At 35.5% G+C, this 65,256-nt stretch overlaps 5 protein-coding genes across 10 annotated transcripts in view; 2 read left to right on the plus strand and 3 right to left on the minus strand.

Annotated features, from left to right (window-relative positions):
• LOC120330712 (ADP-ribosylation factor GTPase-activating protein 3-like) overlaps positions 1–8,567 on the plus strand; it is an 11,072-nt gene extending 2,505 nt beyond the window's left edge. Inside the window, exons 4-8 of the mRNA XM_039397606.2 lie at positions 1,993–2,112; positions 2,823–3,032; positions 6,651–6,744; positions 6,866–7,063; positions 7,796–8,567. Coding sequence (XP_039253540.2) covers positions 1,993–2,112; positions 2,823–3,032; positions 6,651–6,744; positions 6,866–7,063; positions 7,796–7,813 — 640 coding nt within the window. The 3' untranslated portion in view covers positions 7,814–8,567. The remainder of the gene's footprint in view (positions 1–1,992; positions 2,113–2,822; positions 3,033–6,650; positions 6,745–6,865; positions 7,064–7,795) is intronic.
• Positions 8,568–17,717: 9,150 nt separating this feature from the next.
• LOC120331057 (uncharacterized) lies at positions 17,718–22,671 on the plus strand. 4 transcript variants are annotated; one of them, XM_039398082.2, is made up of 2 exons: positions 17,718–17,738; positions 21,479–22,671. In XM_039398082.2, the coding sequence occupies exon 2, from the start codon at positions 21,503–21,505 to the stop codon at positions 22,397–22,399; it is 897 nt and encodes a 298-aa protein (XP_039254016.2). In that variant the 5' UTR covers positions 17,718–17,738; positions 21,479–21,502; the 3' UTR covers positions 22,400–22,671. The 4 variants fall into 4 exon arrangements, with proteins under 4 accessions (XP_039254016.2, XP_077969577.1, XP_077969579.1 ...); XM_078113451.1 differs by lacking the exon at positions 17,718–17,738 and adding an exon at positions 18,142–18,292; XM_078113453.1 differs by lacking the exon at positions 17,718–17,738 and adding an exon at positions 20,896–20,998.
• Positions 22,672–22,913: 242 nt separating this feature from the next.
• On the minus strand, positions 22,914–23,961 carry LOC120331058 (putative methyltransferase DDB_G0268948). The gene has a single exon (XM_039398083.2). It carries the CDS (start codon positions 23,817–23,819, stop codon positions 22,980–22,982), a length of 840 nt encoding a protein of 279 aa, XP_039254017.2. The 5' UTR covers positions 23,820–23,961; the 3' UTR covers positions 22,914–22,979.
• Positions 23,962–25,524: 1,563 nt separating this feature from the next.
• On the minus strand, positions 25,525–33,076 carry LOC120331436 (tryptophan--tRNA ligase, cytoplasmic-like). The gene is made up of 10 exons (XM_039398518.2): positions 32,893–33,076; positions 32,332–32,449; positions 31,803–31,922; positions 28,614–28,796; positions 28,176–28,276; positions 27,987–28,099; positions 27,540–27,713; positions 27,278–27,418; positions 26,409–26,507; positions 25,525–26,120 (listed from the first exon to the last, which is right to left on the minus strand). The coding sequence occupies exons 1-10, from the start codon at positions 33,020–33,022 to the stop codon at positions 25,929–25,931; spliced, it is 1,371 nt and encodes a 456-aa protein (XP_039254452.2). The 5' UTR covers positions 33,023–33,076; the 3' UTR covers positions 25,525–25,928.
• A 2,148-nt stretch (positions 33,077–35,224) lies between these two features.
• Positions 35,225–60,689, minus strand: LOC120330686 (uncharacterized). 3 transcript variants are annotated; one of them, XR_013476865.1, is made up of 13 exons: positions 60,398–60,688; positions 59,921–60,048; positions 57,081–57,526; positions 55,556–55,792; positions 51,011–51,154; positions 48,697–48,854; positions 47,880–48,226; positions 41,587–41,716; positions 40,365–40,535; positions 39,444–39,704; positions 38,815–39,075; positions 36,935–38,068; positions 35,225–36,904 (listed from the first exon to the last, which is right to left on the minus strand). XR_013476865.1 is itself a non-coding variant. In XM_039397573.2 (12 exons), exons 1-12 carry the CDS (start codon positions 60,587–60,589, stop codon positions 37,919–37,921), a joined length of 2,622 nt encoding a protein of 873 aa, XP_039253507.2. In that variant the 5' UTR covers positions 60,590–60,689; the 3' UTR covers positions 35,225–37,918. The 3 variants fall into 3 exon arrangements, 2 of the variants coding, with proteins under 2 accessions (XP_039253507.2, XP_039253506.2); XM_039397573.2 differs by having other exon boundaries at positions 35,225–38,068; positions 41,587–41,713; positions 60,398–60,689; XM_039397572.2 differs by having other exon boundaries at positions 35,225–38,068.
• Positions 60,690–65,256: the final 4,567 nt, after the last annotated feature.

The raw sequence follows: 65,256 nt of genomic DNA on the forward strand, positions 1-65,256 counted from the left end.
TGGTATCGATGATGGATTTGAATATTTGCCTAACACAAAATCATCCTAGTAAAATGCCCATACTTTTAAATACCAACCATTATCCAAATTATTTGTGGAAAAGCGGGATAAAGTATGAGGCATTTTTCCGACTTGTGACAATTTTTTCGTGAGTACAAAAATACTAATCAAAAATTAATTATATTTGGGAACTTTACCACACATTTCAAGTCCGCAGATCGCCGTTGTATGTTTGAGTAATAATACTTTTATTATTTCATAAATAGGAAAATAGGAATCAAAAACTATTTATAATCTGGTAGTTTATCACCCATTGTAAGTCCACAGATCGCCGTTGTATTTTGTAAATACGAAAATAGGAATCAAAAATTAATATTATTCGCGAGTTTGCCACACAATATATGTCCACATATGGCCGTGATATTGTGCCGAATATAATTAGTTTTGATTCTTATTTTCGTACTCACGAAAAATTGTCACGAGTCGGAAAAAGAGTTAATATTTTATCCTGCTCTTGGGAACTAATTTGGAGAATGGTTGCCATTGGTTTGTATTTAAAAGTATGGACTTTTTACTAGGATGATTTTGTGCTGCACAAAATATTTGAATCCATGACCGATACCACTACTTAAAATGCCTTACCGTGTTAATTTAATTCTATTATCATAACTCAAATGTTGGTAAATCGGGCAGTTTACCACACATTTGAAGGCCACGGATCGCCGTTGCATTTTAGAATTATTAGTTTTATTATTTTGTAAACACGAATACGAAATTAATTATAATTGGGCAGTTTACCACGTATTTCATGTCCACAAATACCCGTTGTATTTGGCATTAATTCGCTAATAATTCTATATGTTTAGAACCAGATCATGTTAGTTTGGTAGAATCATACTCACAGAATTAACTATTTTTAACAATTGAGCGGTAAATTTAAGTTGTAAAGCGGCAATCATTTTGGACAACCTATTAACCCGAATGTTGAAATAATTTTGGAATGTGATAGGTACTACACTGTACTCCACGGGTTATTTCACAGCTGTTTTCCTGTCCCTGTCGTGTTTTGCTGAATCGGCAAAACGAAAGGGTCACAAATCACTTTATCTTGGTGGACGTGTTTCTCTTTAAAGTAATGATAACCAGCCTGCGATTAAATATCATGATTGGCAGACCCTAAGACCCAAATATAAGGTTACACAAATCATGCTTGAGAAGACTCATGCGAATAATAAGCAGGCCACATAGAAATTAAATATGCAAACGTGCAAATGTGTCGCAACACTATGCGACGTACGGTCGCGCAGAATATAAACAATCAAAGTGCCGATTCTATTTCATCGTCATTACGTGAGACAGCGTAAAAAGTCGTTTAAATATTCCCGTAAAACGAAACACCACGTTTACGGCGAAAAGTGGCTACTATTTGGAATTATTCGAAAATCAGCCGAAAAGGTATTCGAATACTTTGATATTCGAATACATTCGAATATTCGATTCGTTTTGGACAACCCTGGTGGTGGGTATAAAAACATTGAGGAACATTGAATGATTCTGATCATAGAAAATTCTTGATAGACAAATGGAACTAGTCTATGTTAGATTGCTCTCTAATTCTGCTTATCATTCCTATATATTAAAAGGTCGGAGATGATGAATCATGCTGGATTTTAAAAATAAGATTTCTTACCTATAGTAATTCAACATATTGGTTCATTATTAAACTCTGTATGTCTGAACAAGTCTGACCGTGGTCAAACGAAACATTACAGAAATATATTTGTGTTAGTGTGCAGCAAGGCTATTGAATCACCTAGTTTACTGTAGTTTAATGATCATTATTTCGGATAAAAATATCGGATTCGTTTAGGTATAATAAGAGTAACAATGCAATGATCCGATTAGTTGGGAGTGCTACGACCCCCAACCTAGAGACCAAGTTTAGCTCCATAATACTGATAAAAATATGAAAGGAAGCTTTGTTTGTTTTAGGGGTGTTTCCCATTCTATGAAAATTATGACAATTGATCAAACCTCTCCACAAGATGAACGACCGAGGAGGAATCGATATAGAGATGACGACATGTTTTTTGATGCAAAATCATCAAGAGAGTAAGTAATGACCTACCTACCCAATCACAGGATGTATGTCTAAATCAGATGTATATGCTTTTTAATGAAAGAAATGTTAGAAATGCTGAGATGATTTTTTTATTGACATATATGGCAGATGAGCAATTTTTTGTGTCAAATTTGCAGATTGATAATTTGTTATGTCTTTAGTGGCATGAATCATCAATTGCTACTAAACAACTAGCAATGTTGACTTTTGAATATCATGTGACTATTTTGTGCAATTGAACTTGGCATTTCCTTGTTCTTCAATTGTGATAAGTAGGTATGATTATTGGAATTGATACAATAACGAGTTTCCTATAAGGACATTTGGATCGAGAAGTTGAATCAACACATGTAATTGTGCCATTTGTGCCATTAATTTTCCTTTTTGATAATTATTTTCAACTAATGTTTTTTGAAATTCCTAATGTTGTCCACAAATTGCTTCGTCATATACCATAATCTTCCCAGAATACTAAAATGAAGACCAAGTAATGAACGTGAAAAATTTATTGAAAGAAAAGTTTTCTTGAATGGTGTTTTCTTAGTTTTATTCAGAAAAGTCCTCAATTTTTAAGATCAGTTTTATTTGCAAGCATTTTCAGTGGCAACTTGCTCTGCTGCTGACAAATAGATATTGTATAGTTCAAATGAATTTCATTGACAGTAAAGTATTTTTTTTTATCTCCCACTGGTATTTTCAGCCATTGGATGGATGATAATGACAGTGATGATGATAATAATACATGGAAAACACGAGATTTCAGTTACAAACAAACATTTTCTAAAAATGATACAAAAACAAAACCATCAAGAAATGATCCTCCTTCGTATTCAATCGAACCAATTAACGATCCTCATAAAAACATTTCTTCTGTTATTATATCAAACAATGCAAGAGATGAAAATGAAAGGTACTGTATAAATTATTATTGTATTGTATTATTGTAATCGTTTAATTATAACTCAATAGCTTTACATGGCTAGTTTGATGGCTATCACCCCAATTCTTGTGTTACATATGCCTCAGTTCTAAATATCTCGCTTTCGTGAGATATCGTGTGCATCTAACAGACAGACAAACAGACAGACAAATACCTATCAACAAACTTATCGATAAGTAATTACGTGCAAAATCACGAGAGAATTTGTGGCGTCTACCGTCAGAGCTGAAAGGCTTTAATCATCGCCACCACTAAATTATCGCAAAACTCAGACAAATACACTTTGGTCGGCGCTTGCCACTATCCGGAACTGCCTAACCTAATCGTCAAATTATTTGGCCTCAAAAGTCAAGATTATGCCCATCAGCCAACACATACATTAGGCCCCAGGGATGTCCAACCTTTTAATTCAATGGGCCGCATTGCAAACTTAAATATTTAACTGGGCCGCAAAACCACCTCTTAATACAATTTAATGGAAAAATTACAATATAAAACAAAACCACGTGAATACAGTTTATTTACATTATTACAACGTTGTAAATATTGTAATGTTTATATGTAGCTATACATAAAAAACACATTAAATTTAATTAATCAATATTAAATCAATGAGACTTTTGACTTTGTCTTCCAGCCATAATGTTTTCAATATTTGCATCGAAGGATGCATTCTTAATTCTAAGATGTCTATCAGTCAACCTGTTTCTTTCTGCAGTTTTAATGTTTTTCATGCTTGAAAAAAACTGCTCGCAAGAGTATGTACTTCCCCACATACATAATAATTTTCTGGATAAATTTAGAATTTGATTGAATTCATTTTTGAGAGAATGCAATTTCTTATAAAATGAAGGAAGTGTGTTCTCCCTGTGAAAAGTTTTTAAACCTTCCCGACTTTGCAGCTCAATCAGTTCAAGTTGGTACTCCACTGGTGCTTTATCATATTCAAATGAAAATGGATCACTAAACAATTTTAACTCAATTTCAATCTTTCTAAAGTCAGAAAATCTAATCGTAAACTCTCCAAGCAAATCCTCACATAATTTAGTATATTTTTCATAGTTTACAGAAAACTTTTTTTCTCTTTCAGATAGACTACGGAAGTGTACAATTTTACCAGCTTTTAGCTGTGCTATAAAAAGTTCCAATTTCTTTGTGAAACTAGTTATTCGCTCAAACATTGAGGAACATAATTGGTCCTTTCCTTGTAAATGCAAATTAAGTTCAGCTAATACTTCGGTGATGTCTACAAAGAAAGATAAATCATTCAACCATTCTTCATTTTCTAAAAAATCCACATTTTGCTTCTTTTTTTCCAAGAACACTTTTATTTCAGGCAACAATAACTGAAATCTTTTTAAGGTTGCTGCTTTACTGAGCCATCTAACTTTTGAGAAATATACTACGTCTTCATATTCACTGCCAACTTCGTCCAAGAATGCTTTAAATTCGCGATGATTTAAACCCCGTGATCTGATGAAATTAACAGCCTTGACAAGATCAGTCATCAAATGTTTCATATTTAGCTTTTGAGCACATAATTGTTGTTGATGTATCAAGCAATGGTAACTGAGAATCTCATGATCAACAGATTCTTTAAATAAACTAATAAAACCATTGTGTTGACCAGTCAGGGCAGGAGCACCATCAGTTGTAATTGAATAAATGTTTTTCCTATCAATATTGAATTTATCTAATGACAAATTAACAATCTCATATATGTCCTTGCCTCTTGTTGTGCCCTTTATGTGACACAAGTCCAACATTTCTTCAATAATATTGAAATTTTCATCAATTCCTCTAATGAAAATAACTAATTGTGCAGTATCACTTTGGTCAATACTTTCATCCAACGCTAAACTGTAAAGAACGCATGCAGATAATTTGTCCTTCAGTATGCCTTCAATATTATCACCCAAGTCATCAATTCTTCTGCCAATTGTCTGATGTGATAGACATGCTTCCTTTACTAAATTCACCTTGTCTGGACAGTACTCATTAAAAGAAATAACAATGCATTCTTTTATTAATTCTCCATCAATAAGAGGTTTTCCTTTCTTAGCTAATTTCTCAGCTATAAGGTAACTAACTTTTGTACATGTTCCACTTTTAACAATATGTTTTTGAAGATTAGCTTGTTGTGAGCTAATTGCCTTTGTCAATTCTTCAATTTTCGTTTTTCTTCTTTCTTCATTAAATGTCTGATATTCTGACTCATGTTTCGAAACATAATGACGTCTGACATTGTATTCCTTGCATACGCTAATCTTATCATTACATATAAGACATGTTATATTGCCAAATAACTCGGTCACAAAATATTTTTCCGTCCATTGGATATTAAATTTCCTCTTTTCTTCTGCTATTTTCCTTTTTTTAGTAATAGATTCCATGGCCATATAAATATAAAATTTTCATTACTTAAGATTATAGTTCTCTGAAAAAGAAATTAACCATTAATAGGTGTACTGAGCCGTAGTTTACTGAAAATGCATTTATTTCAACAATAAAGAAAATTTAAATGATTAAGCACTTACTTTTGAGAGATATAGTCTGCACACCGCCACAGCCAAAACAACACTGTCGAGAACAAAGACTTGCGAACGGCATGGCGAGTAGCTGGTGGCGGCGCACCAGAGCGCGAGAAAAAATACATACGGGAGTTTCAATTTGGTCGCTACAATTATTTTATTTATTAAATATAAAGTATTTTTTGACTAAATTACAATAAATATATTTTGACTAAATTACATGAAGACTCTCGTGCTCATTACTTCATAAATTTGCTAAAAAAAAATTTTTTAATGATTCGTTAGTGGGCCGCATCCAAACATTAAGTGGGCCGCAATGCGGCCCACGGGCCGCAGGTTGGACATCCCTGCATTAGGCAGTAATAGTAACATCCTCATGATGTATCTAGGCTCTATCAGGGTATCTCGACACGCGTCGACCAAAAAATGGGGTTGGGCAGCGGCGGGTATCTAAGTTTATATTAACACTTTTAAAACATTGGTTCTCGACCTGTAGTTAAGTAACATTCACAGTAAGAGTAATATTTCAGTAATGTAAGGTAAAAAAAAAGCGTTTCTGCCATATTTTAGCCACCTCAAAAGTCCGTTGTTGCAATAATTTAAAGCTTCTCGCTTACCACTTGAAAAGCCATGCCACTAGTGGTACACGTACCACAGGTTGAAAACCACTGCTTTATTCAATCTATAGATAAATGTTAATGTAGTATTGTATTGAGCGAATATCATAGAGTTTCTCTGACTGATGGTGTGAAAAACATCTAAAATGATCGTTTTCATCATATATCTGTCCTTTTGCAATCTCGTTTTTTATATATATCAAGTAGAAAATATGTTTGAGAGGCTCAATATTTTAAGATACCTACTTGAGCAACATTCAACACATAACATCAGATTCTATACTTGATTGTATTTTATGGTGTGTTAAAGTTGTATTAGACAGAATTTTTTGACATCCTTACTTATTGTTTGTAATTTGTAATGTTTTTCTATAACGTCGTTAAGCACCCTCATTGTTTTGATAGTTTGGTCTATGTAACCTTCTATCTTATTCCAACAGTTCACGTCAAAGAAAAACCCAATTAGTTGATAAATATTCTAACTCATCGGCAATTTCATCAGACATGTTATTTGGAGATCAAGACAGATCTCAGGTGAATCTTTATTTCTATTTTATTTATAAGAAAATACTAATTATACCTATGAGTTTGACTAAAGTCTCATTTGCTATGCTTGCCGTCGGACACTTTTTCATTAATTTTCCATGTCACACAGCATGAACAAGAACAAAGAATGAAGAGCTTGGAGGGACGATCTGCAATTTCTAGCGATGATTTCTTCGGAGGAGGTCAAAGTTCATCTTCCTCATCATACAACAGTCAAATGCCAGATTTAGGAAATTTAAAAGAAGGGGTCAGGTCTGTCGCTGGAAGAATGTCATCAATGGTGTCGGGCATTGCGTCTACCATTCAGGTTTGTATATATATATATAATTTAGTGGTTTTTAAGCCGCACCCCCTTTTCATAATTTGTCAAGTCTTGCGCCCTACCTAAAAATAACTAACTAACAGTAGGATTAAGAATCACTGATATAATTGCATTTTGTGTACTTGGTGATGATGCATTGGTTTATCAACAAAATTTTTTGTCTGTTTCTGGTTAAATATATTTCTTCATAAAAATAGGATGGATTCTCATTTTTCGATAACTCAAATTTAGCTAGCGACATGCTTTAGACCAGCCATATTTAAATCTGACTTGTGTCGATGTCAACATTTGTTTGGATACTTCATGAAGGGTCTCATAAAGCACTTGTGCCGTCTATGAGTGTGATATTGCATACAGCGCAAATCTCAAAATCCTCTTTACGGTTTTCAATGTCAAAATTTCATGTGAATGAAATTCGAAAAGAAATAGGTTTTTAGAATTTGAATATTCATAATCATGATTATTTTTGTTTACAAGCAAAAATTAGCTTCATGAACAACAAACTGGAACCATTCAATTTGCTTGGAAATAAAAATTCATTGCAAATTTGTAAGGCATTATTTCATTATTGTGAAACAATACACATATGACCACCATCTTGATTTTAAATACAATTCAGAACCACTGAGAGAAATCCTACAATTTCATATTGTTTTATTATTAAAAAAAAAATAAGACCATCTCTTTTAAGAATCTGTAAACATTAATTCTTTTTAGGATCGATACGGAACCTGAGTCGTGGTTGTGTTCAAGAACTATTCATTGTCGACACATTGCGGAAGTTGACTTTCAGCAATTTCAAAATTATAGTATATTATAAGTTCATGGACAAAACTTCATCAATATTAAAAAGCCAAAGGCAAGTTCTCTGAAGCCAAAATGGCAGCATTGGAGATTACATTAACATTGACTTTCAAGTCTGTAGAATTTATTACTAGAGAATTCATGTGTTCATACTACCTTCCAGAATGTTGTTAAAATTAATATGCATGCTGTGAAATTGCAGTCAGTGTAAGGCGTTTTGTTATAATAACTTGCAGTAAGTTTTCATGGAAAATAGAATATGGAAAAATAAATCATAATTAAGATTTAGTTGCTGGTTTGCCAACTAGCGAGATTTGCTTTTCATTGTTAATCTTTTGCAAGGTATAAATCCATGTACTATTACTGTTTACATTGTATGTTGGGGTTTGAGTGACCTGTTAACAAATCTGTCTTTCGTGGCCCTTGCTTGCAAGTGCAATGTCATTTAATGTGTTTATTCAAGTTACTACAGGTAACTTGTCATATTGTGTTCCTCCTTTTATGCTTTGCCCATTTTTGGTGTTGCATCTGTAGCACATTCCTTTTCTGACGTTACACACATATACCTGACTGAACGGCTGCATGGGAAACTTCTGCATTTGCTTAGTAAAATATATGCTGCAAATAATTTCTGTTATGTGCAAGTTATCATTTATTTTGAATTATAATAAAGGTGTTAAAAGAATGTTGGCTATCGATTCATTTTCAGAGGTGCCATTTCTATATGTATTGGAAGTGGATGTGGTTTCAAGCCTGGGCTCAATGATGAATGTCAGAGGTGTGAACATGGAAACATGAACAGGGACAAAGTTAAGAGCAAGTGATGCCCACTTGGGGTAGTATTCACTTCTATTATTGTTAAAGTTGTCTTATCTAAAATGTGACTGGTATGAATTCGTTTTTGCAATAGAACAGGGTGGTCTAAGGCAGTGATTCCCAAAGTGGGCGATATCGCCCCCCGGTGGGCGAAAACGATACAGAGGGGGGCGATTTCGCGAAACCCGTTTTTGTTCGGCGCATCGTGCACTTGGTTACTGTACTCTGCGTGCTTTCATAGGTTTGAATTACGTGGGCGATTATCACAAGCGAAAGGATTGCTGGACTCGTCTTCGCAGTAAGGTACGGCAGTTTGCGTATCCCAGTGGTCGGCACAATACGGCCGGAGTAAAATAACCTGACCCGGGATGCTTCACTGAATGGACCTTTCCCCGACCTTTGACCCCGGAAAATGCTTCTTATACTTTACCATTTTAAAATTTTCAGTGCTTATTCTAAGAGTGGTTTCGCGACTTGTTGCCTGTAAAATAGGGTATTTGTTTCAAACTATCATTCTAATTCATACCATTCAACATTTTTTTTTTTTAAAAGTACCGGTAAAGAATTTTATCACAGCTATTTCTATACTAATTTTTGAATACTGTAATTAAACTGAAACTTCTAGGAAGACAAAGTGATCATTGACTTATTCGATTTATATTTGAATTTCCGAAAAAACAACTAAAACTAACGAATATAATTCAAAAACGCGAAAATGAGGTGATGTTCACGACCGCGCCTGAAAATCTGTCTGAGTGAGAAATGTGTCTGAGCGGATGCGAAAGGGGGCATTGTTACGTTTATTTTTGCATCTTGCTGATTGGCCAATGTCACGAAGTAAACAAGGAAGTCTATGCCCGGGGAAACACCCAAGCGGCGGTTTTGACGAAGAATTAATTTTATTTATAATCTACGCTCGAGCAGTAAATTACAATTTTTACGTAACATAATTTATCGTGAGACACGTTTAGACTGAATTTCATTATATCCTGAAAATTCTACTGAACAGCTACTCATTTAACGAGCCTACAATTTAATTATAATTAGACAAATGGAAACACGCAGAAAAGTTGATGTTGAGTGCAGGGGTTCAATAGCACAGTAAATATTCGAATATATTGCAATGCAATGAGGAAATTAAATTTCCATCAGTAAACGGGGTAATTTTAGATATAATAATAAACTCGCTGACGAACATCAAGCTCATCCATCTCATTAAAAAACACTATAAACTACGAGTTGTCTTCTTATTTGGCTTTCCTGGCTTTACATTTTTTTGTAGTGCTGGGGGGCGATGAAGTTGTATAAACTACTTTAGGGGGGCGATGGTACAAAAAGTTTGGGAACCACTGGTCTAAGGCATAGATTCTCAAAGTGCTCCGTACGGAGCCCCAGGGCTCCGCGAGAGTAACCCAAGGGCTCCGCGAGCTATTCGATTACTTTTCAAAATACTGACTTGGCTAATTTAAAACTGTTCCTAGAAGCAATAACAGCTTTGATAAAATTTGACAACAATATAGCCTCGAAATATGGCAAAGGGGCGGAATTAAAAAATGACATTATTTTTATAAGCAGGAGCGCAGCCAGGATTTTTAAGAGGGAGGAAGTTCAAAATTGGAATCGGAAATTTACGCGCAACATTCTTGGCAATTAAAAAAAAACGGATAACGAGATTTCTGTTGCGTAAAATATTCAATTCATGACCGATGCGAGCATCTAAATTCTAAAGTGTCTTGTCGTAATAATTTAATTGTGCTCATCGTTACTCACGTTCGATTCGAAATTACTATTAGGATTACTAAAATGATAAAATACTATTCTAAAATAATATAAACTGCGTGATAAACTGCTAACTATAAATAAATTGGAGTCGTATTTTTGTGATCTTGGGATTTGTTAAACTTGATTTGTTCTTTCGCACTCGAGATTATTTTTAAGCAAGATGTCGCCGTTTGAAAAATCACAAGGTCTTGGCAAAATACGAACGATTGAAATTTATTTTAGTGCATGCGGCTCTGTCGGTAGTTTCAGAAAGGAAAAATGGTACACCGCGCGCATAATTAATTGACTGTGTTTCAATTCCGCAGTTACTACGATGAATAACCGAAAACCTAACATAACACCAAATTTATGATTTACGATGTCTATAACAGCGTTTTTATTCTGACGTGAGTCTGCTGAAACAAAACTTATGGTGTTATCTTCCATTTTAAGTTTTAGTTCTAATATTTTAGAATGCCGCTTTTTAAACAAGAAATTTGAATTGCGGATTTACCTCTTTATTAACTATTATTTTTAGCGTTTCGTCGCCGATGATTATAATATGGTAACATGTTTTTCACATTGAACTCATAATTCCCCACGAGATTTATTTATGACTTCTATTGACCCTAATAAAAGTTTTTAGTATTTAAATTGAGTAAAAGTACGTTTAACTTACTCAGGAATATTAATCGGAAAGTAACAATTTTAACATTTATTATGGGGCTCCGTGAATATTAGTCAACCTTTTCAAGGGCTCCGCAACGCCAAAAGTTTGAGAACTCCTGGTCTAAGGTTACCGGTTTTGGGGGGGGGGGGGTGAAAAATTATATTTACATTGTTCGAGGGCCACAATAGTGCCAGCAAACTCTTCATAATGGTAAGTGATTTCGAACATCGATAAGATTCTCAAAGCAAAATCTTCTAACTTTGGAAAATGCCCATTACTGGCAAGATTTCAAAAAATTGTTTCTGTGCCTGAATATTCTCATTTTTTAACTGACCGAAATTATACGATAATGTACTTAAAAATCGAAATATTATTTTGAAAATGTTCTGAGAAGTCGCTCGGTAAATACGGAAAATAGAATACATCTAGAAAAATTAGTACGATGATTATAATTCAGGGAATACTAGGGTATTGTGTACTGAACTGCAGGTCCTTTCTCTTTGGTTACATCCTACTTCGAATCCTTATGTTGCCACAAGGATGCTTGAACGAAATAGTATTATAAAAAATAAATTGGAATAGTATATTTTCTTCCCATGAAAATGGAAATGATGCTTTTCTTAATTATGATCAGTTTTGTGTTTTAGTAGAATTCAAACGTGGCGTAGCAGCGATACTATACACTGTGTACTCTATATACGATGACAGTTTGTAGCTGTCATGAATATGGGTATATATTCAGCTATTAGTTGACAACATTATCTTATGAAGCTGTGAACAACGTCGTTACTTCATTCTTTGAAGAAACTCCTTACGCAACAGGTGCTCTGCCTATCATAGCTTATGACTGGGGGATATTTGTGCCGATATGCTTGATTGTATTCGCAGGCAAAATTGGTGTTCGGATGCAATTGATCTTCGGATACGTTTGTGCATTCCTTGGAATTATTTGCAACCTTTTGCAGCAGGTTTGTGAACGCCATAAACGCTACATTACCGTGATTGGCTGAATCTAAGCAGTAAAAAATACCTGCAATTTGCAATCTATTTTTCCTTTGCAATTTGTCTCCAGCTTGTCGTGGGCGCTCATATACTTATACACAGTGGCGGCGCGTCAATAGGGCCAACCGGGGCAATGCCCCGGTTGTTTTTTCGGTATATTAAAAAATATTCGAAAATATCGGTTGCACAGACTGTCTACACTAGCCATATTCTCCCGACATGGTTCATTTTTCGCTCGCAAAGCCTTCGCCGAACGTCGACGGGGCGACGCCGATTTTGCCCCGGTTGCTCATTGTATATCGTATTCTCTCTTTTATCTTCCACTCGCCGCGTTTGTCTGGTTTGTTTTCTGTTTCTTTTACTAAATCATCGGGGCTAGCCCCGAAATTATGACGACACAATGGCGACGTTTCTTACAACAACGTGTTGACATATTCACGCATTCCTTCTCGTTCGTTGGTTGCTTGAAGAGTTTCCTCGCCTTCGTTTTTGTCGCTTGTTTCGCTATTTGAATCAGTTGCTTTCGATTTTCCACATTCCTTTTGAGCTCCTCACTTCTTTCCGGCTTCGCATTTCTTAGCCTTAGACCTCATAATGAATAAGGTTGATGCACTACTTCGCACTCCGTTTTCGCAGCTGCCGCTGGAACAAAAATTAGAGGTACAACGTCTTGGGCCTTATCAACCAAAAAATTGTTCACTGGAACAATCCCATGACGGAGGAAAGCGTCGGCGTACATTTTGCGCAGAAACTTAAAAAACACGAATGGTTGTGTTACACCGAGGACAAAAATGCACTTTTTTGTTTTTATTGCCTACTTTTTGCTACCGCCCGTGACTCACGTTGGTGTAAATTTGGTTTTAGAGATCTTAAACATCTTTCCGAGCGTGCCAGGGATCATCAATCTTCTATGGAGCATCTGGACAATGCAGTAAAATACCGAACATTCGGAAATGTTAATATTGCAGCACAGTTGGATGAAGGACACGCGGTTTCTATTCGTCGGCACAACCAAAACGTCGAGAAAAACCGCCATGTTCTCGGTCGATTGATAGATGTTTTGAAGTTCATTGGTTGTCACGAGCTGTCCCTCCGTGGGCACGATGAACGGGCTGGCTCTTCTAATAGAAGGATATTTTTGGATATGGTGGAATACACCGCATCCCTAGATACAGTAGTGAGAGATCATCTTGATGCCGCAACTGTTTCGAAAGGGACATCTAAGGATATCCAAAATGCTTTGCTCGACTCAATGAATAAAATTTATTTACAACATTTGGCTCTGGAAATTGAGAATTGCCAGTCCCTTTCGATTCAGTCTGACGAGACAACTGACATCACGTGCGTTTCCCAACTGGCTGTGATTTTTCGGTTTGTGAAACCTACCGAGAGATTTCACAGCTTTGTACCAATCGTTGATCGCACGGCTTGCGGGATATCGGCTGTACTAAAAGAAGTGTTACAGCCTTACAACGCGAAGTCAAAATTGATAGCTCAAACTTATGACGGCGCGGCAGTCATGAGTGGGTCGAAACATGGTGTTCAAGTTTATATAAAAGAAGATTTTCCTCATGCGCATTTTTTACATTGTTGTGCACACCAATTTAACCTCGTTATTAAAAATATGTGTCTTGATACCCCTCTCGTCCGTATATTTTTTGCAAATGTTCCGAGGTTTCCTCCTTTTATTTCCCGTTTCGCCGAAGCGCTCTGACCTCCTTCGCCAGATATGTAGCCGCCGTCTCCCAGCTTGTGCACCAACACGTTGGAACTTCCAATCATGCGTGGTGCAGGGCGTGTCCGAAATTAGGTCTGAGCTCATTGAGTGTTTCAATGGCATTCAGAGCTCACCGGTTTGGGACGAACGCTCTGTGAGGGAGGCGGCAGGTCTAAAGCGTCTGCTAGAAGATGGTGAGTTTTCATTTTTTCTCGATTTTTTCTCCACAATATTCTATCACGTGGATGTATTGTACGGCGCATTGCAGTCAAGGCTAATGGATGGAGCGTCTGTGCAGTCGTGTATTTCAGACTTCTGCGATGCTGTATCTCGTATCCGGGTAACAATAAAATACGACGACACATGGAGTGCTTCTTTACGCCGCGGGCAAACAACGCAGCGTTTGATTTTGTCTGCAAAGGAATGCTGTGACATTCTGGTGAATCAAATAGGCGATCGTCTGCGCACTGAACACCTTGCCGCGTTCTCTTTGATGAACCCCAAAAATTTTTCAAAATTTGCACGTCAATTTCCCATCCATTTGTTGGCTACTGTCTCCAAATTTTACCCCATGATAAACGTGGGTAAATTGGAAAATGAATTGCGATGTATATATATACACCAATCAAACTTTTTTGAACACCACATCAACTTGCGCGCTCTATAGGTTCCTCATAGATAACACTCTACTAACTACCTTTGCAGCGTCTGCAAAATTTCTGGACATCATTTTGACGACGCCTATTTCTTTCGCCGACGCAGAGCGAACATTCAGCACGCTGAAGCGTATTAAAACGTATCTCAGAAACACAATGAAGCAAGATAGATTAAATTTCTAGCTGTTTTATCCATTCACAAAGACGTTATATCTGGGATGCATGACTTTAATCAGCGCGTTATTGAGCATTTTGCTTCCAAGAAACCGCGGCGTGTTGCATATATGTTCAAGCAGTAGAAGTCTAGCAGCATATATATCTATGAGTGAGCGACTCATGTCCTATCTTTGCATAACTTTCCTTTCTTCGTAGTAACGTTTTACACCTTATTTTAGGTTTTGTCTGCTTTCCCGAAGTTTCTGTTAATATGTCATTGTATTTATCTGGGTAAATATTGCCTTTCCTTTTGAAAGAGGTTTCAAAATAAACTATGTCTATATTTATTAATCCCTTGACTTGGACCGGTTTTGAAGACACTTTCTTATCGTTAAAAATTGTCGCTTTTGCCGATTGGTTGTTACCGATGGAATGGTTTTTATACTCATAAAATGATGGGAGAACTTACAGCGCTTATCCTGTCCCCGTAGATGGGGGTGACTTGGTCCCGCAGTAGCTTGCCCCGGTTGTCAAAATGACGACGCGCTGCCACTGCTTATATATACTTATGATGAACCTATTAGACGAGTTATCGCAGACGAAGTCGACCTATATACGTATCGCTTTGTTAAAGTGTTGTTGTTAGTATTGTTCTTCTTGTTTTTGCTGACTTTGATCGTAAGAATCGAGAAGCGGCACACTTGCATAACAATGCCGAATTCACAATGATCGCGGAAAATTTGAGTAAACACGTACCACTTCCTCTTGGCAAAACCTTCCATCTTATATTTTGTACGTTATAAACCTTATCTAAGGTTTTGTTTGCTCCCATGATTTCATAATCAGCTTTTATTTATTTGTTTTTATCTGTCAAATGTATTGTTATGCTGATTATGGAGTCGAAATAAATTATACTGATACTAATTTAAATATATTAAAAAGGGTCGCAAGCGTTGAGAAGCCTTGCTTTATATTTTGAATATAGATCGGTTAAGTACACCGAAGGTGTGATTGCGAAATCTTCCAATTCCTAGGTAAAATTCAAAATAAATAGTAATAACGCTCAACCTACTGCCCGATCTCCCTGAACCCTGCTATCCTCGAGTCACTTCCCTATCTCTCTCAATCTTCCTGTCCAAGACCTACTGCCCTATCCTCGACCCACTTCCCTGAATCTTACTGTTCTCGACCCACTATCCTATCTCCCCCAACCTTCCTGTTCTCGACCCAATGCCCTATATTTCTAAACATTCCCGTTCTAAACCTACTGCCCTATCTCCCCCAACCTTTCTATTCTCGACCCAATGCCTTATATCCCCAAACCTTTCTATCTCCGACCCACTACCCTATCTCCCCCAACCTTCCTATCCTCGATCCACTACCCTATCTCCCCCAACCTCTCCTCCTATTTATGTACAACTCGCCAATGGTGATTTTTATATTCATATTTTGTGATAATGAAATTACGATAATGCATTATATTTTGCTGTTACATCAACTCATACTATTATAATTATTTACATTTTTAGTTATCATTCACTTGTCTTCTTATATATTACTTTGACATCCCTCTGCAAGCAAAAAATATTATGCTGAAATAATGCTTGTTAGGCCCTATTCTTGTCAAATTTGATGACATTGCCCGAATAACTATTTTTCCTCTCCTAACTACACAAATCAAAGCAGATCATGTTTGTTACATCTTCAATGCGTACCTATGCCATGAAATGAAGCATTTCTGCTAATTCATCACATATGCGTATAAATATTTAAATTCATTCAGTAACCTTTGGAATCTCTTCATATTTTGAAATCCCGCTCCACATTCATAAATAAAAATGATTTACTCTAGCATTCCCCTCCCCAATTTTATTCTTCCATTTTGAGAATATAATTTAAAATTCTAGAATGTTCCTCCCCAATATTTAGTCATCTGAAACTGTGAATCTTAAACATAATAGCTTGAAGGGGGGGAGTTGATTTTAATGAACGTCTGTTCGTATCACTCTCTCCTGTCTATACCAAATTAATTTATTATTTGTTGTTATTTTTGGACACGTAGTGGACATAACGATCGTTCAATATTATGTTGTTCTTGTTCTTGTTGTTATTTGACACAGAATAACACACCCAGTGGAAATATTAAAAAACCGCTTTTCTCTTCGAATACTGGACCAATTGCTTTGAAATTTCCAGTGGTTAAAGATTAATTTCTTTGCTAGAAGGCTATTACTTTTATTTATTTCAAAATTTTGCGTGAATTCTATGAAATTTGATATTTCGTCTAAAATTTTACTGTATCATTTTTTATCCATGGGAACACGGATTTTAGTCAGTGTCATGACTGGCTGTACGTTTTGATTCTGCAAAATTCTTGCTACTGGAAATTCAGAACTTTTTTTTCGCTATGACGTCATCAAAATTATTGCCACTGGGTGGCGCTACGTGTCCTTATATTGAAGCATAGCTCTCTTGTTACGATGACTGTTATTTTGGTTGACGAAAAAATAAATCTCTCTCTCTCATTCTATTCGTCGATCGTCTTTCTCCGTGTATCTTCTCTAAACATTAAAATGAGGCGCAGTTGACTTTAACGTCGCACCCAGCTGTACCACAAGTCACTTCCTTGTTTATATCTGCAAACTTCATGTAGCCGCTCGGCTTTCTTTTCACTCAGAGATAGTTTTTGAGCCGGCTGGTAAACCATACTTGTACAAATATGGGTCCACATTCGCTGATTTTCGCAGTTTCGAGATCTGTTTGTCATATTCCATTATTGTGTTTACAAAATTTTGGTATGAATCAGATAATTCAACAGTGAATTTGCTTTTAAAAATGTCTCAATCCTGCCGTAAATATATACTAATAGGTCCAGCCCAGTGGTTCCCAACCACCGTGACGCGGCACATTTGTGTGCCGCGGAATGATTATTGGTGTGTCGCAAAGAGATTTCATTTTCTATTTTATTTCACATGATTCTAATTTTCAATAGTTAGGTGAAAGTAAGCATATCGACTTACAGACACGCATTTTAATTTAAAACTTGGAAAGAAGACGAGAGTAAACTAAGCTGCTCAGGTATTTAGTCATACTATAAGCCGAGTACTGAAAACGCTTTTTCACGTCGGGTGACGTCGTGAACCTTCTATACAACTGTTTATTTACATACCGTACTCTGTATTGAATTAACCATGTCGCTGATACTTAGTTCCCAGGCTTGATCAATAAAAGTAGCATTCGGTATCATATTTTAGCATGAGGCGTAGCTTGGAACGGATAGACGAATCTCATCTGATCTTCTTTGTTTTTCATTATTTTATAGCAAAATTGCTTTATGTATAGAAAATGTTCATGTTTTGTGATGTACCGCCATTATTTAAAGAGTCCAATAGTGTGCCGCGATATAAAAAAAATGGTTGGGAATCGCTGGTCTGGTCGTCAATCGAAAACAGTACCAACAACGGAACAGATAATTTTTATGGGGTCAAGGGTCGGGATAATAGCAATTGTGATGATTTCTCTGGTTGACAAACAAATGTACAATCTGCCCTGGATCAGAGTTTATAGTCACTTTGCCCTGGATGGCATGGATTTTCAATAGAGCATCGCACCGATTAAGAAGGATTTTCTATGTATGAAGAATTCATTTATTGGTGTTGTTCTAATACGATTCAGGACCTTAGCATGATACTGAATAAGAGTATTTAGTTGTTCTGGTACTGTACCGGTACTGGATTCATTTATTGGTGTTGTTCTAATACGATTCAGGGGATCTAGTATAGTTTAGTACCACAAGTACTTCCAGTGGGCGTAGCATAACGATTTTTGCATATGTTATTCCTAACCCTCACCTGACTATGCCATCCAAAAATTACGTCACTACGACGTCACCAATCACCATCACGTCATAGGGATTGCCAAAGTATAATTACGATCGCCCGAAATGGCATCTGCGCCGCCGATAAGAACTTGCTAAAGCCGGCGATCTCTCTCCTATCGTGATCGTTGCGACGAGAAAACGAGAGAAATAGCTTGCTCGATTTCGGGATCGTCTGCGCGTTTTGGACAACCATCCGCATACTTCGGTGGTCCTTATTACGCCACTGTGACGTCGGAATGATGTAATTTTTTGGTGACGTAGTGAGGTGTGGGTTAGGATTGACATATGCAAAAATTGTCGAGCCAGGCCAACTAGAGAGTGGAAGTGGTGACTCCTCATCGGCCCATGGGCCGGGGCAACGGCCCATCAAATTGGGCCGCGGCCCATAGCCTGATGGGCCGAGGCCCATCAAGTTGTGTAAAGAAACTATTCACTTGGCTAACACAGACAGTCCCCAAACTCATAATAGAACTATAATGTGAAAAATCTGAACAAAATTTTGCCCTAACCCTAACCTGGTACACATACTACAGGAGTTTATTTTTTGGTTCGAATATTGACAATTTTGTAAAAATTGAAAATTTTGGTAACATAATTGAATTTTTCCTGACGGGGCCGCGGCCCATAGCTTGATGGGCCACGGCCCATGTGGCCCAATTAGATGGGCCGTGGCCCCGGCCCATGGGTCGTAGAGGAGTCACCACCCCTGTAGCAACTAGAAGTGGATGTGGTACTAAACTATACCAGACCCCGATTCAGGACCTTAGCATGATACTGAATAAGAGTATTTAGTTGTTCTGGTACTGTACTGGTATTAAAGCTGTACCGTTGGCGCGGCGGTGTGGCTCAACGGGCTAAGCGTTAGGAATACGCTCGCCACCGCAACTCTAAGTACTCTGCGTGGGTTCGCAGGTTCGAATCCCATGCATGGATGGTCATGTGCAAGAGGATTGCTGGACTCCTCGTCGTCGTTGGGTGGTTCACGTAACCGCTGGTCGGTTACGGCTTCCTCCACCGCCAAGTCCATGCTTCCTAGAACGAACAATATAACTAATTCCATACCCGACTTGGAATGGTAACCGGACAAGAGGCCGTGGTTCGCCATCTCCTCTCCCCCTGGATAAATATGTAAATCCTAACATCACAATCACGTCATAGAGCTTGCCAAATATACGCACGATCGACCGAAATGGCATTGGCGCCGACGATAAAGAACTGACTGACGTTATCGGTCTCTCTCCTATTGGAATCATTGCAACGAGAGAACTAACTGTTCGATTTCGGGTGCTCGTTTGCGCGTCTGGATGGCAGTTCGTATTGTTTAAAGGGCTATGCCCTACTGAAACTTGACTAAGCATACATGAATTCACACCTAGGAAAAACCATTGAATTGTAAATATTGTGGAAAATGTTTCAACCGAATTGCAAATTTGAAAAAAAAATTCTTTAGTTCACACTGGAGGTACCCTTACGCTTCTAAAGAATGTGGAAAAGGTTATCCAACGTCACATGATTTAAATATTCACATGCGAATTCTTACAGTAATCAAATCCTATGGAAAATGTTTTACGGTTGTTGGAAATTTGGCAACACATACCGGTACTCGACTACACACCGCGGTAAAACCCTTAACTTGCAAACATTGCTGAAAGCCTTATTGGATATTTGAAAATTCATATTGCAATTGACACTGAAGAAAAACCTTATGCTTGTGAACAGTGTGGCAAAGGGTTTACGACGTCCAGTGAAATGAAGGTTCATGAGATAATGATACACACAGTAATTAATCCATATGAATGCAAATTCTGTGGGGAGTGATTTGCGAGGGCTGGACATTTGAAAAGACATACCCTAATTCACATTGGGGAAAAGCCATTCAACTGTGAACTTCGCGGAAAATGTTTTACACAAATTGCAAATTTGAAATATCGTACTTTAATTCACACTGGAGAACAATTACACTTCTGACCAGTGTTAAAAAACAACATTGAGTAGTATGAATAGACTTGCACTAATTCAAACATTGTAAATAATTTTATACTCACAAATGATTCCAACTAGGAGCTACCGGGAAAAAACAAATGAGTAATACCATGAAGTTAAATCCCACTCAATCATGCATATATAGATATAGACAAAACTTTCGGTTTAGTTTGTTTGATCACGATGCATGCACACAATGCAAGTTACTTTTTCTCCATTTATCTGCCATCTTTGCATGTTGAGATTTCTGGTTGTGATCTTATGTGTATAGAATTCGATAGATATAGAATAACCGGACAAGACGCCGTGGTTAACCCTATGATTAAGCCATCTTATCGCCTTCCCTCTCCTTTGTCAAACCATTGATGGTTTCCACCTTTTCCAACAACTGAATATTTCCAATCCACTGATCGTGTGACCTGCTGGTATTGGTGGGTGCATTGTTGCTGCAGCATATAATCAGAAATTCGCAAAGGTACCGAGCCGTAATTTAATAAGAAACAGACTAATGCGCAAATCGATTGTTAAATCAGCAGCTATTCGTTATCATGATTACAGCCACTGTCCACAGAATAAACATACCAAGCCCGGAACCAATTGAAATAAAGTGTATACTGTGACACAAACATCGAAAGGTATTAGTACAGTGCTCAATTTGTAGTTATATATGCTGCATCTGCTAACTTTATTATTTTCAACTTTCTTCCCCTTCTGGTCCCGATCCAAACATCGCCGCTATTTCCTCGTCAACAAAACTTTCATGATGAGGGTTATTTCTACATGGCTAGACTATATTACCACACAGTATGTTTATTGACTATTACTCAATTTGAATTTTAACCCTTGGATTGGTGTCAAACACATTAGTTTTAAAAGCTGTTTACATTTTTTCTCGGCGTATTATGTCCCAATAGTTAATTCAGTGTCAAGTAATATTGTTCCTTTTTTATCACAGATTTGTTTAACCATATGAATCAAGATGGTTTTACATGATTACGAAGATTCCAGCCATTTGCGGCATCATCGGAAGCACAGGGAACCATTAAAGTCAACACAAGAAGAAGATTTTCTTGAAAGAAGAAGAGAGGAAAGGGAGAGAATCGGAGAGTTAGGTACTGCGAACGTTTGGGCTGAATCACCAAAATCTCAGGAAATATTCTCTTTTTCCGATACAAGCAGTCATAATAAACAGAAAAGTAGTGAAGATATTAAAGCAGACAAAGGTAAAAAAAGAAAGAAGAAAAAGAAAAAACGGGATTCCAGTTCAGATTCTGAACCTAAACGTAGCAAGCATAAATCAAAAAAGAGGAAGCACAAGAGCAAACATAAACATAAGAAGAAAAAATCAAAGTTAGAATCTAGTGATTCATCTGATGTTAACGAAGAGGAAAATTGGGAAGAAAGAGGTCCAGAATCATCCGGATCTACAGACAAGTCCGAGATGACAGTGCCAGATGTTGGTATAGATGCCCCATCAACGTCTGTTGCTGTAGTAAAGGAGGAAGTGGTCATTGGCCCACTGCCAAACACACAAGAGGGTGATGGTTTCAGCAAGCCTCTTGACTATGGGCATGCTTTGTTACCAGGAGAAGGTGCTGCTATGGCAGCTTTTGTTGCAGAAGGAAAAAGAATTCCAAGGAGAGGTGAAATTGGACTCACTAGTAATGAAATAACATCGTTTGAAGATGTTGGTTATGTCATGAGTGGGAGTCGACATAGAAGAATGGAGGCCGTCAGACTGCGAAAAGAAAACCAGATATACAGTGCCGATGAAAAGCGAGCTCTAGCATCATTTAATAAACAGGAAAGGGACAAGAGGGAATCTAGAATATTAAGTTCATTTAGGGAACTCGTTAAGGACAAAATGAAGCAATGAATCATAAAGACTCAAAATAGTGGATTCCTATCATGGTTTGAGGTCCATACTACATAAGATCAAGTTTGTGGATGTGGGTGGGCATTACTTTTGACTATAATCCTATCATCTATTGGTCTGATATTGTTAGCCTAACACGCTCGAGGTTAAACACTATGTTGCTCATGGTAAATTTTTTAAGTGTATGTGACTGCATCTCCTGTTGGTCATTTTATACATCTGAATGAATAGTGTCAAATTTTTATTAAAATATGTCGGGTTTGTGCACTTTTTTTTAACGTTGTACATTGCGCATGTGTTGGATTGGCAAAGTACAGGCTTCACATTTTAGCCATGCTTCAAATGATTTGCAGTGTTAAAAGTGCTTTAATACCACTTGACTGAGCATTCGATTTAAAAACGCTTGCGCAAGTTCACCATAGAGTGTCCACATAGCTAACTAAGTTACAGCTTCCCCTACCGACCACCAAAAAGATGATTTGATTTGTACAAATTTATTTTATTTATATTTTCATCATATTATTAAAGTATCAATTACCGTAAATAAAATTGACAGAGTGGGAAATTATATGCAAGATTTTTACAGGACAGGTCTGGAGGATAAAATCATGAATATATCCCATGATACAGTGATCTTTCCATCCTCCCCAATTATTCTTTTTAGGAAGCTGATAAGCTCAGTGAAAGCATCGGTTTGCTGCTCTGTTTCTGCTAGTTTACGATAACCAGACCATGTTGAAATGTAACCTTGAAGCTCCTGCAGAGACCAATCTCTAATGATTTTCATCGAATCTTCACGAACTTTTTCCTTACATGGCAGCGCATCATAAAATTCACTCAAATAGTTGTCAATATGCTTTCGTCTGGGATGGAAAAGACACTTTTTATAAAATGTCTGAAACGCTTCATTGCACTCGTCGCTTTTACGAGAGGTTGATATTCTAGCAGTGCTGTAACCATAGGTTGCCATGCATCCATGTGATACTAAGACCCTTTTGCATTCTTTAAAGTAGGCGTCCCAATCAAGCCAGTGAACTGATTGAGCACAGCAAATCAATTCAACAGAGTTGTCACGAAGAGGAATGTCCTCCCCATTTCCCACTTTATATTCAATATTTTCAAATTTGTTGGCTTTCGAAGCTACGCGAATTTGCTCTTCACTTGGATCTAGACCAGTAATTTTCTTGCAATGTTTCGCATAAAGTGGAGTTGACTGTCCACTCCCACAACCTACATCCACCAAATGGGTGCAAAGATTTGTACGCATCGAACTAGATCTTTTGGATTTAAGGTAATTAATAGCAGTCTCTGCAACTTCTTTTGGCCATGTTGGTCTATGCTTAGCATATGCTTCAATATGGGATTTGTCCTCGAACAATCTAATCATGTTTTTCAGTGAGTTTTGGACAATTTTAACCATTGTATCCCTTGAGGTTCAACAAAAATAAAATGTTCAAATAATATAGTCAGGTGCTGTTCATGCTTTAGGAAAGTATGTGAAAATCTCTCTCTCAACGTCAGCAATTAATTGCGAACCTGTTGATGCTGGAATATTCCAGCTAAGGTAAACCTGTTTCCCAGTTTTTTTCGACAACTTCGATGCTAACGTATGGGACTGAATGTTAGAGATGTCGCCCTGCAGAAAAACGCTAGTAGGTGTATCGCTGTACTTCGTTAGAGCCGCCATAACCATATTTGTCATGGAAATTTTACTATCATTTACCCATACCATACAACTGTCTTTCATATCTAGGACATGTACTTGAAAGTGCCCACCACCGGCTGATATCATAAGATGTCTAATTCCCAAAGGAGACGAAGCGTCGCACATGCTGAACTCCCCGACGTGCGACCGTGGAGAAGTTGCGCCTTGGTGGATGCCTGCCACCAGTGGAAAAAGTGAGGTCAAAGTTTGCAGTGTGGATATGAAATCCTTGACTGAAAGCTGTGGTCGTTTCCCTGAGCATGGAGTTTCACTTTTTTCAACGAAAACATGAGCAATAAGTTAACCAGACGCTCAAACAGATTTCAACTGACATTCCCTCTCACCCGCCGAGCAACGATTTTTTCGCCTATTGCGTAAGAGGATTGCTGGACTCTTCGCCGCCGTAGGGTAGTTCACGTAACCGCTGGACGCTGGTCGGTTACGGTTTCCTCCAACATCAAGTCCATGCTTCCGAAAACAAATAACTGGCTAACTAATCTCATACCAGACCTGAAAACCCGACGAGAGGCTGTGCGTCGCCCTTTTATTATTAAGCCGTCTTATCGGCTTCCCTCTCCCTTGGAATAAATATGTAAATCTTATCCTACACCGACTAAGCAAGATGTCAAAGGTTGCATTATTTCATCCATGGCACTTTCTTCACTCAGACAGATTTTAAGGTTTGGTCGTACCACTCGCTCGGCGTTTGTGTTGGTCAGCGGTAGCAGTGCTTACCAGATTTTTGTTGTGTAACGCTACATTCAGCTTCATGGCTGCCTATATTAAATACCATGTAACCTAATGAATGAAAAGCACGTTTTGCTGATTTGCGCAGGAAATGCTCCCTCCAGCCAAGTTCAAAATTTTTATCTTAAGGCCCCAAGCACACATGAAGCCCAACCATCGGAATGAATCGATGATTGAAGAACTTTTCTGATAAACTTGTCATTTTCGGCCATGCCGATCAATTTCTTCCATTTATTTTTTTCATGTGCAATGCTAATTTTGGCAAATGATATCCAAGACAACCCCAGAGTAATAAACCTAAGTGCACATAGTCTGGCTAATCATTAAGCTCATGACGATTTTTACATCAAAAGATCAAATCTATATATACTTTAAAGATGTAAATTGTTTTCGATGTGGCCACTATGAACAGTTGAAATCAGCTGCTCAATTAGACCTATACTCACTGCCTTTTTATAATTTTCCTGCGTATACATAAAATATCAGTTCTCCAGACAGGCCACACTAAGATTGATCGATTCGGTAATAATAATTTCAACACTAACGCTCAGCAAGGTAAATAGTCTTTTGCAACACACGTTAAAAAAGAGGTTCTACTTTGAATTAGAAAAAAAATATTTTAGAATCACCCACATACTGAACTGACACCTACTATGAACAAAAAATAAGCCAGTCCTGTACTGTTTTTAAAAAGTGAGCATAAATCAAATAAATACAAGCCAATTCATAATCTTAAATCTCACTTTCATGAACAAATTCAATACATACACTAACAGCAGCAGACAATTTTATATCAATTTCAACTGAAACCATCAATAATTGCGACATCATAAGTGCATATCTACATCCCACAACAAATAAATTAGATGAGAAGAGTGCGATTCTACCATTTCAATAGTTCACAAATTAAATACGAATGTGGTAGTATCAGGTCTTTTTTATCCAATAAAAGCTTCAGGTTTCATAACTTAAAATTTACCTTACAGCAGTCCACCTTTTGTACATTTCCAGAATCCCACCCACGCAAAATGAATTCAGGGCCCAATAAATTATTAATAATTGAAAACGAAATATATATCATGTGGTTGGTGCTTCAGCTGCGGCAGTCTTGGAAACTACAGCATCCCCATTGTCTTTCGCACATTCAACCTTGTTCTTCTTTTTCTTCTTCTTTTTACCTGACGATGCAGTAGGATCTGGAGGGGGATACTTGTCTGAACATGGTAACTTCCTGATTGACATAAATTGCTGCAAAATTTCTGGTGTGACCTATAAAATAAAAGATAGAAAATCGATGAACCTGATCGCATCTACTGCTAGTGATTCGCAAGTATGCAACCTAGTTAACAATAACAGGTGTGGCGTGCTATAACTTTTCTGCTTTGGTATGTATTGTACTGGATTAATATTCATGTATTCTGCGCCTCTGTCAATATGCTTACTTAATGTTTATGCTATCTCATTTTTCTGATTTAACAATTGCCAATTACAATAACACCAATCGTGTCATAAATTATCGTTCTAATTAAAACATACAATAGCATGATAATAACAAACCTTTTTTCTTTCCTCTTGATGTGTCGCAACAAGAGGTTGCAATATTGAAATTAGTTCTTTCTTCAATTCTCCTGTCAGCATTTTTCCACTTGAATAATCCTACGAAGAGAACAATGCCATATTACTTCTTTACAATGTCCAACTCATGGTATACTAATTACTCCTTGTGCTAAATTGTTGTGGCTGTTGGGCTACTCTGTTGTTTAATGGTAATGTGTTTAATATCAGCTATGGGCAAGAAACTAACAGGAAGGGGGGGATATTTCAACGAACTACAAACATAATGAAACACCTTTAGTTACTAAAGATTTAACCAAAAATGAGTACTAATTTATAGGTACAAAAAAATCACATTTAACTACCGTATTTTACGAACCATAAGGCGCACTTTAAACCATTTTTTCCCTCAAAAACTGACCGTGCGCCCTATAAGGTAGTACTTCATTGGGAATAGTATGTGCAACAAGATGGAGGACACCTGGACATAGTAATGTGTACCAGGTTAGGGTTAGGCCATAATTTTATTCCAATTTTCCTTATTTTAGTTCTATCACGAGTTCGAGGACTAGCCAAGTGACTTCCATAGTATTTGTACCTGAAATTATGGCCTACACCTAACCTGATACACATACTACGTTCCGGTGTCCGCCATCTTGTTGCACATACTACGGGAGTACCCTTCATTGCCTATACTCACAGCTAGTACCGGAATTGCTCCCCAAACAGATGCATCTTGTGTACTAGTTTTATTGACAGTGCGCCTTTTGGTCAGTAGAATATAGCACTTGGTATGAACCTAGTTCTGGGTATAATATTCCGAAGTGTAATTATTGAAAATTATGAAGGAATAGAAATATTATCCAATATACCTCTCTAATTTGTTCTAAACGTTCATTATCTTCCAAAAAGAACTTCAGATATTGATATGAAACATCAACTTCACAATCTCCCCCATGCTGCCTATGTTCTTCTATTGTGTCTCTCCCTCCGGAAAATGCATATCTATTGATCTTAAAATGGAAATTATAACATAAAAGATCTTCAATGATAAAATTCACCTTATTGTTAACTTATACAGTTCTTTTGCACAGTTTTTAATTCCTAGTAGTAATTGTAACAGAGCATACATACTTTGTTCTTCACTTGATTTGGAGTGTCCGTTAAAAATATAGATGAGGTTGGATCACTGGAACTCATTTTAGTTTGAGCTCCTTGCAATGCAGGAAAAAAAACAGAGTGTAGAAGTGCAGGTTTTTGAAATTTCAATCTCGGTGCAACATCTCTTGTCATACGGAAATATGGATCCTATTGAAACATAAAAATTTGGTCAAGAAATTGCCAATTCAATTTTGGTTCAAATGTTTCTTCAATTTCAAACTTATTTTCGGGTTTTGAGTGGAGTCAAAATCGCCTTCTTCCTGGTAACCAGAATTAGTGGTAAATTGTGGCAACTGCTAACCCTTCCTTTTAATACTAGTATAAAAAGGGTTAGCCTGTATTCCTGTGGAGACCTAATCAAATGAGAGTATTATTGGGCGAGGTAGTTTCATAAAAATTCCAGAAAAATAAAATATAAACCTGGTCTATTGCACATGGTATCAAACATGGAATATCCTTCCTCCCATTAAATATGTGAGGAAAACTCGTTGAAAAGGAAGGAGCGGCTTGAATAGCGGGGAAACTGATTTTACCTGAACACAAAAAGGAAGATTAAATATCTGATAATATATACCATGATAGCTTGGAGTCAAAAATTTATAGTCTTACCAATACAATCGCTGTCACCAAATCCAAATATTCCTCTTGCCTGATTAAATGTCACACATTTTTCTACTCTTTTCATATTCCAGTAAAAATCTTTACAGGATCTGTGAAGAAAAAAATTGGATGAAATCTGATAGAAATTGAACACAACTTGAAATGGTTTAATATACATGAGATAAAATGATGAAAGATGTAACAAAGTTTGTGTAACAAAAAATTATACAGTACATAGTCTTGTTTTCCAGTATATAGAAAAATACCATGTACAAATATGAAATTCGCCACAAATCATGTTGCAGACCAAAACATATGTGAGAAATAGCTAGCTATCTTGTTAAAACATGTTTTTCATTTAACATAGCACTTCATCATTTATAGATATTGAAAAGTTGCACCAGCTGAAAATTTTCCCCTTTTCCTAAGAAAAATGACAAAACCCACCCAATATAATCCAAATCTGAAAATATGAAAGTTTTGTCGGGATCGAATCCGCACGCAATTATATCTTTCGCATTTTCTTTTGAAAGCTCATAACATTCTTCGAGTGTCAAATCTTTCCATAGGAATTTTTCATCATCAGTTAACTGTACAACAACAGGAACATCAAATGCCTCTTGTAAATATCTGAATTATAAATAAAAAATTGAAAGCACAACTGAAATTTAGTTCTTCTTATCAAAGATTTTTGTGAAGCTGTATTGTTTGGAAATAACAAAAATATCTGAAGCATTTAGCTCAAAACAAAGTTACTTAAAACACTATTCAAAACAACAGTTGATTCTATTCAAAAATGAGGTTTCCTTATTTCAGATATGAACATCTCTGTGTGGCACTGTTGATAGCAAAGTTCCATCGGTAAGTAAATATATACAAATACCGAAATAAAAAATTGGTCAACAATTTTTTACCACAAAAATTTCTTTAAATCTTTCAATTAATTTGACTATTACAAGCATTCTAAAATTTGAATTGATCCAATGACTGGCAAACCAAATATACATAAATCATAATAATGATGGCAATTCAATTACGCCATGGAAAGTATTAATTACATGAAAAGTTCAAGAAACACAATTTTTCATTAAAGTAGTATAAAAATAGATAAGTACAGGATACTATAATTCACACGTCACTGATATTATTAAAAATTGGCCCATATTTGCAGACTAAAATCATATTTAACAACTTGATAAAATGTCCCGAAGGCATGGAAAAATGATTACAATCGATACAATGTTGTAAAGAATTTTTTGAAATACAGTGGATTGTCCTAATTAATATTATGTGATGAAGCTCATATATTATTTCTTGCCAAAAACATAACTTGAGCAATTTTTCGGCCATTAGACTGTTTTTCTTTGAGATATTAGTGTCATAGGTTCTCATTGAGCACAATGACGTAGAAACTGCATACTATACATAAGAAAAACACTAATATGATAGAAAATAACCCATAATTCAACCACTGATCAAATTTCACTAATATAACGATATATTTCATAACATGAACCTTTCTTTAAATAATTAGGTCCATAATATCTACGACTACATATATATAATAAACACTAAGTCTTCTTTAGTAATTTCAAGTCCTATTCATAAAACAAGTTGTTCATGATATAGTCAAGGTTTCATACTCGTCCATGGTTATGAGAAGAGCGAGGCGGTTAGAGATCTGATTCAATTTAAACTGCTTATAGTTTTGATATTGCTATTATGATGAGTTATTACTTATCGATCTCGATCGATATGTTACGCGATATCTTGCGAAAGCGAGGTTGAATCTGCTCCAAATTTTGCATGTGCATTCATCATGTCTCGGAGCACAAGCCTATCGATTTGGGATGAGTTATGTCGTGAAAATTAGCGAGTCATTAATAGGGATGGGCAATATAGAATACCGAATCCGGAGGATTCGAATCCCAAAGTATTCGAATCCAACAGGATCCGATAACAGGATTCGGTTTCCGCCTCTCCGGCGCCATGCGTCGATTTTTGCATTTCGGGTTTCTAAATATCAATTAAAGACGAGCGTTTTTCTCGCGTGGAAATCTCTCTCGTTTAACTAGTCTTGCGTCTGCTCGGAAAGAACCCGTAAAATCGGTAAACTTCAAACACTGTAATCTCAATCAGCGTATTCTGGACAGAAAGTCTGCGAAGTACATCTCATGGCGAAGACTCGTTATTGCACCATTTTTGCGTTTTCGCCGGGCGTCAATTTTTGTATTTCGGATTTCTAATTTATCAATTAAAGACGAGCGTTCTTTCTCGCGCGGAAATTTCTCTCGTTTAATTAAAAATCGGTAAACATCAAACACAGTAATCCAATCGGCGTATCCTGGACAAGAAGTCGTGAAGTACACCTTACGACGAAGACTCGTTATTGCACCATTTTTTGCGTTTTCCTGCTTTGCTATCTAGCGAGGGTTTAATAATAATAATTATTTGTGCCGACTTACTGGCGATATTACGATAATCTGATTGCAACAATCTTCAATTGTTTACAGGCGTGCCTTGCTTCATTTTACATTACTGTAAATGATTTTCCGCGACCGGCGAGTTTTTCCCAGAAAATGATGCATGTAAATCAAAAGCCAGGCGTAAAATGTTATGACATTACTTGCGATTAATTTAAATCAAATATTATTACTTTTATTACACCAGTTTCCGAAATACAAAGTTATATCGCATAACACGACGATCTGTCGCATTTAAATTTCACTCCCAAAAGATTACATATCTTTCGGTCCGTTTCTATCGTTCAAGATAGACGCACGTTTGATCGAGTGTCTGTAGTAATTTTATTCGCCGATAAACTTAAAAAAAGATGCCGCATCTGGCGAAAATAGTTACGTATTGAGGTTGAGTAGAGCCAAGTCTGGGTAGATAATGATATGTAACAATAATAATAGAAATTGAATTCGTCTTCAGATGATGTTAACTAATAACTAACTACGAAATCGCATTTACGGGAACCTTGTTTTGCACGTCTTGATCGCACAGAATAATAAGTTGATTTTAATTGATAGTGGTTAAATTTAATATTTTACACCGGTGCATAGGTTGCAGTGGCCACACGCTGGTCCTGCATCTAATTAATTCTCAGCGGGTGTGTTTTAGTACACTCGACACTCTATAACATTAATAATGATTTAATGCCGTTTCATATCTATTTTTGTATTTAACCGCTTACTATTAAAGTGTTTGAAGCGTAATTTAGCATATAAGTATTTAGAGATTACATACATTTGGAACAATTGAAAGCAAAAATATAGTAATATTCTTAGATTTCATTGTCCTGGGAAATGCCTGTTTAGTATCAAATCCAATGTTAAGGACATTTCCAAATAAATAATACATTTATAGTAATACATTTATAATTTTTTGACATCTAAATCCAGCAATCAGGAAAATTCCCTCTATTTGAATAAGTATGAAAATAGAATAGGATTCGGTATTCTGGATTCGATTTGACTATCCTAGAATATTCTAGAATAGTAAATTATTCTACATTGCCCATCCCTAGTCATTAATTAATAATGATGGGACACGCGGTGTCGCTATTGACTCAGCAAGGAATCGAAACTGCAGATCGATAAGTCGGCGGTCTCCGATCGCTATCTAGTTTACCTTGTCATTATGAAAGGTATAAGATGTCCCAAATGCATTGCCTGTGATGAAGGTCCTCGGCCAGTGTACAAATAGAAGGGTTTTCCTTGTTCATACAAATCTAAGATGCGATGCATTTCCCTATAAGTGTAGTACAGGAAAAAATGTTATTGTGTGTAAACAAAATACTAAAACAATTATTTCCAAAATCATGCCGACTAAAACACCTTTCTTTGTTATTGTAAATAAACATATGAAAATGACATGAACTGAACTTCATAGCAATTCCAATTTTGTTTTTATGACCAAGATAAAATGGTTTCGAAAATTAGCATTGCAAGATCACAGTAGTATGGTAATTTTTCACACATAAATTTCCTCTTCAAAATAAACATTTTCTTATTTATTACATGAATTATTTCTGATTCTTTTTCCATTGTCAACCACAATACACATAGTTCTTTCTAAATTCAGATATTTTCCAGAAATATTTTGTGAGTAAATCTTGTAACATAGACCAACCGTGAATTTCTGTTAAAAAATAACAAACCTGTGTGAGAAAAAGAGTCCTCTTTTGATGAAATGATGAACTTTTCTACCAGATTTTGAAGTTATTTGTTCAATTCTATCAATAAGTGTTTGATCGACTTTACTTGATCCGAATCTCTCTGTATCAAATGAATAATTCAAAAATTAGATTTCATGAGAAAAACATAGACATTATGGGTTTCTGCACTGTAAAGAGACACAATGATAAAAAATAAAACAAAAAAATTTCCATTTCAAAAATTTACAATCAACTCTAGCTTTATGGCAATTTCTACTTTAACTCCAGTTCCGAGGAAATCAAAATTTGATAATAAAAACTTTTGGCAAAAGCAAGCCTACTATAAAAAACATACGCAAGCCTTTTTTAGTCAACCTAATTTTTTCTGTAAAAAAATTGGATATCACCAATCACCATGAAATCTCTGAAATTCCAACTTCGACAATTCTAAATGAAAATACGACTCCAGCTCAAGACTCCAACGAAAGTCCGTCTCGACAGCCCTGTATACAATTCTACAACACAAGATTGAAAGATACTAAATACTTGGAAGAAAAAACTTACTAATTAATTTATCGTAATCAACCCCTTTTGAACTACTGGACTGTACTTCCCATGGATTAACAATATCTTCTTCAACCACACTTTCTCCATTTTCTTTGATCCCATTCTCAAGTTTATTTTGTTCCGTCATTGTCTGATTGTGGTTATTCTAAGGTTAAGCTATTTAAAAATAAAATTAAGTTATTTCTGAATTCATTGTTCGTACATAAATTAAAAAGACAGTTTATCAGAAGTTATGAAACCAACTCCTGGTTTTGAATGACTTCTGGAGTGCATAACAGATAGAGTAGATTTAATTTGATCTCATCTTCCATGAATATAATGCACTAGCTAATAATTTGACATAGGAAAAAAAGAGAAATGGCGGCACCAGCATTCCTATGTTCAGATGTTTGGATGAGATTAGAGATTATTCCGATTAGTTGTACATCAACCCTATTACAGAAATATCATATTAATAATATACTTCATTACTAATCTTTCAATCATTATCGTATTACAACCAAGCTTTTATAAAATTTTAGAAATTTTCAACTTTACTGAAATAGTTTATAACAATTACGGTACATCAGTTTAAGTCTGCCAGTTCATTAATTACCACTTCTGCACTTGCTACACACATTTGTAAACCTGTAAACTGGCAGAGACATTCTCCATCTCAATTATTTAGCAAAGCTTTCTAAACATTCAATATAATATCAGAATAATAAGGATAGGATTTACATATTTATCCCGGGGGAGAGGAAAGGCGATAAGACGGCTTATCCATATGGCGAACCACGGCCTCTCCACCCAACGACGGCGAGGAGTCCAGCAATCCTCTCGCACATAACCATCCCTGCATGGGATTCGAACCTGTGAACCCACGCAGAATAATTAGAGGTGCGGTGGCGAGCGTATTCCTAACGCTTAACCCGTTGAGCCACACCGCCGCATAAAACATTTCACTCTGTTATTCAAATAAACAGATTCTAATCAACAGCGAAACATGTCCCAAACATGCTTGTCTTTTAAAAATTTATCTTTTTTTTTAATTTGAAATCAAGACAATAAACTTATTATTAAAACTCTGAGCACATGAGCGTATTACTGCAGCGGTCCGCCCGACTGAGTCTTTCTTATTCTAATGTCTTTAGCGAACTACAAAATGTTAGACAAATCGATTAATAGTACCGTATGTTGTAGCAGTATGTCTGTAAACTCGTGTGTAATACTGTAATCTGTAAAGATATCAACTGCTGAAAGAACTATTACAATATTATAACTCCAAATATCTAAATACTCAACGTACTCGTACCACTATCAAATTCTCGTCATTATGTGGAAAGATAAAAGTTCACACAACCACAGCCGAGTAATATGAATACACTGTTATAGCCTATACCAGTTATAATAAAATACTTGAATATTGCGCGAATGAAATATAGCCGCAGGAATCATAACCACTTTCAGACTGAAATTTCTGACACGCGTTAGACAGAAAAGATAAGCTGAATGACGATTATTGACCACACCTCAAAAACTCCCCGAAATGACGCAACCAATATGTATGACAATATGGGAAGTCTTCAAAAACTGATGTAAAGGCAAACACGCGCTGTGATAGATAGTTACAACAATATTACCCACAACTACATAATACCACGCTATGTTCATATCATCCATTTCTGACACTGCACTGACGCACTGACAAAACCCTATCGAGCATTCCCATACATTTGTTGCGATTTTTGATAGAATATCTTCCGATTTCCAAAGTAATTCCGTCAGAATTCAATAATTGCCTCCATAAAATAACGCAAGCAACACGCCATCTGCCGATTCTGAAGCTTTACATTATTTGAAAAAGCGAACTGTTGTGTTTTGGTTTATTGTAGTTCGGTATGCGAAAGTTACCGAATGCGAAAAAAATCAAATTATTAACTCAATCATAATAATAACTGTGAATCCAATGTACAACAGTGAATATTGCGGGAAGCTGACCATATGGTGGTTCGCTCCCTCTGGTCAATATAAAAACGTGTTCATTTTTTCTTTCTTTCTTTAAGGATTGTTTTTGGTTGAGTTAATGAATATATAATTATGTTAGAGTTAGATCATTCAGTCCCGCTGTATTTATCACCTTGGTAGTGCGTAACACCCATCAATCTTACTGCATTCAAGATCCGAGAAATTATGCTACAATATCCAAGATACCTAGTCTAGGTAACCCTGTAAGGAATCAGTCAGATCGACTGGCTACCATAAGAAAACGACCTCGTCTGCCACACTTGGCTATTTTCAATCAGACTTATTATTTAAACTTTAATTAGTAATTTATAAATGCAATTCCCACTGTGTTAATACAGGATTTATTAATAGCATTCAGTCAACGTGATGATATATGTTGAAATTTAAAAACTTAGTGCGTATAAAAAGAAAGAAGTAATATAATATAACTCATACAGAACTCAAATTGTAAATATACAAAAGTAATTATAAAAAATAAGATATTCCATGCAGAAAAAAGGGATATATTTAATATGCCTCCTCATGTACAAGGAAGTAGAATTGCTGAAAATCTGAAAGGAATCCAGATAACTGCAGCCACAGCCAAAAATAATACAACACTGGTAGTCCATGTAAGACAAAATAATTTCATACGATTAATGTTATGTACTACTGGGCATGTGAATTATGAAATTTGTATACAGGAAATCAAATGGTTTCACTGATTGGGAAAATCTGTTTGCTAGATGCATTGTTGAAAAAATAATAACAACGAGTGCAACTTCTTATTCTATCAGTTGAAGCCAATAATTGAACAGAGTTGAATTATCGTGGTGATCTATTACATAAATAAGACTTATAGATATTTAAATACGTGTTGTACAATAATTGTGTATATACACATATATTATATATATTGGAAGAAACGTGCAACAGACATTTCTAGGGAAAGATGTATAACTCTCTTACATGAACTTCAGTTTTTGTAAAATGATGATATATACACAAGTTTGTTTTCAGTTCAAGGTGAATATATGAATATAATATAAAATGAAACTTTGGAACACTGAATACAAGACTGTACCAAGGCTTAATTTTGTACCATTTAAAAAATTAAATCAAATATCCACAAAGTCTCTAGTACTGGTTCTGAATACACTTAATTCAGACTGATTACCTAATATACCGCCAGTCATCACCAAATTTTATTAAGATAACTTTTCCGAATCAAATTTTGAGCAAAATGTTAATGACAGCACATGTTATTAAAAAAAAATCGAATTGGAAAATTTTTTGACTATTTGCGTTGATCAAAATTGTACAACAGTTTATCGAGTGTGGAACAGTAGAATCCCATTAGAAGCTTTAAATTAGAGCAAAATGTGCAACAAAATAAAATATGATTTCATTATTCACAATGAGAAGATTTGCAAAAAAACAAACAAAACAAAAAATTTTCATACGATGGGGCAAAAAAAATTCTGCAAATAGCGTTCCAACTTGATACAATGTGGCATAGGTTATATAGCGCTGAAATCAAAATCCAAAAATACGTAAAAGTTTATTAAAAAAGCACCAATTTTATTACAGAAACTGCAACTTCAAAAATAAAAAAGGAAGATTGATAATAAAGTAGAACCACATCACGTTTTGAAATATTGAACTTGTTGCATCAAATTAGTTAACTTCTAAATTCCGTATATAAGTATGTTTATATATACATTGTGTCTATTTGAATATGCCAATATCCACATGTTTATGACAAATTGACAAAATATGAGGTAAAACTGAGACAGTTAATGAAATAGTAGAATAAAACAATACTATGATCCCGTAAATCTAATATTCTGTTTTCAGATCCAAGTGTGGAATATATCCTGACGTTGATTCGACAAAATAATTTTTAAAACAAAAAAAAGTCTCAGATAGATGGGTATTTGCTTTCACTATTACAGAAATGTTTGTCCACCTTCATAGAGGTTAAAAATTGCAAAAAATTCAAATGAGTATCTCTAAAAGGCACCTGATTGGCAAAATGATTTTGAGCATGTACTGACCGATTCAATTGATGTTGATATTAAATATTGTAGGATTTTAACCCTAACATTGAAAAGTTCAATTACTTCTGTTTTTCAGAATCAAATTAGTGATGCTGATTCCCCATTAGTCAGATTGTTACGTAAAATATTTTTAATATGAACTAGTCTCAATGTGCTGGACAAAATCATATTAAACAATTCATACTGGAAAAAAAGCAAGACTTTTTTCAGGGATTAATACAGAGATGGAGCACCATTCATCTATGTTTGTTGTTCAATTGACATGTATAATATAGTAGTGTGGCTAATCGCCTTGTAAAGCTATCAAATAAGCGCCATAATGATTAATTTAAACCGATTTTAATTGCAAAGCACTGAAATCGATGATATGAAGAAATTGAACTGTGTAAACTATGAATGTAATGTAACCAAAGTTAAGATATAAAAAAATGAATACTGTTAATTAAGTGTGATTTTAGTGAAAAAAATCCTAGTCGCACCAGGCTGAAATGGCTGAATCAGAACACCAAGCAATTGTGAATCAAACATTGTCATCTCATTCTCCCGAAAAATAGTTTTTCTATTTGATTTATTGATAGGAGAATTCTCTATGACTCATTGATTACCCAAGAGATAAGTAAAATTGAAATACTAATACTAAGGTTCAGATGACTGTTATCAGCAATTCTCACAACGCATTCCATATTGATGATAATCCTTCTTTCTGAATCAAGGAGTTGATGGTAACTTCCTTGCAAAATTTAACATACTTTGAACTTGGCTATGTAAAATATCCATTTTGACTCATTTCAAATTCTTTGAAATTGTTGATCTTTGCACTGTGGCCCAAAACTTAATTTTTCTGCAATTTCTGGGTATATAACAAAGTATAATGGACCCATGCCACTGCCCTGCATCATCCACCCTTGTCAGGAACATTGAAGTGCTGTGACTTACACTGCAAACTACAGTCAGCCATTCATCAAATCAAGAGATGCTTATCTATCTTGTTTCATTAAAGAAACAATACATGAATGATGAGTAGCTTTGTTAAGAAATGGATGCTTTATGAGCTCATAAGCTGTGGCCCGGTGTGATGGATCTCGAACTAACATTCTATCCAGGAAGCCCTTTAGCATGGATGATGCCTGAAAATGTAAAAATTAGGTTCAGTGTTCAGTTTAAATACATAATAAAAAGGAAATAAACATTATTGTTGAGAATTCCAAGTCAAAACACATGTCAAATAAGTTAAATAGCGGATTTATTTACGTTATGAGAAATATGGCTTACAAGCCACATAAAAATTTCATGCCAAGGCATTGACAGTGGTTCTATGTGGCTACAGCCAATGGCATTTCAACAAATTCGGAAAACAATAAAACACAAATTTTATTGTTAAGGCACGAGGAAGTTTAACAAAATAAAAGTCTTTTAAAGCGAAAGTATTATGCCTCCATGGTACCGAAAGACTTGACGAATACAGCTATTTTAAATATGCTAACTCGGCTCAGTAGTGTGGCACATCGCGCGCTACTTTTAGCGTTAACTTTCACAACAGTACCTCTGATTACCATGCGTGGGGTTGCAGATTGCAGAAATCTTGCTAAGATAGTTATGTGTGAGAGGATTGCTGGACTTCTAGTTGCCGTAGGGTGGTTCGCGTAACTGCTAGTCGGTCACAGCTTCCTTTACACTCAAGTCCATGGATCTGGAATGATTGACTGGCTACCTAATCCCATACCCGACATGAACTGGTAACTGGAAGAGAGGCTGTGATTCGCCATGTAATTAAGTCGTCTCATTGGCTTTCCCCTCCCCTGGGATAAATAGGAGAGTCCTATTCTTACCAAACAATTTTTAAATATTTGGATATTTTTTAAATTATTATTACCTTCTGATAATTCTTCATTTTTGGAGGAGGCATGTCTCTTATTCTCCTCATAGCCTGTAGTGGAGGTTCATTGAAAAATGGAGGTTCCCCATCCACCATTTCAATCACCATAATTCCGAGTGACCAAATATCAACTTCTGGTCCGTACCGATAACGTGAGATGACTTCCGGGGCCATCCAATATGGAGTACCAACTAAAGACTTTCTTTTCGGAACTTCTTGGGAAATTTGAGCACAAAAACCAAAATCTGACAATTTGACCTGAAAGGAAAGATTTGCGAAAGTTAGGGAAAAAAATGAAATTCACATAAAGATGCAAACACATGCACATTATGAGGTCACACTACTATCCATCAAACTTTTGTTTTGTTAGATAATTACTGTATCCTATCAAAGGATTTCCGAATCATCAGGAGAATTTTAAAATGTCCAATTTCAGAGAATTAGGTATATATATATATATAAACCAGAAATTTTGAGGTACGTAAAAAAAAATACCACTGAAAATTGGCAGCAAAAGTAATATTTATTCACCAGAATCTAGACATCATTTAATTTTAGCAGTGTCAAATCAATATCAACAAAAATACCTTATCTGAAATAAAAGATAGAAGAGCAGAAAAAGTTACCTTTCCATCATGTGTTAACAATATTGAATCACTTTTAATATCCCTGTGAATAACTCCTTGATCATGTAAATACGCTAATGCTTGAAGTACTGATACACAAACGGTTGCAATTTGTTGCTCATTCATGCGTGTCTTTGTTACAATATCTGTCAAAGCACCGCCTTCAAGAAACTCCATGACAACCCAAAGTTCGTTGTCCACTATAAAACTGCTGTACATGTCGACTATGTTTTCATGATGATATTCACGCATTATAACAACCTGAACATAGAAATAGATGTATAATAAATATTCAAAAAAAAATTAAATTGTTTCTATTTCCTAATGTATTGCCAGATAAAACATTTGTAATATTCATGTAAAAATAACAACTAACGATGGAAAAATCAAATAATAACTGTGATTTTATAGATGTGTGATAGCCAATACATTTCAAATTATCCCAAGATATTTCAAGACTTGAGATGAAGTGAAAATATAAAAATAATATATAAACAACATGACAATTACGGTACAAATAAATCCTACTTTCAATCAATAATCAGTTCATTTGAATATCCCTAAATCATTAATTAAATTTGTACATAAGAAGAGAAATATGTATACAATATCAGTATAATATTGATTTTGTCCACAGTTCACCGATAGAAACTGTAGATATTTGATAAAATATACATATTTAACAATTTCATACAACTGCGTAAAATTTACCACAGATAAATAGCATAGTATCATATGAAAAAATGCCACCAAATTGTGAAGAATTTGGATTGATGTTATTTGCATCCACCAGCCTTTTGACATAATTTGCCCTTTTCGCATGGAAGAAAATTTTCAGAATCTCCCTCTACACAAATTCTGTACAAGCACTTTATGGTTAAACAACTACTTGGCACTTCTAAATAACTACTTGTTTATTACCTCATTAAACAGCAATTCCCTTCTTTGTTGTTTCCTAAGATCCATTTTCTTAACAGCAACCTGACGTCCAGTACCACGTTCCGTTGCGATGCAGACAATACCAGTTGAGCCTTCTCCAATTTTGATAAAATTTTCAAGACTTTCTCTTGGATCTCCAGGACATACAACCATCTGAAATTAATTTTATTACTACCATAAATTTTGTTATTGTTCAAAAATGTTGCAAAATGTTATAAAAGCAGATGACAATTGTCCAAAATTATATAAGTCAATCAAAATTCAAGGTCATTATCCCATTAAATTAGAATTGTGGACTTGAGGATAATTTATGACTTATGACCGAATACTGGAAGGTAAAAACGCTCTCGACTCGGATTGGTGGTTCCAGACCAACAGACCAAAAGCAATTTCGACTCCAATTGTAGACAGTCTATTGGGATGTGCCATTTCTGCCATCCTGTTTCTATGCCATTTCTCCCTACCTCTATCAAACATGTTTGTGGTATTTTCTATTAAACTGATTGGAGTATTTGGTTGTATTAAGATCTTTGTTAACAGTTAGACTTACATTAGGTTAAATGTATTATGCTTCATTCACAAACATTGGATTCATACAAAGACACTCAAGTTGGTAATCTGTAAAGAATCTGCTCATCAGACTTCCCACCACAGTCTACAAGCATTCCTATTTCCCATTGATAATGTAAATTTGATGTTGTCAGTTTTCGGCCAAAATCTTAACTTCATTTATCATCATTAGAGGTATGATCTGAATTCAGTTTCAAATAAATTCAGAGTTTCTGCTTCGGTCCGACTCCTGGAGATTCGTAAATATGCCTCATAGCGAGTGGTGTTAGACCTTTTGGTGAAGCAAACCCCGATGAAAAAATTCGAGGCTCGAGGAACCTGTGTGCTATAGTTAAATTGTCTGTATAAACTGCATAAATTCTTTATAAAAGCAAACATGATACTAGCAAATTGAAATGATCTTTAAAGTGTAGCAAGTTTATTAGTGATAGTGGCAAAATGAATATGTATTTGATTATATTTAAACAATATACATATATTAATATCGACTCTGGAATTTGAACGGGAACTTAGGGGACCCCTGGTCTGTACTGGCGGAACCCGGGTTTGAAAACAATTGCCCCAGGCTCTGACTCAAATGTCGGGTAAAACTTTCCTGGTACAAAGCACAAGATACACAAGTGCGAATGTTTACCTGCAACGCAGATTTGAACTGTTCGTGAGTAACAACTTGCTGATCCTGATGATCTTTCTGCTGTTTAGCGAGAGCTGATTGCGCTGCTGGTGGTGGAATGGAATCTGATGGAGCATCACGATGATGTCTGCTAAAAAATATTTTCAAGTTTGAAATACTCAGTCAACAAAAGTGAAATGAAGCTAGAACATATATTTGATTGTAACAAAACCAAAAATGTTTAAATGCTAAAAACAATATGTGTTAATTTAATCTAAAATACCGTATTTTACAAACCATAATGTATGAATCAGGTTGGGTCTTTATTGTCCATACTCAAAACCAATACCAGTACCAATAGCACCTTAAAGCCTGGTGCGCCTACATGTAGACACAACCTCATTCTGAGCAGGCTATTGATGGTGCAATTGGAGCCTTATGGTCTGTAAAATCTGGTAATTTTAAGTTATTTTTCTTTTCTTTTCCCACATTTTTGTTTCAGAATTCTCTTATTACGTAATGAATGAACAATCAAAACTGAAGTTGAGTAATATTCGAAAATAGGCAAGGCTTCTCATTTATGATCTTCCTAACTTAGGCATCTACAATTATAAAGAATATTAAAATCGAATTTGCATAATCATTTATTGTTAAATAACTCTAACCAATAATATGTGATATTACATAAGCCTTTAAATAACTATTTATGATTGCAGTATTAACCGCCAATATCATATCACAACTTATGGAGTGAAAATTCACCAATATATTTACCATTTTGCCACAAGATATGTGTTAGCCAATGAGTAATCAAACTACTTTAGGTTGGCCAAAGATTAAATAAACGAAACTCCCAACAAGGAGAATACAATCACACAGCAATTACCGGTGGCACAAAAATAGTATGACCTGAGGCATTATGTGAGCCAAACAACAGGAATGACTGACAACCGCATGAACAAACTAAATCATACTTTAAATGATCATTTCCACAATTTTGAAAGTAGCAAAAGAGAAAAAAAACAGTTTATAACATCACACAGGTGATTAAAAATACACATTTGCCAACGAAAAGTCGTAAGTTTATATTTTACAAAACAAGATTATATAGACAAAAAAACAAAAAAATGACTGTGATTTCACTTTAAAAGGCTTTATTAATCAAGGGTCATTGTTAGCTGCTGATGCTGATTGGATATTAAGTGAAATGCATCCCAAATTGAAATGAAAAAGCTACTTAGTTGGTTCTTCGGTATTAAAACAGCAAATTGCAGTTTATGAACACAATTGAACATTACATTATATTTCATTGCATGTTTTAACTGTTTCGTTCTTGTTCTTTAGATTGTATTTTACTTAGATTGCTTAACTTGGTTGGCCTTGTACTATAGTTAATACTTCATGTGAATTGATTTAAATATGGCGCTGCGAACAGAAGACAGTTGGAGAGATTTTTTCATATCAGCTGAAATACCTGCGGAGGAAGCATCAATATATTCTAGAAAATTCATGGAAAACCGTATAACTGAAGTCACACTTCCTAATCTATCTAAAACAGATTTGTCTGATTTGGGTATCCAAGCTGTTGGGGATATTTTAGCCATCCTCAGCCACAGCAAAGCAAAAATGACACTCGAAGCCCACACACAACAAACAATAGATGCACCAAGAAATGACTCTAATATCATAAAGCCTCCTCCACCCAGAATGCCGCGGATAGAAATAAACATGACACGACCTCAATTTCGAAAATTCAAAACAGATTGGGAAGTGTTTAAGAAAATGACAAGACTTTCTGATGAACAATACAGTTCCCAGTTATACAACATGTGCGATGAAGCAGTTCAAACAAGCATAATCAACACAGTAACGGACTTTTTCAGTCTCGATGAAGAGGATATTCTTAAAGCAATTGAAACAATTGTTACACAACGTTCAAACCCCACAGTTCATCGCATGAACTTTGGTGCAATAATTCAAACAGAAACAGAATCTATTCAGGAATTCATCACCAGACTGAAGTCAGTAGCAGTGGACTGTGAATTTTCTTGTCCTCAATGCAAACACAACCTATCGTCACACCACGTTCGAGATCAATTCATCAGAGGTGTCCATAGCACAAGCCTCCAGACTGAATTGCTCGCCAAGGCCAACCAATTTAAGACTTTAGAAGATGTTATCAAACATTCAGAAGCCTTTGAAACCGCTGTAAGAGACCAATCAAAACTTCAGAAAACCGCAGAAGTATATGCGGCACAAACTTACAACAAACAAACACCAAACACCCGCGAATCGCAAAGGCCATGCGCAGGTTGTGGAAGTCTATCTCACGGATTTCCAGGTTCAAGGAACCGTTCAACAAAATGTCCTGCCTGGGGGAAAACTTGCACCAACTGTAAACAGCTCAATCACTTTGCTCGAGTTTGCCGACAGGTGAATCAGCCCCAGAAAAACCAACCACAAGCAGAAGCTAATGCCCTACTAGCTCATGTACGTTATAACAAAAAACGTCACTGCTTTACTACAGGACAACATGGAATGGATGAAATTCAAGCAACAGTACATCCATTTCCTCAGAATCGCAACTCGAAACCATGCACGGTACTAATATTCCCAGATAGTGGAGCAAACATTTGCTTAGCTGGCCCAAAGCATTTGCAGAGCATGCAAATCAAACAAAATCAGTTGCTTAAATGTCATAAGATAGTGACGGCAGTTGGAGGATCAACACTGACTTGCTTCGGCTGGCTGCCGGTCAAATTTGTAATTGGTGGACACTCTACCACACAACAAGTTTACATTTGTAACAAAGTGGATCGTATGTACTTCAGTCGCCAAGGCTGCATTGATACCAGAATCCTTTCTAAAGCATTTCCTTACCCTATGGAAATGGAAGCAAACGTGGCAAAAATTAGCACAGCAGACATCCCCACTAGTGAGAATTCATTGGGCCAATTACCAAAACGACCAAGAAATTTGCCATTCCCACCAATGGACACGAACGTCCCCCGACTGGAAAAGTACTTATTGGCGGAATTTGCAAACACTGCATTTAACAATGTCACACCATTTCCAAAAATGAATGCACCCCCAGCCCACATTCACCTAAAGTCTGATGCTCAACCATTTGCACATCATACTCCTATTCCAGTACCATACCACTGGAAAGAAGCAGTGAAATCCAGTCTAGACAGAGATGTAGAAAGGGGTATTATAGAACCTGTCCCTGTAGGGCAACCAGTTGAATGGTGCAGCAGAATGGTAACAATTGCAAAGAAGGATGGCACACCCAGACGTACTATAGACCTCCAGCACCTAAACTCCCAGTCATTGAGAGAAACTCATCATTGTCAGACACCATTTCAACTGGCATGTCAGATACCTCCTAAAACTAAAAAGACCGTACTGGATGCTGTAGATGGATATCACGCCATAGAACTGGATGAGGAAAGTCAGCATTTAACGACTTTCATAACTGAATGGGGAAGATACATGTACAAACGAATGCCTCAAGGATTCATTGCAGCTGGAGATGCATACACAAGACGTTATGATGATATTATAAACAATACACCTCGCAAAGTAAAATGCGTTGACGACACGCTACTATATGATACAAATATAGAAGAAGCCTTCTTCCACACTTGGGATTACCTAGCAACATGCGCAACAAATGGCATTGTACTGAATTCAAAGAAATTTAAATTTTGCAGAGACACAATCTCATTCGCAGGATACAACATAACACCAGATGGCATAACACCATCAGCAGAACTTCTCAAAGCAATTAGAGATTTCCCAGTCCCTAAAGACATCACTGGAGCCAGATCTTGGTTTGGTTTAGTTAATCAAGTTTCATGGGCTTATTCAATAAGTGAAATAATGTTACCCTTTCGTGAACTCATAAAGCCAAACTCAAAATTTTACTGGGATGAAGCTTTGGAAAAAATATTTGAAACATCAAAACAATTACTGTGTGAGACAGTTAAACAGGGCATACGTTCCTTTGACACAAAACGTGCAACTTGCCTCCAATGTGACTGGAGCAAAGATGGGATCGGATACGTTCTTCTTCAAAAATACTGTGATTGCTCGATCGTTAAAGTTCCTATTTGCTGCAAAGATGGTTGGCATTTGGTTTATGCCAACTCCAGGTTCACCACGCCAACAGAAAGTCGATACTCACCCACTGAAGGAGAAGCATTAGCAGTATCCTGGGCCTTACAACACGCACGAATGTTTACCTTAGGTTGCCAAAACCTCATTGTGTCCACTGACCACAAACCCTTATTGGGAATCTTTAAAGATCGAGACCTGGATAGTATTAAAAATCCTCGAATACAAAACTTGAAAGAACACACCCTGCGATATAGATTCACAATGCAGCATTGCCCAGGGAAATGGCACAAAGCACCCGATGCTTTATCACGCAATCCCACAGCCTTGGAAATAACAGATACGAAAAATGCAGTGATGGACATAGCACGAAATGACCCATCATCTGATGAAGTAACAACAACAGAGCAGTGCGAAGCTCGTGTTCACGCAATTCAACAATCTGTCATCAACTCAATAAATGATGACGATGCGCTTGTGACCCTGGATCACATTAGAAGCCATGGAAAGTCTGACAAAAGCTACAACATACTCATCAAAACAATTGAGAATGGATTCCCTAACACAAGACATGGGACACCGCCTGAAATCCGGGATTATTGGGGTGTGAGAGATCGCCTATCAACTAAAGACAATGTAATACTAATGGACTCTCGCATAGTTATTCCCACTCCCCTTCGCAAGACCATACTGAGGTCACTACACTCTGCGCATCAAGGGATCACAGGCATGAAAGCAAGAGCAAACCAATCAGTCTATTGGCCGGGCATGAACGCCATGATCCGAAACTTTCGATTTGGATGCCTCACATGCACGAAATACGCTCCATCTCAAACTAAAGAGCCAATGATATCGAGCCCGGCGCCACAGTATCCCTTTCAACACATATGCGCCGACTACTTTGTACTGGGGAACCACTGCTACCTATCTGTTGTAGACAGATTCAGTGGTTGGATCAGTATTTTTCATTACCCACCACATCGATCAATCACTAAAGAGCTCATCAACTCATGTCGTGGGTTATTCACATCCTATGGAGCACCAGAAGAATTTGACTCAGACGGTGGACCTCAATTCACCTCATCCGAATTCCAGAACTTTTTAACTGATTGGGGAATAAAGCATCGAAAGTCCTCAGCATCTTACCCACAATCTAATGGACGGGCAGAGCTCGGAGTTAAAACTGCCAAGAGGATCATTCGTGATAGCACATCACCTGACGGTTCTCTGAATAATAATAAGGCAGCACAGGCAATCCTACAATACAGGAACACTCCTCTGCAAGACATTGATCTCAGCCCAGCTCAGATACTTCTGCATAGACAACTGCGGGATCACGTTCCTACAAATCCACAGCATTACCGTCCCCATCCACAATGGATTATATCTGCAGGGGAACGTGAGCAGAAACTAGCTAACCGCCATCACATCATTATCGACAAATATAACAACACATCGAGACAACTCCCTCCACTGTCAGTTGGGACAACAGTCGTTATACAATCGCAAGTCCCAAACAAGCCACGACACTGGAACAGGACCGGTCGAATTGTAGAAATCCTACCTTACAGACAATACAAAATCAGAGTAGATGGCTCGGGAAGAGTGACTATACAAAACAGACGATTTATACGACCTTGCATCATCATTCAACCTCCGCCGATCATGCCATTCTCACCAACAATTCCCCCCAGCGGAGAGAGAGATGAAGACATTGGAAACTCTGGGAGTCATAATGCAGGAACTACTCAAGACACTCCGGTGGAAATACAACCAAGTCATCATGTGAGCCCATCGCTAACCAGCAGAGCTCCAAGATTGCCTAGGGCGCTTCAGAGGTTACAGCCCTACAACAAGCCAGGACGACTTGAGGAGAACTATAATGTTAACTGAACTGAACAAAACATTTCTTAATTTAAAAGACTCTGCGCCTCTGCCGGAGGGTGGAGATGAACATTACATTATATTTCATTGCATGTTTTAACTGTTTCGTTCTTGTTCTTTAGATTGTATTTTACTTAGATTGCTTAACTTGGTTGGCCTTGTACTATAGTTAATACTTCATGTGAATTGATTTAAATAACAATCCTTAGTAAAATTTACACTTTTAAATTCATTAACTGGAGAATATTCACAAAATATAATATCAATCATAATATGTCACTTAGTTATTTCAATAAGATATTATAACTAAATACCTTGATTCATTGCGATGGTCTCCTCTGTCATCTTTGCGTCTTCGATGATGCGTATCCTCCCTGTCGGAATGTTTTCTGTGATGCGTATCATCTCTTTCCGTGCGGTGATTGTTATTTTGTTGTCTTCCATCTTGAGGAGGCATAGGTGGAGGTACATTAGGACGGTGCGATCTTTGATGATCATGCTTGTTAGGTGAAGCATTGGTGTGATTCGTTGGAGCACCTTGAGGAAAACTTTTAGGTAATTGCGGAGGAACGGTTCCGCTTCCCCCACTCACAGAAGACCCTCGACTTGAGTTACTATTTCTAGAGTTTGCAATGTGATGATTGTAAGATGGAGGTTCTTTCTGAAAGAAAAATATTCAAACGAAGTTTTAGCGTTGATATAATGAGGGACAGGTTTATTAAACAGAGAAATCTGTGTACTGACAATTATAATTGATATTTTATGATCAATACAGCAAGAGTCACAATTCCGTTACAAAAGCTAGAAAGGAAACTCATTTATGAAATAACAAGTGTATAAAGACAAAATAAGCAGTTTTATTTTATTCTGAATGAATATTTGTGAAATCATCTTAATATAAAATCCTTCATTGTGCTATAAAGAACTTAATGTAAACTTTTTAAGACTAGGTGACTCCATTTTAGCAAGGCTTGTAATTTAGCCCAGCATAGACTCAATTTTGGACTTGGACTGGGTAGCAGCAGCACTGACCGACTAAGTCAATGTCTTTTCAAAAAATGAGTAAAATATTGAATTTTTGGCAAACCGAGATTCGTTTTATTTTTAAAATCACAAATAGTTAATACTCACATGTTCTGGACGAGGTGGTGGGTCTTCGTGTTGTTTTTGCTGATAAACATCTTGATTTACAGGATGGGCAACTGGTCCTAAATGTTTGAGAGGTAAACCACCTGTATTGATTGGTATATTCGGTTTTCTAAGGTTCTGTGGACTTCTATGGTGTTCCACTGCAAATATAATCAATACCAAGAATCAAAATTTGCTATCACCAGAATAGTGATATTATGTGCCGCGCAATGTTTTGGATAGAGTAATGTTTTTGCTATATTTCAGATTTTCTAAAAAAGCATTGCAGAAGGCATTTCAAAAACATGTGAAAATTCCAAAATACGTATTTAAATACTTTCAATGTATATTTAAAGCGACAATATGAAAAAATCAGAAATTATTGTTCAGGAAACAATGTGATGAATAATTTGATATCTTTAGTAGTTTCCACCATGATCTGTGTCATCCTTGCAAAAGCATTTAACATTTGTGGCCCGCTACTAATCTATAAAAATAACTACTAGTTTTATTTTCATTAATGCAGTTTCCCTCAGTTGTTTCTTGCAACACACTTGATAATATAAGTCAACTAACAAAATAAATGCATTATTGTCAGAGAATTAAGCAAATGGCAGTCAATCTACTTTAAATTAATGTAATCTTGACAAATGGCATGAAGGTCTTTGCTTGTAGACCCCAGGGGACTGACCCATGGCCCCCAAGGGGGAAAGTTTAGGAATACCTGCTCTATAGGCCTACTGTTGTGTGATTTATGCGATGAGATGAGATTTTGGAATTTAATTTGGAGGCAACATATAATTCAGTTGGGAAAAACAAGATAGTTTTGCAATTCAATCCAACTAAACATTGTTCCTATTGAATATCGTTCATATATAATGAGTATTTGGATTGAAATACATACCTGTACCTAAAATTAACTATATTATAACATAATATTTTGGTAACTCTAAACCCAACTAATACTAATACTACACCTTATGAATTATTTACATTGTAGGGCTAGCCTTGGAAATGTCAATACAAAAATGCCCGGTGAAACCAGGTACATATATTACATTCTACAGTCAGTAGGACAAACAAAATTCCTAACTCTTTACAGTGTATCAAATACAACAATATGTCAACATTTTGAATTGCGCAGTCTGTATTGACATGCAGAAATAACCATATCTAACGAATCAATAGTAAAGCAATCTATCAATTTGTAAAACATGATAAAGATAATTACAGTAATCCTGATCCTATATTGTCTTGACAAAATTTCAAGCCATGAAAGGCAAATCTTTTGACAGCAGCATTAAGGATATCTGAGTTCTAAAAAAACTTACCGGTAATTAATTTATCTTGTTCGATTTGTTTAAAACTACAGAATTCCAGCCTATGGCTAGAATACCAGATCGATCTCATGATTTATAATTATGTTTTGTTTTTCAGATTTTAGTACCTAAGTTCTATATAATCTGCATATTGATAATATGAACTACTAGTCTATGAATATGTCTAAGATGCAACAATCTTGTATTGCAGTGGTTCCCAAACTTTTTAGAGTTGGGACCCACTATTTTTTACCACAGTTTATTGCGACCCATTTAACTTTAATAAATTAATAAAACATTGACGGAGGAAACAAATTTATTTTCTCAAATTGAATTTTCAGTGAAGCTTGTTTCTTGCTATTTTCCATAATAGACTTGACATTTATATCAATTTCAGATAGTTTCAGACGTGAAAAATTGAAAAGTTGCAGTTTATTTCAAAATTTGCTTTTAAATTTGCTTTGCCACCGATCCTGATAACCAGTATAATTAATCAAAGCTTTCTACATCTTTTCACTTCCCACTGAGATTCCTCTTGCGACCCACCAGTGGGTCGCGACCCATAGTTTGGGAACCGCTGTTGTATTGTATAGTTTTGAAAATAAGGGCTGAATTACATCTATTGCACTCTCCGCCAGGCTTGGTTTTACATTCATGAATAAATTTGACTGTTATATTGTCATACAAAAATACTTTAGCTAGCTCTAATTCCAGAAACGAAACTGCATGGCCAGTCAGGACCTCGCAGATTTGATTTCATCCCATAACTAGAGGAGAATTGTGTAAGTCAAGGCTAATGAGATGATGATGATCTTATATTGGAAAAATTTGAGAGTGTAACATATGGATTTCTGACTTTTCAGATAGAAGATGATCAATTAAATTAAACATCATATAATAATAATATAGAATGTAAAAGTAAAACATTATGGTTAACTTTCCGATAAATAGTCGTACAACCTAAGTAAAGTTCAAAAGGTCATCAACAGCATGCTTACCTGAATGTTTAGGCAACGTTTTGTTATTTCTTTCATCTAATCTTTCCTTAGATCTCTCTCTTGTTCTATCAAGAGTTTGTGACACAGGAAGCATTGGTTGTTTAGGAGATCGATGATGTCGTCCATGATCACTCACATCATGTCCTGAAAACATTGAAGAATGCTGTTGTCAATAATATAATTGAAATGATTAAAAAAGATTGCATCAACTAAAAATCCACTTCATACCCAATGCAACATTGGAAAAAATGAATACAAAAACGAATATTTTAGAAATGACAGACTCAGGCTCACCTGGTCCTTTATCAGGTGTAGTAAAATTATTAGATGAAAACATGATTTTTTTGTATATACGATACATCATTAACAAAACAAAAAATAAGGTAAAACATTATGACTATAAAACATTAGATGGGCAGGCTAACCAATTTAACAGACATTTTCATTGCCCAGTGGTTCTTGGTGAAGATGTAGGTCGATAAGCTTACACGCAAAAGATATTATTAACTATACAGAGCAAATACTACTCCTGGAACCAACTTTTCAGTGTCTTTTCCCTTAATTTCCATCATTATTTTAATCTTGAAGACAGAAAATGTATGTTTTTTATGAAGTCAAATTCTGATTTGGAAACAAATGATGTCTTCATTTCAATCACTTTTCAACAAGTTTTCACAATAATATTCAAAAATAACAGAAGCGAAACAAAGTGTATTGATCATATTAGCTAATAAAATTTATAAGAATATATTGGAATTACAACTGTACAAACTTAACACGATTTCATTTTATTACAAACCAATAATTAGGTTATGAAAGCTGATATCTGTACTTTTATTTCAGATTCGGTTTCAGGAAGCACGGCACGCGATTATGAATTTATGGAATTTCCCATGTGATAGTTAACAAATGTGCATGTCAAGATTAGAGATGTACCGATGTATCGGTATCGGGTATCGGTATCGGCAATATCGGCCATTTTTTCGGTATCGGCCATGTATCGGTATCGGTTAGATTGAGGCCGATATTACCGATATATTTACCTTTTTGATATGGTCCAGAATGTTTTAAAAGATAAGTTGGAATACTACTTTTTGATTTATTTTTGTCTGGAGAGATCGTGAGCTATGAGCCATACATGTCCCCACCCCTGCGAGAGAATAGGATTCACGTGTTTTTAGCTATTTATCAGCTAAACTAGCTCAACTAATTTGGCTATTTTCGCTGTCAAATTTTTATATTGACATTTTTAATATTACATAGTTTTTATGAAGAAATATATCAACACAGCACATAACAAAAAGCAACTAGGCGCCCAGTTTTAAATCATACAGTGGAATTGGGGTCCTTCCTTATTAACGGCACATGGACTTTTGGCACGGGTATAAATTCTGACTGTTTGTCGTCAAGTACGAGTGTCATTTAGTCCGTCGACATCGATAAACTAAATTCCGACAGAATTATCCCACTACACAGGTATTAATTTTAATTCTGCTTAACTACACGATTTCTTTATAGATATATTGACTTGACCGCCTAGCCCTAGACTGTCTCAAAATATATGATAGCAATTGTAAAATATTATAAAATAGTGAAGTAAAAAAACATCCTCAACGGTTATCGGTGGGCCTTCTTGGTGTTGATTGATATTCTTTCATGTTGGCTTTGACTTATTGCGTCGACGATTACGATTAGCCACTAAATTAAATATTTGTAAAATGCTTTTAATTTGAACGTAGGACGGCGGCGCTAGAATGTGTGGGTGATATTCGATATTCTTTTAAACACGAATAACGATATTCGAAGCTCGCGATATTAACATTAAATTCAAATTGGAGATCCCGGCTTATGAGTTTTCTAATTGAACACCGAGATTACTAGCGTTGCTGTACAATGTATCTTAATCAGTTACAGCATATGGATACCAAACATTAATTTCATATTATGTGATATATATATATTTTTTTTCGATCTGAAATAATGTGTACTATGAACAACGCTTAAAGACCATTGTTTTAACCCGTCTTCCCTACACAGCATACCTAATTAAGTAATAATTACATAGTATCGGTATCGGAATATCGGTAATATCGGCCTTTTTGTAGTATCGGCGTATCGGTATCGGTATCGGCGTTTTTAGCTGGTATCGGATCGGTATCGGTATCGGCGACAAAAGTGGTATCGGTACATCTCTAGTCAAGATATGATATTTAGAAATGACAGAAGTTACTAGTTGACCTGTGTTCAAAATTCGGGTAACTTCAAGTCAAAAGTACATTCTTGAAATATTCAAAGTTGGTGAAAAATTTCTTGGAATGAGATCCAGATCCATCTACTACTTAAAAACTTCCTCGAAATGCATTTTGCGAAATAATGTCAAATTCTCATTAACAAAAATGTCAGCAAAAAGCGTACAAATTCTGATGTAATCCTCGAAAATAAATTTTGACGAAGCAGTTTAATAAATTTCAGATATATCTCTACCAATAAGTTATGCAAAACTAAGGTGATTCATCACAATATAATTTATAATGAAATTAGGAGATTAACAGTTTGAACAAAATGGTCCCTTGAGATTATAATATCATTGTTCCATACCAAGAACATTACACAGGCTATATTCCACTAGTAGTATTTGAGCATGTGATATAATATAATATTCCAAAGCTGAATTAGGAAATTGTGAACTAAAATGTTTCTTTCTTGACAAATTAATAATATCGGTTTAAATTGACATTGGCACAAGTATGCTATAAATACATAATTTAGATCCTGAAAAAAAATAATGAGTCACACAACATTTCTGCTTGGAAAAATTGAGAAAAGGTATTTTATATTTTTTTCCCATGATAATATTTTTTATGTATCTACCAATCGCAAATTGCATCAAATGCTTGACCTGCCACTGGAGAAATATAGCCTAGGTGATGTTCTTGGTTTGAATGATATGATTTTCATCAATGAAAATATTTTGAATAAAACAAGGTACAAGACATATGCTATCACATTATATATTTACCCGGCAGTGTAAAACATGGCATACAAATCACTCTATAGATCAACAAGAATATTACTGAATAAGGAGTCTGATAAAATTTACTATGATACATTGTTTACATATACAAGCATCCCTTCCTAAAAGTACAAGTTTCTCTCATGAGCAGTGGGCCGTGTGATAGTTAGACATACACAGTTAAAATGATTAGGATAATGTTAGACATTCCTGAAATTCCAATTTATTAATCATATTCCATCAACTAACCACACAATCTAAAACTACACAGCCAAATACAGTCAACCATCTTTACATAACCGATAATTAAATCATTGCATTGACACCAGTAACTAATCTAATTGAAATAATTGCGCAGAGCTTATTCTGAATTAGACTGTACAATTTAACCATACAATGGAAATCATGTTATATTCCAGATGAATAAAAAATTTTGCCTAATAGCAGCGACTTAGACTGTACCATGGTCACATCATAATTGAAGATTCTAAGGGTCTGTTCACAACAATGAAAATTTGAGTAAATAAATCCTAATGCAATTTGGCATTTTAAATCAATTTGTTTAATCATTTGGATCATCTCATTTTAAAGTAGTCTAAATATAAAATCTAAATTTTAAATTTCCTTTCACACAAAGAGAGATTTCCAGCATACAGAATGATAGCCAAAAGTAAATGATTTCAAATTTCGTTATATTGTCATTATTGTAGTTTTAGTATTTATAGCAAAATTCATTAATAAAATCACTACTAAGTTGAATAAAACTTTTTCAATGATATAATCAATTTGATTTTCATTAAAGCTCAAGGGAATTGAATGAAGAACCAAGAAAAAAAGTTTTCAAGCATACAGCAATATAAAACCGCATGATTTGGTGGATCAAATTGTAAAAATATGTCCATCATCTTGAATATTGTTTTCACCTGGTGCAAATATACAACAGCTGAACAAAATTTCATTTCCTTAATTTTGTCATTATAACAATATATCTAAATTCACGTGTTAATATATTTCTAGGTTCATAATGATTAGTGAAAATCAGTTTACGCTTTAGCTACCACTATTTTGAATTGCCTGCTTGAAAGTCACTCAAGTGCATCTTTCCGAAACAACAAGTGCTCTTTACTCTCGTGCTCGCACCATACTAACCATCCAAGATATTTTCACCGGTAACAAAACTCGCGCAGAAGACTTTACTCAAAAATAACAAGCCAGGAACATGTTTGAAGTATACGAACATTTTTCCAGACTTTTTGATTTAAAAAATTCAATAATTTGAAAGCATATTCATATATAAACTAACTTGGTACGTATGACGCTGCCATCTTTGATGTGAATACCTATTAATTGCAGGTACGGTAAATATCACCAATATAAATATGGTATGTAATGAGACCTGCCATTTTGGTAACCAAAAGCCCAACGCTTGAGTAACCACAAGACTCATCATTAATACAAATAACGTTAATGGAAAGGATTTGGGCTATTTCAGACCATGCAATTCTTATACAAGAAAATTTTAGATATTTTACCTTGCTGTGCAGGGTCCTCATTTTCTCGCTGAGAATAAGATTTCTGTCCAGGCGGTTTACTTGATTTATACCATTCCTCATCATGTGAATTTTTGTCTCGGCTTGAATGTTCCCGGGAATAATCTTCCATCCTATCATCAGAGACAGCACCGTTTATCTTTGGATTATATTTCGAAGGTAATGCTTCATAGTTTCCCCTTGATGACGATTTATTATCCCGCCTCCTCGACCTGTCATCTGAAAATTGCATATCTCGTTTCAAGGCCGCTATCCAATGTATTTCTTATTCCTATTAATAACGAATTGCAGGATAGAAATGATAGATTTATAGGCTACCACACAGTGAATATTGTCTAAACGCACTTGTTTTTCTGTCTACTGGAACATTCTATATATCCAAAACTAGCTGTGTGTGTGTTCCATATTATTGCCAATTAATTTTTAGACACAAATATTTAAGGAGTATTTTACCGAAAACAGCATTCAATATTATGCAGGCAGTCCATATCAGGACCATACCATATTTCAGATATTATTCTTATGGTTTGTAATATAACATAAAAAGGTTATTAAGATCTAGGATTTACTTGCACAGAAAAATTTTTAAAAATATTTCAAATTGAAAGTATTCAAAAAATACGGCAGAATGTCAAAGTTTAATTAGAAAAAGTATAAAACGTAAAGTCGAGGGTACACCATGAGTTACAATTGTAATGTTAAACTATGGAAGAATAGTGTTGACAGGCACAATTAAAAAACTTTTATAATACCGCACATTGATCGTGGTAAGATATTTAATTATAACTAAATCGCCGGATGAGAACAGAATAGGCCTAAGTCACAATTTTGAGTTTTGAGAAAAACGCAAAAAACAATTTGGATTTTTTTTATTTTTGAATTTCTAGATATTCACACTTAGTAAAGACCTGAGCTCTGGTTATTTTAATGTGGATGTGAATATCTTTGTAATCCATATTTTTTGGCACTTCAGCTTCAATTCCTTCTTGCTTTTTTACCCCCATAAGAAACTTTGGCCCATTCTGTTCTCAACAACTTCTGAATTTTTTTGTATGGGATGCAAGGTAAAACAAGGTGACATAGGCCTAAGTTGCACTGAAGAAATATTTAGGGATGTAAGTTTCGGGCATTTCATTCATGATGTTCATTACCATTATATTGGAACTTGGGACTAGCTTTTTTCAGTATTTTAGGGTTTTGAGCCATGCTCTACAAGGTGGTGGTCTTGAAATTCTGAATTTCATAATATTAAAAATTTTAGCTGGACTTAGGCCCATTCTGTTCTTAACTTTTACAGTCCTAAGTCCAGCTAAAATTTTTATTATTGAGAAATTCAGGATTTCAAGACCACCACCTTGTAGAGCATGGCTCAAAACCCCAAAATATTGAAAAAAGTGAATTTTGCAAAAATGTGACTTAGGCCCCTTCTGTTCTCATCCGGCGAAATATATATTTTATCTATGTTGTTAGTAAAGTGCTAATAATAAGAATAAAATACATTTCTTACCAGTTTTATCACTATACTTTTCATGTTCCTCTCTTTGTCCATTTCGATCACTGTCTTTTCTTCGTTCTCTTCTGTCATAATTCTTCGATGATGAACGACCATCGTTTCTATCCGAGAGAGTTCTATCATAATTATCTCGTCTATCTCGATGGGATCTTGACTGATCAGACAAACTACTTCCACTATCTCTAGCATCCCTATAATTCTGCTGATTGCCTGAACCAGAAGAACCATGGCGTTGTCTATCTCTGTAACCCCGATGAGATTCAGAGCTATCAGATCCATGTCTGCTGCTATGGTGACGTGATCTATGTTCCTTACTGTCACCATGAGAATGTGAATCGCCATAGGAACGAGAGTCTGATGTTTTACTTGAATGACGCTGTCTCTCACTACTTCGTCTAGTTGTACCATTCGATCCATCTTCTCGTAACGGATCGGGTATTCTGAAAATAAAAATTGTGTATTGACAACAGTATATTCATAATAGCATGTTAGTGAACAAAATTATGATGATATTTGTTTAAGAATAAAACTTATGAGTATGAACTGAGTTACATATGTTAGTTATTTTTTAATAAGGACTATTTACAGTAAATGAAATGTGAAAATCAATGTCTTGAATTCCCAAAAACCAACATTGTTTCCAATGCTAATTGCTAATCTTTATTATGTACCGGTAATTAGCATTTACAAAAATATGTGATTTTCAAGTTTTCAATTTCAAGTAAACAAGTTGCCATAACTGGAAACAATAGTTCATAATCTGCATTAAAAATTCTGTGGCTCAATCAACCAAGTTGAATTGCATTTATTGCAAGATTGCCTTTAACCAGATTCCTATCAAACAATTTCCTTGTTTCAAATTTCCTTACGTAATTCCCAAAAGATAAAGATCGATAGCTTTCTGGAACCCTTTTTTACTATCGTAATTAACTTGCAATTTTTCCTTATTGATGGAAAAAATTCAAGACATAAATGCAGAGTATATAGCATAAACAGATCTTATCATATATATCACCATAACGCTAGATTTCACCCTAGCAACAAAACAGCGAGTTATTACTATTGTAGGTGTTTCTATGCAGTAGATTGGTTAAAATGTGCCATTGAAATTATGCACAGAATTTTAAGTTTTGATTGACAAAGTTGTATTACCGTATGTTTTAATATTCATCTCCCAATTTGAAGAAATATCAAATAGTACAGCAATTGTAAAACTTATTAGATAACAACCTAGCCCTAGTGTGTTATGGCATTTCCAAGTATGGACAATCTTATTCTAACAAGGGTATTGATATATGAAATGGTATGAAAAAAAAACGAATAAAGCAGAAAATATGTAATTGTAAATATAAATATCATTGTTGGAAAAATAATCAGACACACAAAAATGTATACAGAATATTTCTAGAGTTCCAATTTTGTTATGAGAAGTCAGTTCTCAATGTATCTTAGTCAAGTTTGTTTCGTTTTATTCCGTTTTTTCAGGATTTATTACTTCATTTAATACAGCATAACATGGTTAAATCACCTATGCGATTAATTTAGATTTTTAGCATATATTGTTATTATTTTGACAGTAACTTCTTGCAGTTTTGCTACAGTTTTGTAAATTTCCTTTTTTAATTAAATTTAAACTGCTTTTCTCAATTTCTTCTGCCTATGGAAAGTTATCATTATCAATGACGGTTTACCACAAAACACACATACTTCGAGACAATATAGATTGGTGATTTCCTGTCATAGTCTGACAAATAAGTGTCAACAGTATAATTTGGTTTTGTGTTGATTACGGTAAGTATCAAGTGAGTACTTCAAGACACACTATCACCTAACAAATTTGTATCTATAAAATATCAGTGACAAAACTACACATGTTCAACCAAAAATAATTTTTACAATTGAAATGTCGTCATATTATATATTTATAGCATGGCAGACGAGCCGGTGTGTCAATTTACTTTATAAATTGATCCAATTTATCATAATAAAATTACATCAGACAGAGTCATAGGGGAATTTTTACTCATTATGACATCAATTTAGCAATCGAAAATAACCTGCAAAATTGGTTAAAAACTAACAAGTAGTTCAGACTAAAGTGGGCTTACTTTAGTAATATAAAAAATAAAGGAATGGATTATTTGATACAATTAGTATGATTGTCTTTGAAATATTTCATATAATAGTTTGAAAGTGGGACATATTTAGATACATATTTTTAAATATTTACTACGCTCGAATGGTTTGATATTTTAAATCTTGCAGATGTGTATATAATACCAGTCCTGTTTATTATTACAAATTATACATGCTCGATTATTGATCTTAAATTAACATAAACAATAATCAGCATTTGAAAAATTTAAAAAAAAATTAATTTTTTTTTGTTGCTTTTAAATGGAGCTCTTGATTGCTGTAGCCTATAACATTATATTATGCAGCTTACATGGATACATAACAAGATGACAAGATAAAATTTATAAAATAATACCAGGCCATAACACAAATTCCAATTCCAATTTGCTGTCCCATTCTCAAAAGTGTATCGAGGTTTTGAGAGAGTTTTTGCAAATTAAAAAGTATCATCTTTGATATTCAAGCATCTTTAGCATGAATTGAAATTAAATATTGAAAACCCAAGCAGCTTATAAAAAGTAATGAGAAATCTAGCACATGTTATTTACATAGTATGGATGCAAAACATGATTTAAAAGACCTTCAGAAAAATGTCAAGCTTGTCATGTTTGGATAGCAAATTTGACATGTATCCAAAGCAACAAACAATTCCAGCAATATACATTTAAGACAAAACACAAATGAAAGAGAAATATTACCTGCTGTCTTCAAGTTTTCTTGTAAGTTGAGGGCTTTCTTTTCTGAGAGAATTTGACCGAGTTACAGTAATGTTCGACAAATTAGGAAGGGCTCCATTCATACGTTTGTGAGATTTACTTTTGGAATACTATAAAAAAAAAAGTGAAGATAGTAAAATGCATTTATTTTTGTTACATATTTATTGTCATTCTAAATTTCGGAAAGCTCTTTTTTATTTACAATGTATATATAAAACAAGTTGTTGTAAGGTTGTGGAATCTGCAGATCAAAGAAATTGAGATGTGAGGAATGAGGATTTAGATATACGAATTACAGATTTAGATATAAAATTAAGAGACAGGATGAATTGGAAAGTATTGTATACAAGATTGAAAAATATTTACAGAGCAATAATATTTATTGATCTCGAAAACTACACAAGATAGAACAGTTTATAGAAGACGCATAAATAAATATAATGCCATTTCTGCATTTACCTCATCAGGCACCGGAGTGAAAACTGAGGCATCGATGTATGGTTTGGGACGAGCTTTGTCAGGTATTATACTTTGCCATTGTAAAGGTAATCCAGTGAATTGTCCTTCTTCAGTATCAAATCCAGTGTGAACCCGGTGCTCAAAATTTGAGGGTTCTGATATTTCAGGACGTCTTTTCTTTTTCGAGAACATGATTTTACTAACTATGGCAAATACCAAACCTTAAATCAGAGTCATTTTATTAATAGCTATTTTTGTATTTCTATGGCACCTGTTTCGCAATATTGACACGCTTGAAAAATACCTGAAATGTTTTTGAAATCCATTTGAATCTTCACATAGCAAGCACTTCAATGAATAAATTTGAGGAATAATCTAGATTTTTAAAATCTCAATTTCCAGATTTTAAAAGTTAGAAACAAGGAAAATATCAAAATCAATCAATCAAATCGACATATTTGGGATGAATAGATAACTTGCTGACTTGAAATAATTCAAAAAATTATCCATGACTATACCCAACTGGCCATCTTTATGCCAGATCTCATAATGTACCGGTACCGCACCTTGCGTACAATGAGTCCACAAGAGTAAACTAACAGGGTCTGCGTAAAGGCATAAGCCTCAGTAGTTTCTCAGCACTAGGCTATATAATACAGTATTTGTTATATTTTGACATATATTTAGGATAGGATAGGATTTACATATTTATCCCGGGGGAGAGGAAAGCCGATAAGACGGCTTATCCATATGGCGAACCACGGCCTCTCGTCCGGTTACCATTTCAAGTCGGGTATGGGATTAGTTTTACTGTATTGTTTGTTTTCGGAAGCATGGACTTGGTGGTGGAGGAAGCCGTAACCGACCAGCGGTTACCGGTACGTGAACCACCCAACGACGTCGAGGAGTCCAGCAATCCTCTCGCACATGACCATCCCTGCATGGGATTCAAACCTGCGAACCCACGCAGAGTAATTAGAGGTGCGGTGGCGAGCGTATTCCTAACGCTTAGCCCGTTGAGCCACACCGCCGCGTCTTTCATATAATATACTTATAATATTACTTACGGTATATTTCATATAAGTTTGAGTTATATTATTAAAAATTTTTAATTAAATTGAACAGCATTCTGGCATTACAGAAATTTATAAATGGAATTAGACTTCCACTACTGAACTTCGGTACGGCTGTACGGTAGCGTACCGTACCCCATGCAGTACCGGTAACGGTACGCAGTACGTACAGGTTGCTTTGCGTTTTACAATCTACAGTTACCCCTTAACCAGAGTCCCATTCTTCTTTCCTAACTGAATTTACAATACCGGTACGCCAAATAAATTCCAATGCCAAACGGAATTTTCGTATAAATATTTTGGAATCGAATCATTTTATTTTAAATACATAGTTTTGTTTCCATGTTTTTCCATTTCAATTTAAATCACATTCCCCCAAAATATATGAATAGTAGAGTAAAAATCCAAATAAATACCATACCGGAACCTTCTGAAGTTGCCGCAAGACCGTACTAAACTGACTGAGCCACAGATCTATGAATATGCTAGTTTTTGTTTATCGAAATAAACAAATAATACCAATTTAGTTGCATGAAGGGCCCAAGTTTCCAGCTAATTTAGGTGGCATCATAAAATGTATGACTATACAATACAAAGGAACGTATGTTTTAATCCTTTCTTGAGGTTTTATTCGCTTTCCTGATTCTGTAATCGGTGTTATTTTGTTTTTATCAATTATTTTATCGTCGTTTTGCTGATTATGGAGTTAGAGACTTAAAATAAACTTGAATAAATAATATTAAAGGTCATCATATCGGTACTACTACTAATGACATTAAACAACCTTGTAATGTTGTTTAATGTCATTGGTACCACAGTACTGCGTTCTCAAATTAAAAAAATTCATCCTTGTAAAACAAAACTACATCGGATTTCGCCAAATTGCACTCTTGTTCGAACTTCGAACCTGCGAACCCACGCATAGTCATAGTCAAGTTTATTTTTTCCATCCAGTAAAAAAAGTTAACATGCAAAATTAAGACGAATAAATAATATTGAATACAGATTTTACTGGGGAAGAGAAGCCGCGGGGAACGAACCAACGCTGGTTATCAAGCAGCGACACCCAAGGTTCGAATATCCAAATAAACATTAGCAGCGTTCATATTATTGTTGTTCGCTTTTCTCTGTGATTACAGGACTTTGAAATATAATGTATTTAAAAATTATATTTGTCGCTAAAAGCCCATTACTTTTATTTATTCAAAATCTTTCTTCGCGCTGTATGGTTTTTTTTTTGTGTTCGATGGATCTTTCACCGAGCATCGACTTCCCAGCATGATGTAAAAAGTGACGTAACAATGCCTTCTTTTCGCATCTGCTCAGACATTTTTCTCACTCAAACAGATTTTCAAGCGTGGTAGTAAACATTACCTAGTTTTCGATTACCTTAAATATAAATCAGATAATTCAATGATCACTCTGTCTTCCTAGGAGTTTTAATTTGATTGCAGTAATAAAAAATTAGCTATGATAGACTAGGCTAAAATTCTTTACCGAAAATTGTCAAGCGTGGCGCTGAGAAATAGGTATCTATTAATTGGTAAATATTTAGATCACACGAGCCTCGCCGGTAGCGGTGGCGCAGAGGAAGCGCAGACATATGATAGTACAGCAGTCCAGGGTTCGATTCCCACAGAACAAGCCGAGTTGTAGGTAACCATCGTCAGTGTAGGCTGTCTTGGCCAGGATAGTCACAGCCACGCGACGGGTAAGCAGCGTGTGATGTGATCGTAGGGAAGAAAGTGTATAGCTAGGAAAGAGAATTGGTCCAGATAACAAAAGGAGTTAAAGGCAGGAAAGTCGACGCGAAAGCCAAGAAAAAGGGGCAGTAAGCTGTTTTGCCAGGTCAGATAATAAAGGGAGGTGAACATCAAGGAAGAGCAACGAAGAGGCGAAGCCAGGTAACGCGACCGAAAATGTGCATGCGGACAAGCAACTCAAATTTCATGAAGGCTCAGAGCCAGACAAAAAAGAACTCTATACAGAGTTTATATCTTTATCCTTTTGTGTTGATATATTTAACGAACGAGCAGCGCAGCATAAAAGTCAGAGTTGCAACGGCAATCTTTTTCCCAACGCTCAGCGTGATGCGCATGCCAACATCGAGTAGAATGAAATAAATGAACATAAATTATTTTTTTAATCAAATGAAAGTGGCTGTTTAATGCCAGTGCCTTTGTTACAATGCTGAAGTTACGCACTGAAAATAGAGCAAGCAGAACGTAATGGAACATTTGGCATGACTGTGTTCGGAACAACTCTTGCCTTCTAGGTAAACTTAATAAAAATTAAACTAATATAGTGCGAATTCATAAAATTGAACGAATTTGACTGATGACCACTGGAGGAAAATTTTTGGTCCCATGCACCAATTACACCCCAAATATGAACGATATCATAATAAAAGACATCTTCATAAATTCTTCAGTCATTTTTAAACTAGTGTTTTGTTTCACTGAATTAATTGATATATTCGTTTAATATTCAAGTTTTATCAAATTACATGATCTACTACAACAATAAATAAAAACTACCGTAAATGAACTGAATAAAAATTTGCAAGGGTGAACAAGTAAGCGGAGTAATATTCACCAAACGTTTGTGAATATTTCCATTGTTGTTGTAGTTTATTAGCAAAGTGAACCAAACAGGTGAAAACCGGAATGGTTGAGAAGACACAAAATTATAGTTCTTTTATACATTTATGAACAATAAATTTCCTCTTGCAGTCAACATGGTGTGATACAACAAAAATAATAAGAATTGGGCCAATTATTTCTTATTATGTAATTTACATCCAACCGAATCACTCACCCACATCTTTTTGATGAATCAAATGAAAGGGTGACCGTACATTTGAACCCATGCGTATATCCACGGGTTCAATCTATATGCGGGTACTAAAACCCATGGGTTAGGGTTAGTATATGGGTTTAACTATCCGTGAAACAAAAAAAATTCCATAGGTGCAATAGAATACAGGTGCAATTGTCATGGGTTCAAATGTAATGGAACCAAATGAAAGACAAGAGAGCTGTGCTCAAATATATGGGTATATATACGTTAACCAGAGCAAAGCAGTATTTACCTTTGACGCCACCGGTCCCACAAAAAATTCCCGAGATTCCGCGTAGAAATAATTTACAGAATCAAACCGGACAGCCAGTGTTCACATGGATAAAAGAATACAGCGAAATTATAGACGAAATATCAGATTTCATGCGAAATTTAGAAATAAATAAAAGTAATAGCCTTCTGGCAAAAAAATCAATCTTTACTCACTGAAAATTTCAAAGCATTTATAGTGTCCAGTAGTCAAAGAGAAAAGCGATTTTTTAAAAAAAAAATGATGGAGACAAATAACAACAAAATTTTGAAACGATCGTTATCTCCACAGGAACATTATCAGGTGATCCGCAAACATACACATCAATTGCTGATGTTGAGGAACAGTGCAATGCGTTAAATTTGGCAATTTGTAGAAATGATGAACAAAGTCGATAAAAATGAAGAAGCATTACTTATATTATAGCCTATATCCACGATCGCCAGCTCGTACAGTTCCTGTTTCATTATGAAAACAGTTTGCTGGTCACTGATCAAGAAAAATAAAGTAGTGAAAAGATTCAGTAGCAATGCCAGTCATTTGAACCATAAATAGTTCTGGAACAATTGCGATGTTACATTGGAACCCACGTTTTTACCTTCTCTGATATAGACCCCTAAACGTAATAATTCCTGCAAATAATTGAAATTGATGTACCCCACAGTGTAGGCCCTACA

The sequence above is a fragment of the Styela clava genome, chromosome 6, assembly GCF_964204865.1.
Source record: "Styela clava chromosome 6, kaStyClav1.hap1.2, whole genome shotgun sequence".
NCBI classification, from domain to species: domain Eukaryota; kingdom Metazoa; phylum Chordata; class Ascidiacea; order Stolidobranchia; family Styelidae; genus Styela; species Styela clava.

Bases quoted from the DNA above. Each gene is read 5' to 3' on its own strand.
- LOC120331057 (XM_039398082.2), top strand. From the start codon at position 21,503: ATGGTTTTACATGATTACGAAGATTCCAGCCATTTGCGGCATCATCGG.
- LOC120331058 (XM_039398083.2), bottom strand. From the start codon at position 23,819: ATGGTTAAAATTGTCCAAAACTCACTGAAAAACATGATTAGATTGTTC.
- LOC120331436 (XM_039398518.2), bottom strand. From the start codon at position 33,022: ATGACGGAACAAAATAAACTTGAGAATGGGATCAAAGAAAATGGAGAA. The intron at 28,797-31,802 runs GTAAACTAGATA...TTTATAATTCAG, and splicing joins ATACCTTTCATAATGACAAG to ATATTTACAAGAGGCATTTG. The intron at 28,100-28,175 runs GTAAGACTATAA...TTTTGTGTTCAG, and splicing joins TGGTGACAGCGATTGTATTG to GTAAAATCAGTTTCCCCGCT.
- LOC120330686 (XM_039397572.2), bottom strand. From the start codon at position 60,589: ATGTTCTCGAAAAAGAAAAGACGTCCTGAAATATCAGAACCCTCAAAT. The intron at 60,049-60,397 runs GTAAATGCAGAA...TTTTTTTTATAG, and splicing joins TCACTCCGGTGCCTGATGAG to TATTCCAAAAGTAAATCTCA. The intron at 48,855-51,010 runs GTAAGCATGCTG...TTATATTTGCAG, and splicing joins AACGTTGCCTAAACATTCAG to TGGAACACCATAGAAGTCCA.